This window comes from Danio rerio, chromosome 22, assembly GCF_052040795.2.
Source record: "Danio rerio strain M-AB ecotype USA chromosome 22, GRCz13ab, whole genome shotgun sequence".
In the NCBI taxonomy this organism is placed as follows: Eukaryota; Metazoa; Chordata; class Actinopteri; order Cypriniformes; family Danionidae; genus Danio; species Danio rerio.
This window is the reverse complement of record NC_141042.1, coordinates 31,148,088-31,220,176: the sequence shown is the minus strand read 5'-3', so window position 1 is coordinate 31,220,176 and position 72,089 is coordinate 31,148,088. Positions and strand designations below refer to the sequence as shown.

The 72,089-nt window shown below is 37.7% G+C and overlaps 1 protein-coding gene across 19 annotated transcripts; it reads right to left on the bottom strand.

Annotated features, from left to right (window-relative positions):
* Window positions 1-33,964: 33,964 nt before the first annotated feature.
* Window positions 33,965-70,202, bottom strand: abi3bpb (ABI family member 3 binding protein b). Of its 19 annotated transcripts, XM_087302165.1 has the most exons (22): window positions 69,993-70,202; window positions 61,560-61,739; window positions 56,399-56,467; window positions 56,061-56,193; window positions 55,147-55,328; window positions 54,995-55,047; window positions 53,261-53,294; window positions 52,691-52,762; window positions 52,402-52,476; window positions 49,887-50,087; window positions 47,864-48,031; window positions 47,287-47,352; window positions 42,527-42,595; window positions 42,261-42,377; window positions 42,044-42,133; window positions 41,747-41,956; window positions 40,111-40,216; window positions 39,491-39,570; window positions 37,187-37,216; window positions 36,420-36,578; window positions 36,205-36,327; window positions 33,965-35,246 (listed from the first exon to the last, which is right to left on the bottom strand). In XM_087302165.1, exons 1-22 carry the CDS (start codon window positions 70,081-70,083, stop codon window positions 35,131-35,133), a joined length of 2,424 nt encoding a protein of 807 aa, XP_087158291.1. In that variant the 5' UTR covers window positions 70,084-70,202; the 3' UTR covers window positions 33,965-35,130.
* Between the last annotated feature and the right edge of the window lie 1,887 nt (window positions 70,203-72,089).

Below are 72,089 nucleotides of genomic sequence, written 5' to 3'. Positions count from 1 at the left end.
TGTTATAAAAGATGCAATATGTTTTGAGCTGAACATTTTCAGGGGACATTGGAGAGGGAAAAAAAAAGCATAGTATCGCCTCTTTAAATAGCTGTACACCTTGCAGTTATTCCCATCTTAATAAAATAGTTGACATTTTAATGTGGTTTTACAGACAAATCAATGTAATATACTGTAATTGTCATTATGATGCATGTAAAGGTTGACATTTTAATATATTAAGGAAAAAATTATTTAAAAAATATTTTAGAACAGAGAACTGTATAATATAAACACAGGATGGTAACACACTTAAAAAAGACTTTTGCTGCTTGTTCAAACTATATTTAATGTGTTAAAACAACCCAAATAATAAGGTTATTTGTGGACAACCTAGTAGTTTAAACCCTTATGTGCTTAATTTGGCCATAACTTTTTCTGTGTGTCAGCTAGTGGAATGATTTTTGGTGACATATCTTATTTTGACACACATTTTAAGCAACACTGAACACAATTTTATCCCTAACATAACAAAACGACAAAAGGTAGTAAATTTGAAAAGTACTTCAAGCTCTTTAATGAATCTACTTAAATTAAAAAATAAATGATTAAATTAGCTTGTGTGTAGCCCAGATATGAAATATTTTTTTAATAATCACAGTGTCATCCCCAAATATCTAAAGAGTTAAAAGATCACAATTATTTTCTCAGCACTGGATTGCAACTAGAAAGGCATCCGCTGCATAAAATATATGCTGGAATAATTGATGGTTCATTCTGCTGTGGCACCTTAGCACTCTGATAAATAAGGGACTAAGCTGAAGAAAAAAGAATGAATGAATGAAGGTCAAAATTTGTTTTTGTTATTTACACTCAAGTTAATACACTACTGCTTGTTCAAACTACAGAAAAGCTGAAACATCACAGTTCTTGAGATTTCATTGGGAAAACTTAATTGTTTTATATTCAATTGACTTAAATTTGTTAAGTCAACATAACTGATTTGTGTTGGGATAACATAAATGAATTGTGTGGAACCCTGCAATTTTCTTACAGTGTACTACTAGCCAAAAATAAGAAGTAATGTATAAAATTTTATTGAAATCTACTAGAAATCAACTTGTTTATACCCACATTTATGTGATGTTCATAAATGGCCTCCCATTCAGTAGATTGACCTGTAACTCCGGACTTCATTATGTTTCCACAGAAATAAGATGAAAGTTTCTGTTGGAAAGATTTGCAGTGATATCCACAGGCTCAGAACATGCTGTACCTGGAGAAGTGTCCTGTTAAAGGTTTGTTAACTGAGTTTGATGTTTTGTGACAGTATCTGCTCTGTTCATTATGACACTCTCTTGAGACGGAGAACAGGAGTGAAAAATATCCCCCTTCACACATAAGGTTGGGGTGCTCCGGTATTCACAGGTCATGGAATACATGGAATATAGTAAAATTTTAAAAGGTCTATTGCTGACATAGAAAGCCAGTTTAATTATTTTTTTAATTCAATTTGTTCATTTCCAGGGATTTTTATTTGTCATTTTAAATTTTACTTCCCATTAATACAACCCCAAATCAGAAAACGTTGGGACAGTATGGAAAACGCAAATAAAAAAGAATGTAGTGGTTTCTAAATTACTTTGACTTGTTTTTCATCGCTATCAATACAATAGCACATTATTTAAGGTGTTCCTCATGATTTTTATTATTTTAGCTTTTTCAAAATTAATTTTCCAATTTTGGTTCACATTTCAAAAACATAGGAACTGTAAAGCATTTATCACTTTGTAATGTTGCCCTTCGTTTTTACAACGCTTTTAGGGACTGTAAACACTAATGTAAGTAATTAGTAACTGTAAGTAATTAAGTGTTTCGGATGAAATTTTGTCTCGATCTTATTGCAAACAAGTCTTTATAAATTAACAAGTCTTAATAGCAAACAAGTCTTAATGAATTTTGTTTTTACTTGTACGTGACAATAAAGTTGAATCTAACCTAATCTAGTCTTAAGGTTGGCAACAGTCTTCGTTGTCGCATTTGCTCTTGAAAATGCACCACACAATCTCTATTGGAGACAGTTCAGGACTACAGGCAAGCCAGTCAAGTACAAGCTCTATATTGCTTTTGTCCTAACTTTTGTCCTATTTTAAAATGTGTTGCAAGAATTAAAATTGAAATATGTTTATTTTGAAAAAATATGTATATACAATACAAGTCACGAGGAATACATTATAATAATGTTTGTTATATTGTCTGCAATGAAATACAAGTCTAAGTAAATTTTGAAATAACTACTTTCTTTTTTAACTTCTGTTTTCTATATTCTCCCAATTCTTATTTTTTCTGATTTGGAGTTGTACATTGTTTATGTGTTTTGTCTATTGTTGTTGTTCTATTGTTTACTGCTATTTGATTTCTTTCTCACTTGTTTATCAGCAATAAAATGAATTCAGCAGGCTTAACCTGTTAGAATACTGTAAACTTAAGGTTTGTGCTCAGTGCTCCACCAGTCTGTGCAAGAAACATTTTATTATTTTGTCCTAAAATGATTGTTCTGTGGTGACTTTTCTCGAAATTTGTATAAATAAATGCAGCAATTAATGTGTTGTTTTGCTGTGAAAATACATTAGCTATTAATTTTACTATTGCTTTTGACCTCAAAAACCTTTGGTCTCTATAATTTATATAAATATAAGATTAAAACATCGAAATAATGAGAGAACTATATAAAGCCCGGTATGGTGGATGATGAAAGTAAAAAAAAAAAATGTTATCTCTTAATATTTCAAATTTTAGCAATCAATCCAACAAATGTAGCCTTGCTAAAATAGGCTTGGTTTGAATTTGCTCTGAGATGTCACATGATGCATCTAAAGCAGGTCACACACTTGGAGAGGCGGAGTGCTGTGCCGTGTCAGTCAACTTGAGGTATCGCACACCATATAAACACTTTGTATACACAAATATAATGTTATTTCATATATACAATAGAGATAGCGCTGAAGGAATTTGAATATATGTTGAACATTTGCTGACCAGTGTAACCTTAAAAAAACCTCTACACACACTATTAGTCTATGTATAGTTAGTATAGTTAGATTATGTTAGCTATTTATTACAATAGTAGTTTAAAATAGCACTTACGTCCAGTGTTCATTCATTTATTTTATTTTCGGCTTAGTCTCTTTAATAAGCCGGGGTCACCACAGCTTTATGAATCGCCAACTTATCCAGCACGTTTACGACAGCACTACCTACTGCGCCATTGCGTTGCCCACATCCAGTGTTGTGTTCATATATATAATTATGTTTATTTATGTAGCACCATAGTCCTGTGAGACACAACATTTTGTTCAACTGTATTGTTCCACATGTGAAGCGAACTTGACTTGACTTAAAACTGTAAAAACATACTTTGACATGTGTTTTCCTGTAGTTTAAATTAAATTTTACGATATTGTACAACTTTTGTTACTTTTCACACTATGTTACTGATGAATAAGAGGGACATCTTTTCAAGGAATATTATTTTTGCGCAGTTATTTGCTTTATACCAAGAAAATACCACAAAACACCTTAAAAGCATCTATGATTTGTAATTGAACACATTAGTCTTACCAACTTATCTCCGTATTTATGGCTTATCTGCCATGGTCAGTTTGCTTGGTAGCTCACCACTATTTAATATTTTTTTACAATTACTGTTTAAAACACTAATATCTGGGTTCAATACACCCAAATCACATAGAGCGTCAGCGTCAACACTTCCCATTCACTTTGAATGGGTGATGTCAAGTGTTGCCGAACTAAATTGTGCATTTGTTGGTGCTATTTTTAGCAGCGTTGATTGCTCCTGGAATTAGGAATTTCTCAACTTTTTTAAAGTCAACGAACGTGTCAGCCAATCAGATCACTTTATGCAAATACCCCAGTTGACGACAGTAGCCGATTGCGGACTAATTTTAATGGCTGATGCTGCTATGAAGATCATATCAGCCCCAACTTCAGACATGCCCTCCGTCAAGTGTTGACACTGAAGCCCCATGTGAATCTGGCATTAGGTCAGTTGATTGCAAGGTGATCTGTGTATGACAAGCCAATATCCACTTGCCAAAGTTTATTATTTTTCTAGCTAGTTCATTTGATATAATCGAATAGATTCTTATCTAATTTGAATAATTAACTTTTGAGAATTATTTTTCAGAATTGCTAGAGAAATTCATTGGTAAATAGATTTTCTGTTTCTCTTGCCCCTAATTCAGACCTGCCCAAACTAACTGCCCAAAACTCAACTGTGATCTTAAATAAGGTCTGTAATTGGTTTTCTACAGCATAATCCTTTGATATATATATATATATATATATATATATATATATATATATATATATATATATATATATATATATATATATATATTAAGGGTGTAACGATTTGCCTCTGTGTATTGAACCACTCGGTACGAGATTTTCGGTTCGATATGTATTACGAAGCGAATGATTTGATTCAGACTAATATATAATAAGATAAAAGAGAACAAGTACAAAATAAAAGGTTTTCAGTGTGGCAACCCTCAACATGGCATCCCAAATGACGTGGCAGACAACATGCTGTCTTCCACATGTTAAACAGTAGATTATCGCTTTTGAACTCAGATCATCACTTTGTTAAAGCATGCACTCAATAGCAGTCTTACTTGCTTCTGTGTCAGCCTGCTCGTGCTGGCTTCGCCTCTGTTGCTCCACCAACCCTGGACACTGACACAAAACATCCAATCTCAATAACCTGTTTACACATCATCATACCCGCCCACCTCTAAACACTACTCCAGTCAGGCACGTGCTACACTAGCTCGCAAAATGGCTAGTAACGTCAATGTAAACCCAGACATCCGAACAGGGCAAAACAAATCACTGAGGCTATCGGCACATTTATAGCTGTCGATATGAGAGATCTTAATCGGTAGTGGAAATTTCAGGTTTTAAGAAAATGTTAAATGTATTGAAGCCCCGTTACATTATTCTTTCATAAACCCATCTTTCTGAAAATACAAAAATACTTACAAATTTATTGAAACTGAGTTCCATATAAAAACTAGATTGTTATTTTCTTTTTATTTGTTTAACTACTAAAATATTATATTTCTTTTTTATTATATTTCTTACATTCAATCAAACCATACAAGTCTTAAATCCCAGAGTTCGTTTTAACCCTTCGTCTGCAGCAACATATAATTTTCCATGGTAAGCAAGACATGCGCTTTAGTAGTGAATGATGATTTCTTCCAATGATTCTTCCTGAGGATGACATAAAGACAGTAGGGTTGGCCAAATGTGTCAGCTCTTCCTAAGAGAGCCCGCCATAACTCAGTAAAGTACCAGGATCATCCCAAATGACAGATGACGTTCTTAGTGAACACTTGAACAAAGGCGCTTTAGCATTGAGAGTCTTCACCCTTCACTTTCAATTCAGCATTTCTCTCGCTGTACGTTTGGATGAAGTACTGATGGAGAGTTGAATGAATCAGATTGGCCAGTAACATCAACAAACCATTTTCCTTTCACACCTCAGTGCTACTGGCCTCATAAATCCAGACTTTGAATTCATGCGCACATGGCGTTTTTGCTTGCCAGTAGTCAGTATGATTATGAAGCGTCTGAAATGAGATCTCACATTGAACAGTTTGGGAGTTTTTTTTGTGCTTTGCCAAACTTTTAGTTTAATGGTCTGTTCCCCTCTTTGTCTTCTTTTACCATAGTGGTCTTTGAAACAGGCATCATATGTTTTTTTTTTTTTTTCACAAGGTGGTGGTGACAGTGTTTGATGTTGTTTGCATGTGTACTAACAAAAATATATAAACTTACTGGCCAATTTGTTAGGTACACCCTACTAGTACCAGGTTGGACCCCTTTTGCCTTTAGAACTGCCTTAATCCTTCTTGGCATAGAAACAACAAGATACTGGAAATATTCCTCAGAGATTTTGGTTCATATTGACATGATAGCATCACACAGTTTCTGCAGATTTGTCAGCTGCACATCCATAATTCCAATCTCCCATTCCACCACATCCCAAAAGTGCTCTATTGGATTGAGCTCTGGTGACTGTGGAGGCCATTTGAGTACAGTGAACTCATTTTAATGTTCAAGAAACCAGTCTGAGATGATTTGCATTTTATGACATGGTACGTTATCCTGCTGGAAGTAGCCATCTGAAGATGTATACGCTGTGGTAACACTGTGGGTATGCTGTGGTCCACATTGTTACATAGTCGGCAACAATACTCAGGAAGGCTGTGGGATTGACAAGATGCTTAATTTACCCTAATAGGTCCAAAGTGTGCCAAAAAATATCCCCCACACCATTACACCACCACCAGCAGCCTGAACCGTTGATACAAAGCAGAATGGATCCATGCTTTCATGTTGTTGATGCCAAATTCTGACCATACCATCTGAATGGCGCAACAGAAATCGAAATTTTTCAGACTAGGAAACGTTTTTCCAATCTTCTATTGTCCAGTTTTGTTTCCTGTTCTTAGTTGACAGGCGTGGTACCAGGTGTAGTCTTCTGCTGCAGTTGCCCATCCTCCTTAAGGTTTGACATAATATGCATTCAGAGATGCTCTTCTGCATACCTTGGTTATAAGAAGTGGATATGTCAGTTACTTTCTATCAGCTGGAACCAGTCTGGCCATTCTCCTCTGACCTCTGGCATTAACAAGGCATGTGCGTCCACAGAACTGTCGCTCACTGGATATTTTCTCTTTTTCGGACTGTAGTAAAGTTCGTTGTTGTGGGAAGAAGTAGTAAAGGTTGGCGATTCAGGTAAGCAAAAATGTTTTATTATTTTTAAATGGCACCACATGTGTAGCTGTGTGTTTGTGTGCTCTCTACTCTCTCCAGGCTGCTCCTTTTGTTCTCCTTAAGAAGAGTGTCTCTCCAGCCCAATCACTAGAATAAACAGGTGTTATGTATTATTTCTTATTGGCCTGCTGATTAGCCGCCGGGCTCTGATCATGCTCTCCCCCCTCATTGGGTGTTTGATCATGTTTTCCCCTCCACACGGACCATTCTCTGTAAACCCTAGAGATGGTTGTGTTTGAAAATTTCAGTAGATCAGCAGTTTCTGAAATACTCAGACCAGCCCGTCAGGCACCAACAACCTTGCCACATTCAAAGCCATTTAAATCACCTTCCCCAATCTGATGCTCGGTTTAAACTGAATGCTTATGCAATAAAAATGTTTCCATTCAAATTATTAGGATTAGTAAAATTTAATATAGCAAAAAAAAAAAAAAAAAAAAAAAAAATATATATATATATATATATATATATATATATATATAAATATTTCATTTTCATATTGTTTATATTAATAACAACAACAAAATACATGTGTAATGAAATGTTTGTAAATTTGAATTACATTAGTTTGTCAGTAGACAATAGATCATTACTGATAGGTGTTCTAGTGTACTGTTTTTCTTAGCAGAAGTTTAAATTAAATCAGATACTGAAACATTCTTAACAAAAACTTTATTACCTTGTTTTTACTTATTTGGTAAACAACCCTAACTTTGCCCTTTATAGTTTATTTTGTGATAATGACCCCCAGACTGTGCATTACATCTTACATGCATTGCCAGATTACTGGTATATTGCTTTAATTAAGAACAGGACTTTGAAAGCAGAACCAGAACAACAACAAAACCTTCAAATCACTCAAAAAATGACTGATCTGAGAAGGGCAAGGCAGTGCACACAGTTCATTCATCAGCGGTAATTACATTACAAGGCCAACCTTCTTATGTAACCATCAGTGGTTTGTCCTTTCTCTTTTTGCCGAAAATGAGAAACATGCATGTATGTCTACAATCCTGTAGATGTGGAGTCATAAACATTGTCATTCAGCATTAAAAGAAAGGAATGTGAACACAGTATATGCACAATTACAGCTTTTTCTTGACAGGGTATAAAAAACAACAATATACTTTCTTGAAAAGAATAATTTCTCAGCAGACAAAAATCTGGTGCATCCGTATAAAAAAAAGTGTGTCATCTTTCTTAAAGTGTTCAGTTCTTGTAATTATTAAAGTGTGATATGATAATTTTTTAATATATATGAAATTTGACCAAAAGATCAAACAAGACATGTAACTTTCTTGAATAGTTTACGTACTGGAAGTATGATCTCATAATGCTCATTTTATTCTTATAAAGGTCTGAAAACTTCAAGCCGATCGTCAGAAGTACAGTAGGTATCACTGCAGCCCAGCGACCTCCAAGTGGAAAAGATTATCCTTTAAGTAGGTTCGATTTAGGGTTGGTGTAAGTCATAGGCTGTTTCTCAATGTTTTTAGTTTTTTCAGCGATCTTGCGTCCTTGTGTTCTCGTGTAACGTCTTCATCAACCACCAAAGTTCAGTTCCAAAACTCAAGAACGGAAGATGCATGAAAGTTCCCGTGTGTGTTCTTGGCATCGAAAAAGCACCGATGCAGACCTGAGCATCGAACTCTCTCTCCAGAAGTCCCATAAGTCATTGCAACTGAATAAAGGTGGTGAGAAGCGCAGCATTTTAAATATATTTTTTATTAAAGTTGTAAGACATGACTTATTTATCTCAGGAGTTTCCCTAAGTGAGCCGGTGAAAGTAAACATTACCATGAAAAAAATTAATAAAGACATAAACACACTAAGGCAGTGGTTTCCAAACTTGGTCCTGGAGGGCCGATGTCCTGCATATTTTAGTTCCAACCCCAATTAAACACACCTGAACCAGCTAATCAAACTCTTTCTAGGTATACTACAGTTCCAGGCAGGTATGTTGGAGGAAGTTGGAGCTATATGCAGGACATCGGCCCTCAAGGACTGAGTTTGGACACCCCTGCATTAAGGGTTTGTAAATTCAAATAAAAATAAAATCTGTTTTATTTGTAATGTGCAAAGTAAAGTTGAATATAGAAGAATAGTTGCAACTTTAGAATAATGTCCCAATAGCATATGTAAACTATTAACTAAAACCTAACAAGTCTTTAGTAAGTATTTTACCAACTGCTTGTTCATGATCTATTACTAATTTATCAGGTACAGTTGTCATTAAAATACAGTTAACAAGTCATTTATAACTTGCTAACTAACAAGTTGTAAGTTATCTGTTGGCCATCTATAAGGCACAGTTATAAATAAATAACAAACTATTAAATTTTATTTAACAAGTCATTTATAACTCATTAACTAACAGTTTATTAATGGACTATTAACTAGTTAAAATGGATAGTTATCCTAAAGTGTTACCTATATACACAGATGAAGTCAGAATTATTAGCCCCCCCTATGATTTTTTTTTAAACAATGTTTAACAGAGCAAGGAAATTTTCACAGTAAGCTTGATATTTTTTTTTTCTTCTGGAGAACGTCTTATTTGTTGTATTTCGACTGCAATAATTGCAGAAATTGGGAGAAAATTCTGACTTCATTTGGGGTTTGTTGCATTTCACCATTTAGTGTGTTCATGTGCATCTTTTAGATCCAGATGGAACCAGACAAGAGTCTACTGAAAGCTACAACACAGTTGGGTTACATCTGCGCTAGTTGTTTTGCGTAGACTAGGTGTGTCTTAGCCTTAACAGTTTCATTTAAAGAAATATATAATAACAGGGTTAATCTTTAAAGCATAGGTCACCAAACTTGTTCCTGGAGGGCCGGTGTCCTGCAGATTTTACCTCTAACCCTAATCAAACACACCTAAACAAGCTAATCAAGCTCTTACTTGGTATACTTAAAACATCCTGGCAGGTGTGTTGAGGCAAGTTGGAACTAAACCCTGCAGGGACACCGGCCCTCCAGGACCAGGATTGGTGACCCCTGCTTTAAAGTTTTAATAAAGCAAGAAAAAGATTTATAACTAAAGGTCAATTGAAGTCAGGATGTTGGTTTACAGTATTGTTTTTTTTAGTATAATCTATTATTAACATATTGCAAGTCATGGTTGCAAGTAAAATAAGTCTAAAATATGCAGTAAATAAAGACAAAAATACACCTTTTGTTTTCATTAAATATATAAGCTTAACACTAGGGTGAGAATAACATGAAATCAAAAACATTGTCATTCAATATTATAAGCCCTGATTGTGAACACAGGACATCATGTTCTTATTGAAGAGCGAACTCAAGCCTCCTTGTTCCTCAGGCAGAAAATAAACCACGATGACAGAGAATCTACGCTTGTGTCTTTGTTCTTTCTTTGGTTTCAGTCGTCTGTTCTTTTCCCAACTGACAGAGCTCTAATTGGATCTGCAGACAGCCATCTTAAGTCTACAATCGGACCGTATCGTTTCTCGATTAATGCGCAATTGAACCGGATCAGAGTAGCGCAATTTAGCAAATCTGTTTTCTTTATTAGGGATCGCATGGAAACAAACAACCTGGCGTATTTGAAATCACAACCATATGTGGAGAAACCCTAACCAGGCCCAAGGACTTTCTGCACCTCCACCAGTGCCGAATTGGTAACTCCTAAGCATAAATCCACAACTTGTGCCAAAAGTCAAGATTACAATCGCTCATTTGACTCACTGCCTGATTGTATGACAGCCAAATTGGCGGGCACAAAGATGGCAACTGCAGAGCTCATCAGGTGGAGAGATATTCGGAGGATTCATTTCCCTCTTCTTTTGTCTGTTTAAACAATTAAGTCCTGGACATGACAGAGAATTGGACGGGCGTCCCCTTCGAGGTCCCTGGTGTAAGATCCCGCTCCAACCGTGATTAAGTGATGTCTTTTGGAGCCTGCGCCGGTTTAGTTATTTCTTTTGTTTTGGGCTCCAAGGAAAATCTCCACCAGAGCAGATGCTGGGGTAAGCAGGAGTGAAAGGGAGATGAAGAAGAGCGAGAGAGAGGTGACACATTTTCTCCGGCAGACCTCGGAGGGCTCATCACGGACTGCTGATCTTCCAACTGCTGCAGGATATTTTAGTGTTTTTCCTTCTTATTGCGACCTAGCGTTGCAGTTCAGTCCATCTTGAGTCCAATAATCATGTCAGATATTATCTACGGCTTCTGCTTCCAGAGATGTTGAACTTTATAGATCAGAAGAGACAAAATGATTTAGCTGTAAAAAGCCATCAGATGCAAATCATTTTTCTGCATTGGTCAATCTACATTATACTGAAAAAGATGGGTTACATGAAGTACGGTATAGGTTTAAGTTACATAAACAGCAATGAAAGCTAGATATACTTTGAAAGGATGATTAAACATGCATTATTGAAAACTTTATGTAGTTACGATTACCTACTTTACATCAACCATACTGGATGGATAAAATTCAGTCTCGTCCATTTTTTTTTTTTGTTTCTCCTGATCAAGAACCCATTATGTATAATAATAGGGAAGAAATCACAACCTTTGTTTAATGCTGACAAAACTCAGACAAAACTCAAACCTCAAAACAATTCTGTTTATGATTACCCAAAACAATCCATGTGACTTCAGGGGTTTAATTATAACGATAGGAAACTCCAAAAAGCACTTTTATGTCCCAAAAATCTTAATTTTTTTTATGCCTCCCATTTACTACAAGTGATATAATGCTTGCATGCTGCAGTGCTGGCCTTACAGGCAATACATCATGCTGATAGGAAGAGAAGATATATGTGTGAAGAGACATATTTACATTTTTTTTGGCATGCAAATGTAATTTATTTGCTATGTCTTATTTCATGAAATTGTGCCACTTACAGTTGAAGTTATTATCCCTCTTGTAAAATTTGTAATGTTTTTTAAATATTCCCCAAGTTATGTTTAAGGGCCAGCTTCATCGATCTATCTGTCACTGTCTGTCCGGCCAGATGTTTTGTTGTGTTCCACACGTCTACTCTCGTCAGGTTAACCTCTATACCATTCATTCATTTGTTTTCTTTTCGGCTTAGTCCCTTTATTAATTTGGGGTTGCCACAGTGGAATAACCCCCCAACTTATCCAGCATATGTTTTATGCAGTGGATGCCCTTACAACTGCACATTCATACACCACGGACAATTTAGCTTACCCAATTCACCTGTACCGCATGTCTTTGGACTGTGAGGGAAACCGGAGCACCCGGAGGAAACCCACGTGAACACAGGAAGAACATGTAAACTCCACACAGAAACGCCAACTGACCCAGCCGAGGCTCTAACCAGCGACCTTCTTGCTGTGAGGCGACAGCACTACTTACTGCACCACTGGTTTGACACCTCAATACATACCAGAGTCTTAAAAAATAACTAGTAAAATATTATGAACGGTCTTCGTGGCTACGGTCATAAGATGGTTCAGTGGTTAGCACTGTCGCCTTCCAGCAAAAAGGTCGCTGCTTCGAGTCCATGGCTGGGCTAGTTATTTTGGTGTTTCACACGTCTACTCTCGTCGGGTTTACCTCGGAACTCGTTGGCCTGATTTAGCATGTAGAATCTGCATTGGGATATCAGCTAAAGAGAGAGCTCTGAATGGTAATTTAACAATGAATTAGAGCACGAGTAAAGTAGTAAGTAAACAAATAAAGTCAAGAAGGAACACAAGGACGACGGCTGTAATTTTGTTACATTTCTCAAATTTTTGGAATCGTTATTGATTATTAGATTATTAGACATATTTGCATGAGTAAATCCATACATGTTGAGTGACATTTATTGTGATAATAGTAGTGAACGATGCTTTGTTTACACTTTGCATGTGTGTCGAAGATTCAGAGTTTGCTGTTCTCAACGAGAAAACAGACATTGCCCCCCCGCAGAGTGCAAAGACACATCCTCTTGTGCAAGCGCAGAACAAGTGCGCTTTAATCAGTCAGCTGTCATCTGTTTAGTGTGTTCATGGCCAGATTTTTGCTCCAGACGAGGCCAGACGTGAGCCCTAGAAAGGGGGCGACACAGATGGGTTTTGTCAGTGCTAATTGTTTGATGTTTGTGTACCTACCCAAACAGAGCAAGCACATTTTCACTGTTTTCCTATAATATTATATTGGTTAGCACTGTCGCCTCACAGCAAGAAGGTCACTGATTTGAGTCCTTGCTGGGCCAGATGGCATTTCTGTGTGAAGTTTGTGTTCTCTCCATGTCCGCGTTGAACAAAAATCTCTTTGTTAAACAGCACTTGGGAAATATATATATATTATATATAGTTATAACAGCAGCTCATAACCTCTTGTATGATGTCGACTGCACAATAAAACATGTTGTATTACTTCACTTGGTATTTAAACATCAGAACTGCATTAGCATTTTGGATTTGGACGATTTTACTCCAACTTTCACTCCTTCAGAACTAACTCCCACCTCTTTGTGTCATATACCCCGCCGCTCTTCTCCTTCATCCTCTCCTTCTTTCTGGCTTCTCATGTCCTGTGAAGGATTGCTGTCCACTTTTGGCCTTCGGACCAGGCCAGAGAACAGGTGGTGAATCCATCTTCAACAGCTTTTCTTTCAGTTTAGTTCTCTGAACTTTTCTTACTAGAAAAGGAGCCATGTGGCGTGCAGAGCCTTGCTAAAGGTGAAGGCAGGGCTGGGTCAACACGGGCACTGGATGGAGAAAGTCTTTCAGGAAATTCCTGCGCAGAACAAAACGTTTGACACAAAGCCTGGTCTTAAAACCGATTGCTACATTTCTTTCCCTTTTGCTCGCACACACTATTTCTATTCCAGAATTCTCATTGCCATGTGTTAGATTTTCATTTTTTTAATGTGCAAAGAAACCCAATGCCCTTTTTTTATCATATTATTGCAAACAGAACTGACCTTTTTACAGGATCGAACTTTGCTGTTCCTGGAGGCCTTCTTGCTAAACGATTCGAACACACATGATGGTAATTGACAGCGTATGTTCTTGTCAAAGTGCAAGATGGAAACTATTCCTTCTCTCAAATGTAATTTCAAATCACAGGTGTCCAAATACATACAAATCTGTAAAGTGTTCCTTCATTCCAAACAGCGAGGTCAAGCGAATAAAGAGGGGTAATGAGCGATGCAGTCGCTCTGAAATGACTCCCCCAGAGTACAGTGGAAATAGCATTGGAAGTTATTGAAAAATCTTGTTCACCATAGTTATTGCTAAGCATTCAAGAGTAAATCAACATATACAACATGTGACCCTGGACTACAAAACCAGTCTCATGTCACGTGGGAATATCTTGCCAATAGCAAAAAATAAATTTTATGGGCCCAATTTTTTTTTCTTTTATGCCAAAAATTATTGGAACATTAAGTAAAGATCATGCTCTATTAATATTTATTAGTACGTTTCCTTTCATAAATTCAGTTTTTGATTAATAATATATATTGTTGAGAACTTATTTTGGACAAATTTAAAGGCTTTTTCAGTATATTGGGCTTTTAGATTGAACCCTCTAGATTTTCAAAGTTCTATCTTGGCTTACTTCTGTATGTACGGCTTTTTCGCTCTTATCAGTTTACCAAGTGGCATGCCGCATACAGCAGCAAACTTCAGCGAAAAGAGGAGTTGACCATGCCAACGGTTCCAGAAAGCAGGTAAAACAGATACAAAAGAGAAAAAATAAACCAAAACACGTAAATAACAAGGTAAGAATGTGGTAAAAATCAGGCTGCCGCGAGGGCTTTCTTTTTCTGGATTGCTTTGGAAAACACTTGGTTAGTTTTTCACTGTTGGAAAGGGTGATCAGGTCAATCAGTGCTTTTGAAAACACTATCGATTGGGTTTAGGGAATGGGGTGTGCTTGGGTTTTAGTCAGTTAGTCAACAAGTCAGTTGACATCGGCCTCTGGTGGATTTACTTCAGAACAACAGATGTGAATGGCCTGAAATTTAAGATCCGAAAAAGCACATACATCTGCCTCTGGTGGATTCGCGAAAACAAAAACTGCACAAAAAAGAAAAAAAACACATGCTTATTCTAAAAATGTACCACAATATAAATTTTTGGATAGCGCCAAATACGTCCCGCGAGCTACTTTTTTTTGCAGTTGTTGTTTTCGCGAATGCACTGGAGGCCGCTGTGTGCCATTCACAAGTGGTGCTCGCTGCAGAGCCATTTGAGGAGAGCTGAGCTCCAGCGAGGGGGAGCTTAAGCTTGAGCTCCACCTTTTTTGCACTTCTTCTACGAGTGATGTCACTAGGGGTAGGGTTAGGGGTGGGGTTGGTGTACGCATTAAAACAGCTCACAGGAGCAGGAGCGACAGCTCATGCTCCCCCTCGCTGGAGCTCAGCTCTCCTCAAATGGCTCTGCAGCGAGCACCCTCTCGCCATTCATGCCTGCTGCTCATGCGTAAATTCACCAGTGGCCACTATCGATTGACTGACAGACTGATTGACTGACCTAACCTCCTCCTACCCTTACCCAACCAATAGTGTTTTCAAAAACACAAATTGACTCGTCCACCCACTTTGCTAAACCCAATCGACAGCTTTTGAAAAGCAATCCAGAAAAAGAAAAGCTTTTGCCTATTTTTACCACGTTTTTTAGATTTTACCACATTCTCACCCTGTTATTTACTTTTTTTGACTTCTGTTTTTGTCTAACTGGAACCGTTTTCTGGAACAGTTCTTTGCCAGACTTAAACCATGTTGTCGTGAGCAACTCCTCTCTGCGTCTTAAATTCACTGATGTGCATAGTGAGCTAACTTGACAAACTGAATCTCAAGTGGTCAGCTGGTAAGCACGAAAAAGGAACATAGTCATACCACCTCGTAGTGTTCATTTTAAAGATGAAATGTAGCCATACGTATTTCTGACTGCATAATTTGCGATCTCCAGAAATGTAAACAGGCCTACATTTTTTAATAAAAAAATATTGATTATACATAAATTTTGGTCTATTGCACTGAATCTCTCTCTCTCTCTCTCTCTCTTTATTTAAACAATATAAATAATATTCATAATTTTTTTTTATATCAGCTATACCCAGGTAGCAAAGAATTCTGGCCCAGATTTGGCATAACGCCCGTAGCATGCTAAAAGCACAATGATTCATGGGTTTATAAATTTCATTGCAGTCATGAAACACCAACATATCATATAAACATCAGTTCAGGCTCACTTATGGGTTATTTACTTGGCTGAGACTTGGTTAGCCCTTTTCTGGCAGTCAGACTTGGTCCAGTCATGTACCATAACTCACTGCGGCACGTGGGCCAAGCAAAAGCTGACGGTATGGGTACAATCTTTTAATTTTGTCAATTTGTTTGACAAAATTATCAGGTTGAGAGTAGATTTGGGCCCAATCATACACCTGGTGCAAGATGCGATGCAATTGTTGTTTGTTAGTAGTCGTTTTGATCACGCAAATACATTTGTGCTCATATGTGAGCTTAGAGGCGTTTTGATCTAAAAAAGGAGGCATGTTAAAGTAAAGAATGAGGAGGCACATCTCTCATTCTCGCCTGTAGATGCTCTGTTTTTTCTTTCTAGTGAATGTGTATGGTTGTCAAAATAGAGCCTATAGAGTTGTGTATCATCGGCATAACAGTGGAAACTAACTAAAAACTAACTATTATATTTATGTCATTAACTGATATAAATTTATAACGTTCATATAGATAAGACATCAACCAAGCCAATGCAGTTCCAGTAATAACAATATAATTTTTAGGCCTGTCAAGGAGAATGTTATGATCAATAATATCAAGCTGTTTCAGTTTCCGAAGGAAAGTCCTTACCCCAGGGGGAGGAGTTCAAGTAATTTTGGGTTTTGTTCTCGAGTGAAGGACGGATGGAGTGTGAGATTGACAGGCGGATCGCTGCAGCAACAGCAGTAATGCGGTCGATGTACCGGTCCATTGTGGTGAAGAAGGAGCTGAGCCAAAAGGCAAAGCTCTCAATTTATCGTCAATTTACGTTCCTACTCTCACCTATGGTCATGAGCTTTGGGTCATGACCGAAAGCACAAGATCTCGAATACAAGCTAAAATAGATGGTGGCAGGGAGCACCCTTATGGACAGGGTTAGGAGCTCTGTCCCCTGGAAGAGCTCGAAGTAGAGCCACTGCTTCTCCACATTGAGAGAAGTCAGCTGAGGTGGCTCGGGCATCTGTTTTGGATGCCTCCAGGACGCCTACCTAGGCAAGTGTTCCAGGCATGTCCCACTGGGAGGAGGCCTCAGGGATGGCCCAGGACACATTGGAGGGACTATGTCTCTCGGCTGGCCTGGAAATGCCTCAGGATCCCCTTGGAGGAGCTGGAAGAAACTGATATATAAAATGACAAAAATAAATAATGAAAATAAAAAAAATAAACAAATAAATAAAAATGAGGATGATGATGATGTTTCAGTTCCCGCTGGACTGAAACAGTTTCAGTTTCCTAGAGTTCCATCTATGTTTGAACATAATCTATAGAAATAAAGATGAATTTATAATTTAAACAATTTGTTAAACAATTAAGTCACATTCTGTTAAAAGTACTTTTAATACCTGAAGTAAATTTATGGTGGCTCAGGGGTTATAAAAATACTCATTACTCAATATTCTTTAAACTAGTTTATAATAAAGTCAATTATATCTTTATTCAGGGTGATGCAGTGGTGCAGTAGGTAGTACCTCACAGCAAAAAGGTCGCTGGTTCGAGCCTCGGCTCAGTTGGCGTTTCTGTGTGGAGTTTGCATGTTCTCCCTGTCTTCGTGTGGGTTTCATTGGGGTGCTCCGGTTTCCCCCATAGTCCAAAGACATGCGGTCCAGGTGAAATGGGTAGGCTAAATTGTCCGTAGTGTATGAGTGTGTGTGTGTGGATGTTTCCCAGTGACTGGTTGTGGCTGAAAGGGCATCCGCTGTGTAAAAATGTGCTGGATGAGTTTGCTGTTCATTCCGCTGTGGCGACCACGGATTAATAAAGGGACTAAGCCTACAAGAAAATTAATGAATGAATTATATCTTTATTCAAGGATTACAGTTATAATAATATATAATAATTATTATATTTATATTAAGGAACTGCATTTTTACAATTTTGTTAAAACACTTTTTTAAGAGATGTATTTCTACTTTTCAGACATCTAATTGAATGTATTAATGTATTTTTTCATAGAATTTAATGTAGTAATATTTTTTGAATATGGGATTATTATATTATTTAATTGGACAAAAATGCTTATTACTGTATGTAGAATTAATGGACTTAAGATTTATTAATTGTATATTGTTTATAAGTGTTTTCTCTTACTCTTTTTACCCTTTCCTGTAAATTTAAATCAGTATAATATTGTTTGAAAGTAAATTTATCGAGTAAAAGATTTTTAGGTACACCTAAACACTCAAGAAATGGCTTTTTACTCAGTGTCTGAAATCTAGCAGTAAACTTCGTGAAAACCTGATGTTTTTTTTATAGGACAATGACAAGCTTTCAGGCCTTGAGATGTCATTTCTATGACAACACGTTAAGAAACACTACAAAGACAGCTCTTGACCTACGTGTCAGCTGAAGGAGTTTAATTTTGGACCCTCTTTTAATGTCTGGTGGAAAGATGGTCAGAAGCCATTTTGTTTAGTTTGGAAATCAGGTCACCAAATGATCTCTCTGGACACAATTGTCTTTTTTTTTACAGGTTTTTTTTTTTTTTGTATTTTGAAACTGCTATGGCCTTTTTTAATCTTTTATTCAAAAAACTGAATTTGTTGCACTGAGCAGCACAGTGGCTCAGTGGTAAGCACTGTCACCTCACAGCAAGAAGGTTGCTGAGTCCTGTCTGGGCCAGTTGGCAATTCTGTGTGGAGTTTTCATGTTCTCCGTATGTTCAAATGGGTTTCCCCCATAGTCCAAAGACATGTGCTGTAGGTGAATTGAATAAACTAAACTGGCCGAAGTGTATGTGTGTGTGTGAATGAGAGAGTTTATGGGTGTTTCCCAGTACTGAGTTGAAGCATAAAGAAATTGTGTGGAACCCAGCATTTTAGGGTTGGACAAAATTCATTCACATAGTCCAAAAATCGATTGTTTGAGATCAAGGATTGAACATAAAATAGCGATGCACCGATACCAGGATCCGGTATCAGGGTGATACTTGCTTAAAATGCTCATACTCATACCACTCAACAGTTTTTCATTATGTAGATGCGGTTTGTTGCCCTACCTGAGTTCAATGTCTTAATATATTAATTAATGTATTATAGATTAATAGCTTACTCCTTATAAACAATTTATTAATAAAATACAATATTACGAATTTATAGGCTACTGAAGAATAAGCCGAATTTGCAATATGATCCTTGCTTAATGATTACAGTGAAACAAGCTAGCACTCATTTTATGTATAAACTATAAATATAACACATTTAAGACATTTTAAGTAATGGGACATTATATTAACTATTATATAATAGACTACATGCTAAATAAAAGTGCCTTGCCAGGGCTGAACATTACTATCTGTTAAAAGCTTCTGTAAAGATCAGACAGCATTTAAAAGACAGACGACACAATCTCAATAAACACTGTATGCTTGCTATCAACCACTGTAGGCTACATTATTTAAGGGCATTTATTAATACATTGATAGAATTTGTTGTTGTCACACGTGTTTCCTTTTTAATATTTAGTCTATATTTTCTTTGAAATCTGTGATACAACTCTTATCCCTCATCACCGGTAAAATAACCAGCCTTTGTATTTAATGTATTGCAAATCTATATTTTCCTGCCAGTTTAATGCACGCAGACTAAATTGTGGCCAGTTTTACTTGTTAAACACCACCTAAAGTGCTTCAAAATAAGTCCTATATAGGCTATGCTTCAGCGCCAAAACACAACCAATTATATAAATATAATTAAAGTAAAATATTTATAGTTTTTGAGAAGCCCATATTAAGGCCTCACCGAGACATTTTTTTCTCACGTTTTCCGTCGACGTTTAACATCTCGTGACTAAGTAAGGGGGGTTCAATGTGATTGTGCACACCAACGCGCAAAACGATAGGCGCAAAATCGTCATTTAAAAAAAAAAACGCCTCATGCTCGTTTTTTTTGACGCACGGCGTCAAAATCATCTCCACCAATCAGATATGCACTTTTGTTCACATGCACGGAGCTGCTGAAGTTACCGTAAACAGCACTTGGAGGCGCTCAAGCACAAAACTGTCAATGCGAGCGCACATTGAAGAAGATAACTAGAGGCGATATGAACGTGGAGCTGCTTATTGTTCTGTGAACAATAATCATTTCTTCATCACTAGAGCAGGAGCTGCTGCTCGAACCATCCATGCTTGTTCGAGTCAGCAGCCAATTTAGCAACAAGTGTGTGAACGTCCGCTCCTCCACTTCTTCTGTGTTATAAACGGGTGTCAGAAGCTTATAGTTGTGTAGCGCCATCTAACGTCAAAAGAGTGATTTAGCATACTCTTCTGCTTAACGCCAGTGAAAAGCGCTTGGGTTTGAACAGTGAAAAATGTCTCGTAAAATGCTGACGATAAATGCAAACTAAAAACGTCCCGGTGTGTAGGAGCCTTTAAACTGTTTTTACTGTTATTGGCAAAATCATCCATTGTTCCTGTCAATTTCAGTCTCATTTACCTATTTGCAGCACTGAAAGTATTACCACAATACCTCAGAAGACAGAACTCGGTCAGAAGAACTGAGAAACATTGTGAAAAAATTTAGAAACAAAGTAAAAAAAAGTGATATCGGTTCATCCCTAACATAAAACAATTAAGTTGTCCACAAAAAAAAATTAAGAATTTTGTTGTTTCGGTTCATTTTCAATAAGTTTTGGGGTTAACTATTCCTTTAACACTCATTATAACGTCCATAATTCCATAATGTCAGTTTGCACATTGTTACACAATTATCTGCATAAAATATCACTTGATACATAAAACGTTCTCATGATCCTCAAGAAATATCTACAGATGCTAAACTAGCAGCTAACATGTTTCTGCTAGTCATCAGAAGTGAAAAACTGAGCGCTTTCCCTCATCTTTCTTTTCTACTTGATTAATGTGCTATCAGAGTATGAGTTTTGGCTTCAACAAATCACACTGGATCGATGGAAACGGATCGAGCATTGAAGCGAATATAGTTTTGTCTCTGTGTGCCATTTCTCTGCTGGAGGCGAAGCTCAAGACATTGTTTTGGAAACACTGAGTCGGCCTGTTTTTCTTTCAGGATGATGTGTCTCTCCCGCTGCGCTCAGGATTGACGAATGGAGCGTTGCAGAGGAAATACCCCTGATCTTCTCAAGTCGGGATTCCCTCTGGATGGACCGATGGTCCGTTTGGAAATAGAGTGCGAGGGGGGGAAAAGGAAAGAGGAGAAACCAGATTGATGGAGCCTGTCTGTGTGTTGATTGGCTGAGTGATTGTAAGTTGTGTTCATCAGGATGATAATGGTAATACCAGTCTCGATCTGTCCTGCATTTATATGTTCCAGCTCTGTTCATTTAGTACTAATAAGCCCGCATTCAGATCTTGATAGTTTACTTTATGGGGCATTTGGAAATTCAGAGGCAGCAGAACATCATTTGTCATGTTAACCTACATTACCCACAGCTTATAGCCTTGAAGTAGGTACAGGTATGCAAGTTGTTCATAATAAAATGTATTATTGTTGTTGTTGATTTATTAATGTTAATAATAATAGTAATAATAATTACTGGCGACGCAGCGGCGCAGGAGGTAGCGAGAAGGTTGCTGGTTCGAATCTCAGCTGGGTTAGTTGGCGTTTCTGCGTGAAGTTTGGATGTTCTCCCTGCGTTCCTGGTTTCCTTCATGTGCTTTGGTTTCCCCCACAGTCCAAAGACATGCGGTACAGGTGAATTGGGTAGCCTAAATTGTCCGTAGTGTAAGAGTATGAATGAGTGTGTATGGATGTTTCCCAGAGATGAGTTGCAGCTGGAAGGGCATCCGTTGCGTAAAACGTGCTTGATAAGTTGGCGGTTAATTTCGCTGTGGCGACACCGGATTAATAAAGCGACTAATATATATATATATATATATATATATATATATATATATATATATATATATATATATATATATATATATATATATATACAGGCAACAACAGTTCTGTCTGGTCCTTGAATCTGATTGGCTAATAGCTGTGCGATAACACCACTCGTCAAGCCTCTTCACCTTTCACTCTTGTGTATTACACCGCCCACATACAGACACAAGCAGAGGACACTCTACAGTTTTACAAATATTACTGCTCTTGGACAACATAATGTACTTTGGAGGGTTTTTAAATCAAGAATGTAGTTGTTTAGATTGCAACTTTGCAGTTTATTTATAAGGAAAGTGCCTGTTTTAAATATTTATAATTTCGGAGTATCTGATTCAGTGCATCGGCTGCCATTAGCCTGTCTGAGCAGACCAAAAAAAAGTGTCGGTTGACGTTCAACCACAAGACGGCAACAGAGACGGCATAAAAAACGAAAGAAAAACAGCATTTTTTTCAGAATAAATTTTAAACTACAGCAAAACAAATCATTATAAATCAGGCAAGTGACATTCTGAGTTGATCTCTCTCACTGTTGTTTTTTCATTTATTTATACCAAAGTATTTAATGTACTCTCGCTTTTTCTGGATTAATTATTGTCAAATCTCAATTGCAACACAGAGAAATACTGGAAAATCTCTAGATTGATGGTATTTTGTTGTTTTGTCATCACTTTAGACATTATGCTAGAGAAGCATTTAAATACTCACTCTAAAGGGATGTTGGTGAATGAGCAACGGTTTCTGCTGTTCTGAGGTCAGCTGCAGATGTTAATGAATGGTGAAAAATGTAGTTCCTCCTACTAAAGGGTTTTTGAGACTTTGGTCCAATCACAATTCTACCACTTATCCCTTCCACTTACCCCTATCCCTTGTTTTGCGCGCTCAATTGAAGAGGTAGAGGTGTCACAATTCTCTTTAACTTCAAGGCGTAGGGCTAAGGAAAAAGGGGTAGATAGCCCTTCGAATGGAGATTTTTCAGGACCACACTCAAAACCAAGGGGTAAGAAAATTTCCCAGAATACACCAGCAACGGCAGCAGAGCTGCACCCGGAAGTAAGGAGATCCACAAATTAGTATTTTTTTGTCATTATTACGAATTTTTACAACAAACAAGCACATGTTTTAATATATTTATAACCGCGTTCGTGTTTTACCATCAGGCTTTACAAAAAACAACACTAAAATAAAAACTGCTAAATTTCGCTATCTTTAATACATAATAAAAACTCCTGTACAGCAGTCCCACAATATTCTGACACTCGATGACGCTTGATACCCTGTCAGAAAAGTGTAGTTGCCTGGGATTACCTTTTTACAGTGTTTAGCATAATGTGAATGTTGTTTTTTGTGTGTTTACATAGATGAATATAGCCATTGTGTAAATCTGCAGTATAGTTACGATCTTATTGCCACATTAGATCATCATGATAACATGATATATGTCTTAAGTGATTTCCTGAAGATAAATACCAAAAAATAACGCATGTTGAAAAACTACAGCAGTCATCGTCGTTGTCGTCTGATCTCATATGAAGCAAGAGATTGCGATGACATCTGATGAAGTGCAGGTGTTGTAGTGCTGTCCCAATTAATAGGGGTAGATTTTGAAGAGGATACAAAAAAGAATTGGGATTGGACCTTTTTGGTCTCTGTGTTTGATTTTCTTTTTTTTTTCTTTTTTACACACAATTATGCATATGTGCGATATGGCTGTATATCATCATTGGTGGGGTGGCACTAATGGCCAACTCACACTATGCTATCCAAACTGTGCCCGTTTCCCGGATCATTTGAGAAGTGTCAGTGCTCTGAATCGGGCTCAGGCACGGTTCACGTGGACGGCCCTGGTTGGAAGAGGTGTGCCAGAGTGCGGTTCACTTGGGCTTTGGCGTGGCATGCTTGTGTGTGAGAGCAAAATGCGCCTAAGCCCGAAACTGAAAGCGAGGCGTGACTTTCAAGGGACTGTTTCTTGTTGATTAATTATTTTTCTTGCTGTTCAATGAATGCAAACTGCCATAGGTTATTAAAAACACAAAACCCTCACTGCATGACAGCTGTACCTTAAGTAAACCTCCCAATTCCTGCACCACGAGGACTTGTTTATGAACGTCCAAAGTGGCTAATATGTTCAACAAAATATTTGACTGCATGTCACTGCCTATCAAACGACTTAAATGGTATAACTAAAAAAATCTCCTCTGTGGTGTGCAAGAGCGCTTCTTACAGAACAGCACATTATCGATGACGTAAGCGTGCCCAGGCCCGAATGCAATGTGAGTGCGGGCTGTCGGGGGAGACGGGAGGGGGAAAAGCATGCTTTGGCCCGGTTCAAGGCAACTGTACATAGTGTGAGTACGCCCTAAGGCAATTGGCCTGGAGCCTCGAGCCAACGCATGCCTCCAGTGCCGATATACAGCCATATCGCACTGCTACTTGTGTGGTTTTGCTCATGTATATACACAATTCACATTGAATTCACGAAATTTTAAGTCAAATTCTAGTTTAATACTGTTACATGTGGACAAATACCATACAAATATTTGATTCAATTTCACATTAGTGAATAATATAAGCTTTTTGTTTATGTCTCTGTGTTACTATGGCTCTATTTTATGAAAATAATTAATAGTTTTCAAAGCAGGAGGACAACACTATGTCCAGTATATCTGTGGGACTTTAAAATCGTTTTTTTAAATGATAAGGTAATTCCACAGTGGATTAGCTGAATATCTGTGGCGCTCATGAGCAAGAAACATAGTTATTGAAACGTTTGAAGTGTTTATAAAGAACAGTCTCACTGGCACTTCAATATTTCCATCTCAGTTTCGAAGCATCTTGTGAACAAGACGCACATGAACATCTGGTTTAAGTCTTTGAAGAGGGAAAAAGAGCAAAACAAACGGACACTACACTCGCATGAACAAAAAACCTGCATGATAAGAAAAAAAAACTTTTACGCTTCAAAACAGGATGAGATGAATGACAAAACTAGTGAAGGATAGTTCTCTGTTTGCTGACTGAATTCTTTCAGTGCTCGTCCGTCTTGTCCATGTGTCGCTTACTGCAAGTTTTAATCCAACTGGCTGGTTTTCCATTATTTCCAAGAGTTGTTGTCAAAAGGTCAAGCTTTGGCTAGTTAGCATGGTCCTATTAGCTTCAGAAAGTAGATGCGACTACATCTAAAAAAAAAAAAAAGATCTTTCTGTAAATATGCTGAGTTGGTTAATATGTTGTGCACGTGAGTATGTGCGGTTAAAACCACATGTATATCCGTCTAAGCACAACGAGTCGACTTAGTGACAAGGACACACACATAAAATGAGAGCAATTCAGCAGTGCTTCTGTGAGCCGTGAAAATAACCACAGCACGTTTTCATATGATCTTTATTTTAGATTTGGTTTGATAGTCAGCAGGAATCATTCCTCATTCACATTCACTGCCAAATGTTGTTTGATATAGATAATTACAATATGTATAAATAATTTTGTAATTAATAGTTTGAAAATAACAAATTTACAGTTTTTAAAATTACAGGAATAGGTTATTTGCTAAGTAAAACAAATGACCTAACTGTAACCCTATGTAGAATAACACACTTAGAAATCCTCCCTACTGGTCACCTTTTAAAAAGTAGTAATTGTGTTTTTCCTCACAATACTTCACTTTACTTTCTTTATGCAACCCAGGCTCATAGTGCATACATACCCTGGTCTACATTTCTGGAGACGTACACAAAGCTACATCTACTTGCATTTTTTTTTTTTTTTTAATGCAAATCCACCAGAGGCCCCTGTGTACACTTTTTAATGATCTCAAATTCCTTCCACACGTGCCATTTGCGTGTCATATTCTCGTGTAAATCCACCAAGGGTCACAGTGTACATTTCAGTCAGTGTACATACATTTCAGTCAGACTGACTGACTAACCCTCCACCCACCCTCTTTTATGAACCCAACCAAATGAGTTTTTCAGAAGCAATCTAGAAAAAAAAGAAAACCTGTTGCAGGTTCCTGACCATATTGCCTCCTGACCATATTTTTGGGATTTTATTATGTTTTTAGTCTGTTATTTATTTACCTGAACCCTGTCATGAAAGTCCACTCTGTTACGCATCCCGAGCCCATCAGGATACTGGGCAAACAGGTAACACCAGAAAACCCGCGAAAAAGAACAGAAGCTGTTGGAGTCAAGTACCGCCCCAAGTGTAGCCAGACGTACTTCTGGGAACATATTTTGTGGTCTCAAGAATTGTAGACCTGGGTACATAAAAAGAGGCTGTGTTGTCAGTATTATATGTTTTGACAATAGAGTGGAGGAACTATGATGTCACCTTGTAGGCTAACTGGCTGCTAGCATAAATCTGCTTCCCTTGATAAAATCCCTTTAAGATTTTTCCATAGGCTTTTTGAAAATGACAAATAATAAGCTCTGTGTTCAAACACTGTTCATTACACTTACACGTTTTGTCCAACCCGATATCTCACACAAAAATACAACTTTGAGCACTTTTCGAACTTGCAAACGCAAGAATTAAAAAGTTAACATTAGGCTAATTAATCAATCATTAATCAACTAAAGCTCCTTCGGGGCGTTTGCCTGTGACGTCAGCACCACCCTGCTACAGACAACTTTTCAAGCTTATTTTGAGAAATATGGTCTATATAAAGATTTACTCTCTCGGTTTATTATATTATAATCCGCGCTATATAATATAAACAAATAAACACAGACACAGAACAACATTCAATATCCTTTTTTTTATGTCACGAAGTACAGCAAAAAGCAGCCCATAATGTCACATATGCTATACATTTTAAGGGAGAATGTAAATACTGCAGTTATGTTAGAGTTAAATGTGTTCTGATGAAGAAAAAAATAACAGTTTATATGTACTGTATGTATTTTTACACTTTTGCATTACTGAGAGCAGGAAAGAGACAGATTGCATTGGTAAGCAGTTTCCCCATACTTTCATTTAATTAAAATTAATGATCAGCAAATTAATCTGTCTTGACAGTCCTCACAAGTAAAGGCATTATCTACACAATATGAATTCCCTATTAGAAAAAATACTACAAACTAAAAAATATTATTTATAAAAATACTTAAATCACAGACAAATCCAAATGCCCAACACAAACAAGCTACATTCCAGACCAGGGTTGCGTTTCCCAAACAACGACCATACCTGCCTACACTCCCGTATTTCAGACCCATCTCCCGTATTGTTCTTTCTCCCGTAAAACTCCCGGAATTCATAGACAGAGGGTGAACAAACTCCAGGGTAAGGCTAAGATATGCGCTTCCCTTTAATGCATTTAAAAAGATTTGCAACCAATCAAGAAGAAGTTATAGCCAAAGTACTGCCTATCAGCAAACGTCAATTATTGTATTTTTAAAGTAACCTTCTGATCTATATAATAAAAATACAAATAAATTTTGTGTGGGTCATATATATATATATATATATATATATATATATATATATATATATATATATATATATATATATATATATATAAAAATATATATATATATATATATATATATATATATATATATATATATATATATATATATATATATATATATATATATATATATGAAACATCCATACACACTCACTAACACTCATACACTACGGACAATTTAGCCTACCCAACTCACCTGTACTGCATGTCTTTGGACTGTGGGGTAAACCGAAACTCCAAACAGTAATGCCAACAGAGGCTTGAACCTTCTTGCTATGAGGTGACAGCACTACCTACTGCGTCACTGCGTCGCCATATATATATTTTTATTACTATTAATTACTTTTAATTAATACATTTTTATATTTTTATGTTTATAAATTAATATATTTTTATTACTATAATTATTACTAGTATTATTTACATACTACTGTATTATTTTAGATCATTGATATTACCTAACTAACCACTGTTGAATGAATACTGTAGGTTTAGGTGACTTGGCATGGCAGCCAATATAAATAATAGCTATTGCCTTACCTAATGCAGCAAAATCCTCCTTTTAGCCCCGGCATCATGCATTGATGATGTCTTCGTTGTATAGTCCTGTAGTTATGTCACTTTCGATATGCAGTAGACTCAACGATGACAGTCTCTCCTGGCCTATAGTTGACTGCATCCAGTTCCTTACGTGTTGTATTTCTGAAAATGATCTTTTCACAGGTTGCTGTCCCCACCGGTAATGTCAGTGCCAATTGGATACGTTTTTCCAAATTTGAAAAAAATCCATTCAGGAGTGCAGTTTCACTAAATCCATCTCAGTACAGGCCAGTTTGGGGTTGATAGAGAGGAAAGGTGTACTGGAGTAAAAATCTCTGCTGTTTGATTTTCTTTTTGAAAAAATATTGTATATCCATGTCAAAAAACTTAATTGGCTGTCAGCTCAAAACTAGCGTTTAAATGTAGCTTTTTTTCATTTAAAACCCACATTTTTTGTTAATGGCAATGTTGGTGTCACGAAATACTTTTTAAACTAATGCTTTTAAATTATTATTTAATGTGAGCAACACTTAGTAAACATTGAAATTTATTCATTACACTGCATTTAATTATTAAAAATGCTTATTTAAAAAAAACTGTATTAATTTTATCTTCATGACATGTGCATGCGCAAACCATGCAAATCTTTTTCCACAGCTGTGCTGCCGATCTAGAGACAGCCATGCTCGTTATCATTTTAAATATCTGTGGAAAATACCGATCATTCACCAGCAATTATGAATTATTTTCTCTCGATCAGCAGCTACAATTAGCAGCAGGCATGGTTTGAGTGAGAATATACTGAATATACAATATATATATATTATATATATATATATATATATATATATATATATATATATATATATATATATATATATATATATATATATATATATTTTTTTTTTTTTTTTTTTTTTACCGCTATTCCCGTGGGGTCTAACCTTGCTCCGCCAATATGCAAAGTATCAACATAATGATATGAAGCGAAATTGCATATCCTCGTGCACCCTTTTCATTAGGGGTGTGAAACTACACTGGCATCATGGTTTGGTTCGGTAACAATAATCATGCCATTGATTCATCTCAATTTGATATATCGGTGCATCACGGTGCATTAATGAGGCTTTCCATACACAGTTTTATATTTTACTCCACAGCACAAGAACTTTTACATAAAATGTATGACTTATAAATACATTTCATATGTATTTGTAATACAATTTTGTCCTTTAATCCAAGCAGTCAGATATATGAACTGTACCTTTAATTTGACCTGCTCAAAGAAAACACTCTTTTTGAATGCAAACAAAACAAGTACATGCACAGAACAACATAAACCTTTAATAATAAGAAGAATTCTTAGTTAGTTTTGGGAGCCTCATATTAGAGCAATGTTATGTTAAAGAATGATAATTAATCCATACTAAAAAAAAAATAACTGTGAGCCAAAGAAAGCGTGTGAAAAACACACCATGTGCGATAATGAAATCTTTTAAACAGTTGCGCGCATCACAACCGCTTTTGGCGCAAGTTATCATCCTCTCATTCCGTATTCACAGAAATTATTTAAAGAATAAACTTACAAAGGACACTTAGAAATGTAGCCTTGCAGAGGAGCGCAGGGACAAAAAGGCAGTATTTCACTGTAACCCCTGGCCTTCTTGACATCAGCAGAGACTGACAGAAGCAGCATGATTTTATCTTGGTCCACTTTTGTAGCGTTTTTATACATTTTTGTGAAGTTGAAGCCTACATCTTCATCTAATAGTTTGTCGGCATGACACAGACCAACATTACTTGCAATACTGAGCAAATTTGGAGCACTTCTTACCTACTTTAGCTCTCTTTGCCACTGGTCCTTTACCACTGTTGTTTTCACATCTGGAAATTTACATATGAAGCGTGCTTACTGAGAGGCGGGATCGCATTAGCTGTAACAAGGCGATATAGGAGAATCCGTACCAGTCCTTACTTTTATAAGGATTACATAAAAAGAGATTATTTGTTTTCGACTTGAGTTGGTTATTGCAAAAGTAGACATACCAAGCTTTATATAGATGCCATAAATCATCATCTTGAGTTTCCTTTCATTTAAGTGACGTTTTTTTTTGACCGCAGTCTGCAGGTGTCTTCAGACTCTTGTAATAACAATGCCTCATGGGCAAACGTAAATATTATCCCGCTTGCTTTTCAAGCATAGTCGAGCGAGTTCTTACACCCCTGTGATTGGTCACGTGCTCAGCAGAAAGGGTTGCAATTGGCTCTAATACTCTGGCACTGTTCACCAATGAGTGACGGCAGTGGTGATCACAGCTAATCCATAATAGACATGGAGGAGAAAATGCACTCTGCAGACACACTCATGTCTGGATCCACAAGTATCGCTGTAACAGCCAAGAGAAGAAGAAATGTGTGCAGAGTTTATGCATTTTTTGAAGAAGTAGGAGTGTTTCACATTTTAATATAGCACATAGGAGATAAATAGGATCAGTAGGTAATAACCGATTAAGGATCTATTACTAAACCAATACCTAATTGTCTTCATCTGCATCGCAGTCCACTGAAGAAACAATTAATTTTGAAACCCCTACTTTTTCCATCCAGAAAGGATTACATCATTGGCAGTTCCAAATAGAGAATGTAAGCAAACATCATAGATGTATACATTAGATATCGCATAGGGACCCTGAGCATGCGTCAATAGCGCCACCACATTGGTACAGTGCTCCCAGGACAAATGTCAGCCGCACTAGTCAAGACAGTGTTACTATGTGAAGATACTGGACTTTAGCGCTGTCCACGGGTGTAGTAACGAGCAAACAAAGAAAACAAAGCACAAAGGTAGAACATTTCATAAGTAAGATTTAGTTTTTTATGTTTTTTGTATATTCTGAACTTTTGTGCTAAACATTATTGATGATAATAAAGTCTCTTACTGCATTCACCATAAGGCAAAGCAGCACCAACTCGCACTAAATTCTCAGCTTATGCTATTTTTGTTGAATAAAATCAGCAAACAATGTAAATAAAATATGACAACGAGATGCTGTGGTGCCAGAAACGTATACTATTGTCAGCTAAGTGAACAAGTCGTTCATAACGAAGATTCATTTACAATCGAATCGCTCCCTCCATCAGTATAAGAAGTGAAAGCAAGAGAGGCGATGTGTTTCAGGACACAATTTAACAAGAAGGGCGAATTTAACAAGAAGGGCGGATATTACATTTCCATACACACAAACACATGCTTTTTGTCAGGAATGCCAGTGGTCACATTTATTTCAAAGGAGCACTACCCTGTTCCAAAATGGCGGCTCTACTGATGCATTCCTTCCAATAGACAACAACAGGGTAGGCGACATCTAATGTATATGTCTATGGGCAAACATCAACAACCTATTTTTTATTAATTTTTTTGACATTTGGTATTGTAATTACTAAATGTATAATTAATTTTTCTCTCTGTATTTTAGTCATTTTTCCTAGTGAGCGTTCATCAGTTCAGGAGTCGTGGCTTTGATGGCAATTTGCAGCGTAGGACGTAGGCTTCCAGTGCAGTCAGGCTAAAGCCTGATTTATACTTCTGCATCAAGTGACCGGCATGACCCACGGCGCATGCAACGCGCGTAGCTGTGCATTTATAATTATGTGCGCTCTTTCTGTTGTTCTGCAATAACACTTCTGAAACGCTAGTTGGCAGTGAGGTGTTAATGTTCCTCTGTGTCGAGTTTCTTCGCTGCTGTTTTATTTTTTCTGGACACTTCCTTAATGTACAAGTGGCAACTCGCTTGTTTTAAAGCAGAAACCATAACGTGTAACAACTTTAACCATGAGGTAAACACAAAACAAAACTTTCCATCCGGAGCTCCTTCATGGGACTCCACACTCGTAAACAATCGCTCTATCGGGCTCATGCAGCTCTCGGTCCCGCCCAGACTCTTCAGTGCTACCAAGCCGACCAATCACAGAGCTTGTGCTACGCGTCGTTGCGACGTGTAGTTAAATTTTTTGAGAGGTGCGCGTCAGCAACGCAGACGGCCACAGTGTAGGGCTATGCGTCAACGTGTAGGCTGCGCTGTACTATGCGCATGCACTTGAAGCCAAAGTATAGATCAGCCTTAACATTAGCATTTTCCAAAATCTCATGTTGTACCTTTAATTTCCCTTACCACCAATTTGTGGGGAACCAAGTTGTAGCCCTAAAAAGGCAACTTAACATATCCAAATAGCTGACAAACCAATGACAAGTGTGTGTTATTAGCATCATAAGCATTTCAGTGGTTGACTACTGTGCCTGAATGTTAATTCAATGACTTCACATAATTATTAGTTGTCAGCCAATATGATGTTTGCTAGCTGGTAAATTGTTCAACTGCGTCAATATAGTTTATTTGTTTAATTATGAAAAGCTTTTGTATAATAAAATTGGAAACTTTTGGAAAGGGATTTCAATGTGCATGTTTTTGAAAACAATAATTTCATTGTCAGCATAATCTACAGAGCTTATACTCCTTTTTGCAGATCTATGTGAATAGGGATCACTTTGTTAATATTGTTGCCTCATTATAGTGTAAACATGACTCAAAATGTAGCAACATAAAAAATATCATAGGAATTACCCTAAATTTGCTAAAATAATTGACAGTCCATTAAAATCCTGTCTTAAAGTCTCAACAAAGTGTATTTAAAGAATTACTTCATTTAAAGAGGATTACTTCATCATTTACTCTCCCTCCTGTTGTTTTAAACCTTTATGTGTTTCTTTCTTCTGTTGAACACAAAATAAAATAATTTGAAGAATGATGGTTGCTGGCAAGAATGACTATGAAAGTCAATGGGTCATGAATAAATGGTAACAGAATTTAAATCTTTGGGTGAACTATACCCTTGTATATTTAAACTACAGTAAACTTTTCTTAATGAAACAGTAACCTGCACTGTTGTTGAAGCAAGTATAGATATGATAATAGTTATAGTGCCTTTAGTACTTTGTCAGCTCTGTTATATAAAATCTCAAACTTGCAACCAACGGCTTGTCAGTATATCAAAGGTCCCTTTAATAAGAAACCAATGTGTGTTTGTGAACGTTTCTGAGATCCTCCCAGCACGTGTTGGGAACTAAATTGGACACTGGACTTGTCGCAGGAAGCTTAATTCTTCCTGGCTGAGTTCTTGCTGACACACCAGACACACGGACCATGCAGTGGCTACTTTGAGCACAGCTGTGAGAAGAGCAAGGCATGAAAGTGTGCTGTAAAGTCTACAGAGAGAGCTGTTGATTTGTGTGAATGCCTCCCTGTCAAGTAAAGTTGCGAGGGTGGCCTGTGGTTGACAGATTTAGGTAACCTTTTCATTATTTAACATTAGAAGTTGTTCTCGTCACCCTATTTAAAGTCATTCATCATTGTCTTCTTATAAAGTATTTATAATCCTAATCTGGACTATTTCTCCATTTCCCTTTAGGCAAAGCATTGTTTCAAAGCATATAGACATCATTAGATTTGGTAGGAATGTTATGTTGCATGATTGCAAAGTTTTTTATGTAAGAAAAGTTGTGGAAAATAGTGAGCAACCAGATTGTTTTGCTGATTTGGACACCATCTATTGGCTTTTAATCCAGTCTTTACCCAAATCTAATGTTTATATCTTTCTATCTCTCTTTTAAATACACCCACTCTTTCTTTTGGTTGGAAATCTAATAAAGTCACCAAGAGGCATTTTAAATTTTATAGTCTTTTTTCCTCTAGCTTTGTGGTTTTCGAAGAATGTCCCTGTATTGGGTTTGGCCAGGCATACTCTCTTTTTTCTAGTTCTGGAAAAGTATAGTAATGCAGTAAAGCAAGTATTGATGTTTATTTTTATAATTCGAGTTGGTGCAGTGCGGCAAGTTGAGAGGGGTTTAATGGTGTTCAAATTCCCAAGGGTCGAAAGAGGCTCAAGTGTTAACAGACCCACCTGAGAGTCTGTTCATTGTATTCTTAAGAAACTCATACAAATTCTGCCACAACAGAGACAAGTAGGACACAGGATTAAAAAAAGAAACCAAACTTCTGTTATTTATTACTGTAAAATACATACAGAGAAAAACAAATCCAGAACAATAACAACAACAAACAACAGTTTCATCTTACAAACAAATTCCATGAAAATACGGATACGCCAGAGAAACTCTGCCAAAGGATTGGCAGGGACCAAACTGTACAAAATATGGGACCCAGACAAGCTCTCCTTGAAGTATCTTCAAGACTCTTTGAATGTGTTAACACTCAAAAAAGCTAGATTTTTTTTTACTTGTATTGTATTTCACAAGCTTGAGGGGAAAGGATTTTTAATTCTCTCTTAGGTTTCCTGAAAAAATACTTTCTCCATATACATATAAATACATTTGTGCTGTGCAAATTGCAAGTGTAAGGTCATCCTTACAGTCTAGAACCATCAAACATACCATTGAAAGACTACAGTCATGATACAAAGTATCTGAGTGAAAGTGGACATGTTTTGTGTGTGTGTGTGCAAGGAAAATGATCATGTTCATCCCAACCCGTTGTAAACATAGACGTGTTGTTGTCTTGAGTCCATTCTTTCTATTCTAGTGTGGGAAAACTGACTTGTAAAGCCAGTACGATGTGTTTGTAAAAACAATGTAGCTAACTATACATATCATCTGACATATCAGAGACCTAAATTAATACAGCTGCCTCTGGTTGTAGACAAATCCCAGGCTGTCCTTAAAGCGCTTAATAAAAGCCTGGCCCTTTACCACTGGAAGAAAGCCAGTGAAGAAACCACAAACTTTGATAAATAATATTACACAAAATATCAAAATAGTTTCAGGGAGCCAGCTTCCCAATATTTAAACAAGTATTTTTACCTCACTTTATGTTCATCACTTCAATGTATCTGAAGTAATTTCTCATAATGAACCATTTTTACTAGTTATTATATGATAAATAAATCGGTGAGGCATTGTTTTTATTACATATCACAGATGCACTCAATAGTATTCCCTGACTCTTTGATCCTGTACATTATTATACATGGTATGAACTTCTGTGATGTAGGCTGAGGAGTGACCAAACTCAGCGTCACTGGTGGGGGAAAACAGTAAAAAAGCCTGTCATGTGACCTTAGTAGGCACCAACCCCAACCAATGAGAGTTGCTCTTCAGGGTTCCATGTGGACGCTCGCTTTAGTCCTACCATTTCCCTGGTATTGGTGTACCACACTCGTACCATGCGACATAGTTGACATGGGAGTTTCCACCTATCTGGCCGAAATGAACTGGCTCTTGTCTCATGGCCCGATAGAAGCCTGAAAATGATCAAGAAAAGAATTAGACTCTAACCCAAGTAAACATTCACCCTACTGCAAGTGATGCTAGAGGCTGCAGTTTTCAGCATTCTTGTTTGTGTGCCTACTTAATATCTTGCAGATTGCGGCCCAAGTAGTACTTTATGGTTGCATTGGTGCCGTGACCCGGATAAAAGAGTAAGGTATAGCTGGGTGAGTGTAACAGCTAGTAAAAGCTGTATGGCTAAACCTCTCTCCCTTGATGATAGATGCTGTGCACTATATCAACTTTGTTACTAATACTTTTTATACTTCTACAACTACTAATATGTTAATCCCAACATGCTGTGGAAGTAGCATAAGTCTGCATAAAGGCTTAAGATTTCAAGCTTCAAAAATTATGCCAAGATAAACTTTTCATACATAAGATTAATTTATGCTCAATATCAAATATTTAGAAGCAGTGCCATGCAGAGACCTTTCGAGGGATAGGGGCTCAAGGTTGAAGAGCCGGTCGGAGTCACAAGCCACTATTGGGTGCTTGGGGGGGTGTTTACTTGCATTTTGAGGGCGGACACTTTTTCACCAAGAGAAAAAAGGGCAGGTTCTAAAGTGCCCAAAGCCTCTAACCCCCACCGCTTGCATGTGCCTGTTCATAAGTCATTTGATAGATTTATCAGGTTAACTGTTATTTGTATAGCCTTTATTTACTAATGATTTTTCCCTTTAGTAAGTTCTTCAATGCTGTGAGTTTCAGAACCCCTTTTCTATAGGGTTAGTTAAAGACGAGCTTTTTTCATGTAATCTGTTGGCGATTTAGACATTCAGAGCAATATAAATACATTTGTGTATACATTTCTTTCTTTTTGAGAATGGTATCTGGTATCTTGCCCTAAATTTTTGCCACTTGATTGCCCGTTGATGACATCATTGCACAATGTTGCCTGGCATTATTCATGATTTCATGTAGTTCCTGTACCTGGTCTGGATGGTAGCTGGTCTGCGGGAAGCTGAGTTCCCGTTCTGCCATCTAAGAATGAGTCCACAAACTGGCAGTGGTCTTCACCAAAACCGGTCTGGTCTCCAATATTGTGGAATTTGCCTGAAGAGATAAATAAAAAAAACCTTGTGATATATTCTAACACTAAAGAGACCCAAAGTATAACTTATTTCATTACTATTCAGAAGACTGACCGTTGAGAGAGTCACTCAGGTAGATCTTGTACCGCAGGGAGTTGCAGAGTTGGACACCAACAAATTTGCGGTACCATGTCCTTTTCACATACTGCTTCCCATTGCACTCAGAATAGGAGTCGGTTTTGAAAGGGAACTGTGTCCAAATGGCATCTTTACCTGAACAACATGCAGAAAAACCACAAAATGTTATTTTACTAGCTGACGAGATATTATGTTCTGGCACAGATAATGCTAAACAATGTTTCTTTCAGTGCTCTTTTTTAAAAGATCGCTGGAGTACAGACCCCATTTTTTTGTTTATACACGTGTTAGAAAAGGTCTGCTGGACATTAAGAGCCAAGGGGCTGTTCCATTAGTCTCTGTTTCCATTGGCTCCTGTTATAACCTTGTCTTACTATTGGCTTACTTTGCTCTCTAGATACGTTGTTCCATTACTCTGTCAATTTTGCCTCAAATAGACAATGTACAGAAAGAAATTGAGAGAGATTTATTTCAAGCTTGCCCAGTCTTGCAACTCGAGTGCAAGATGGTAACTGAGGCAGGAATGGAGGATGGTGTTATCCATTTGCCACTCTTGGGTAAATGTTTTGTCTGGCTGAGAACTTGGTATGGAAGAAGTGAACTCATAGGAAGTCTCCACAGCTCCTTTACCCTTTCTTTTCTTTACTTTTCTTCTACTAGGACTGCTCGTTAGATTATCCATTCATTCAACAGATAGGAATTTGTCAACTGAGAGAAACAGGGTACAAAGATGAAACACTTACCTGAAACGTTTTCGCTCACTCGAGGATCCGCTGCAAGAGAAAACAGAGCGTGAATGAGGAAATATCAGAAATTATAATTTTATTTTACAGCCACAGTCGTAGAGACTATCAAAATGATCTGTAGACCGTAGGAAAGTTACTGACACAAATCGTCCAACTCTACATTGGCTGCTCATGGGTGGGCAAGGTGCCTCGAGCGAAAAGAAAAAGTACAATAAATTCCAACAAGCAGAAAATAGTGTGCTTTTCCAGGCGATTTTGAATCTCCCTTATGAAGAGAGATCAGCTGGCATGAACTAACCTGCTGGATCTGCCAAAGCTATAGGGGAGAAACTGAACCTCCGGGGCCTTGGCGGTAAAATCTCATCATTCAGTTTTCCTCTATTTCTTTCCCGTCATTGCACATATGGACTCTCTTTCCCTCCTAGTTGTCTTTGCCCTGCTTTCCATTTTGTTGCTAGCCTCATTCTGTTTGCAAGCCAGACAAGGTTTCAAAACTAAAGCCTCCTCCCATAAAACATGTGGATGATATGGCTCTTTATTTGTTCCTTATTTATGATATGTTGTTACTGAGCTTGTAAGACAGGGAATGTTTGGCAGTGTGACAGCACTCCAGGGGTGCATCTGCAGGCACTGATGGGGCCAAATGTTACAACAGTATGGGACATGCTGGAGTCATTATGTTAATGACGAGCAACTCATTACATGTATTTCCATGAGATAAAGGAGAGGTCACAAATATTGGCTGACTTGTGCAGACAGCAGAGCCACATGGAGAGCTATGGTAAAACAATTTGTAACTCTTCCCATGGATATTTGACTTGTGTACCTAATACTAGGATTCGGTTTAGATGCAATGCCACATGGTTAAACTATGACAAAAATAAACATTGAGATTCGTCTGGGACATCACTTTCAGATTAATATCTAAATGTATATTAAAGTATGCTTATGACAAGATTAAATCTTTATCCAGCAGCTAGCTCTCTGCACCTCTCACATGGTCACCCACTGAAGCTAAGCAGAGTTGCACCTGGTCAGTACCTGGATAGGAGACCACATGGGAAAGCTAGGTTGCTGCCGGAAGTAGTGTTAGTGGGGCCAGCAGGCGGGACTCAACCTGCGGTCTGTGTGAGTCCTAATGCCCCAGTATTGTGAAGGGGACTCTATATTGCTCAGTAAACGCTGTCTTTTGGATGAGATGTTAAACCGAGGTCCCGACTACGTGGTCATAAAAAAAAAAATCACAGGATGAACTTCAAAAAAGTGTAGGAGTATAACCCTGGCATTCTGGCCAAATTTGCCCACTGGCCTATGTCCATCATGGCCTCCTAATCATCCCCATATTCATCATTCTGTCTTATCTCTACCAATCAGCTGGTGTGTGGTCTGGTGCACTATGGCTGCCGTTGCGTCATCCAGGTGGATGCTGCACACTGGTGGTGGAAGAGGAGATTCCCTCCAATGTGTAAACCTCTTTGAGTGTCTAGAAAAGCGCTATATAAATGTAAGGAGTTATTATCATTATTATTATTATTATTATTATTATTATTATTAATTCTCTTGGAAACAAATGTTATAAGGTGCTCTGAGGTAAGAATGCCTTCCATAAAAAAAGATTTTGGTATGTCAAATGGTTTTAAAACTGTGAATGAATAATGTAATGCTCATTCATTCATTTTCTTACTGCTTAATCTCATTATTTATCAGGGGTCACCACAATGGAATGAACCTATATTTTAGTCAACATATGCTTTACACAGCGGATGACCTTCCAGCTGCAACCCATTAATGGGGAAACACCCATACACACTCATTCACACACACGCACAATACAGCCAATTTAGTTTATTTACTTCACCTATAGCGCATGTCTTTGGACTGTGGAAAACTGGAGCACCCGGAGGAAACCCATGCGAACATGAGGAGAACATGCAAACTCCATACAGAAATGCAAACTGACCCAGCCGGGACTTGAACCAGAAACCCTCTTGCTGTAAGGCAACAGTGCTAACCACTGAGTCACCATTTTACCCATAATGTAATACTGCAAAAAGTAGTGTAATTATTAATGTTTCAATAACCCTTCTGGATAGCAAAATTTTTTGCAGTGTGAACATGGCCATAGTCATGGTCATTAGTCATTAGGGTCTGCATGGGCCAAATTTTATATATTTTCCTGGGGGATCATTTTCTCCAAGTAACACTTTTGGTCATGTAACATGTCCAAATATTTTTTTTTCAAATAATTTAGATTTTTTTTAAGAAAGGTTTTATAAGAAAAAAGAAACAAAATTTAATTACCAGACTCTGTGCTGAAGGATACAGGTTCACTGGATGGCCCTTCACCAAGCTCATTCTTTGGCTTCACTTTGAATTCATAACTGTAATTTAAGACAGAAACAGGTGATGGGACATTAAGTTTGAATTTAATCTACAAAAAAAAAAAACATTTAAGTATATTATTTTCACATCAACTGACATAGCAAGGAGTCTGCTTAATCCAATATTATTAAAATGGACTTCAGTATTGGAAACCCACTGAGTTGTTGTCAAATTTGAGCTAAATTAGGTTTTTATTTCACTTCTTTTGATGCCTGACACATGATATATTTATCCAGCAGAGTCTGAAGACTCAAAGTCTGTGGCCTCCTTTAATGGATCCTCCATGTGTGATGTGGAAACATTACCAAGGCCCACGTGCCTCAAGACGCAGTCCATAGGAAGCCCTGGTTTATATTGTGTCCCCAAATCTTGAGCCTATATTCAGCCCCCCTCCAAGCCAAATCACAGAGCACATGCCCAAGGACTCAGGATGCATGCAATCCTAACAACAGGTATTTGACACCTACATCAACTAAAATCTCTCAAATTCAGCAGAGTGCCTTGCATAGGGTGGTTGGAATTCTGTAATAACACTGTACCTGCTCTCTGGTTTGAGGTTTTCCACAGCGGTATGTGTCTGGTTAGTTGTCAGAATGGAAACCTGTTCACCATCAGGACCTTTGGTAGTTGAGATGACCTCATACTCTTTTAAAAGGACAAAAAGACAAAGGAAATTGTTTAGGAAATAGTTTGAGTTAAAGGTTAATGTTTGAAGAATTCAAGTTGAAAGGCATCATTTGACAAATTGGGTTTAAGTGTTAAAGTCAGCATGAAATCGAAGTTAAGATTGTATTTTTTTCCCCATATTGTGATATCCTGAAATGAGAAAAAAATGTAGTGTTGCATGATTTTGTCCTTTGGGAACCAATTTTTTATTGGAAGCTTGGCATTGCTAACAATATGGAGCAAGATTGATGAATGGATGAAGGCAGAGCAGGAATGAGATGCACCCTGATAACCCTGTCCAAAAGGCATTCAATGTGACCAGAGGTGAAGAAAAGTCATGTTGAAGGAGGACTGAATATTATGTCATTTAATTTAATATTGATTTATTTAACATTTTTTATTAAATAATCAATAAATATGGTGAGGCCAAATACATTTTTCCAAAAAACTGAATGTCTTAATGATCAATATTGAGTGTTTGTATAGTGTTCAGTCTATAGTGAAGGTTATAGTTCGAATCATAAACGTTGAGGGTTAATGGCAAGGGTCAACACTTAGTCTTACTGATGGAAGTTAAAAAAAAATAGATGGTTAGACTTGCATCACTTTGAAGTCATAAGTTAGTTTATTGTTTGCTGAGGCTTCATGTTTCAACCAGAGTTTATATCTGGTGTTTTACTGAATCAAAGTAGGGGATTACTAATTTACCAGGTCAGACCAACAGTTAGTGTTTGATCGGTCAGATGGTTAGGGACCAAGGTGAAGGGATATTGGATCCCTCTGGTCAAAGCAGGCCAATTAAAATAAAGGGTAGTCAATGGGTGATGTTTGTTGAGTCAAATGGTCAAAGTGGACCTAACTGAAAGGTTACTGTTTAATCCAGGGGTGTTCAAACTCGATCCTGAAGGGCAAGTGTGCTGCAGAGTTTAGCTTCCACCCCAATAAGACACACAAGCTTATCAAGCTCTTACGAGGTGTACTAGAAACTTTCTGGCAGGTGTGTTAAAGCAAGTTGGAGCTAAACTATGCAGGCCATCAGCCCGCCCCTAAAGACAACCTAATCAATCACAGTTGCAGTTTAGATTTTGTGTCATACCCTAAACCCTTGACTTTGATCTCACAATATATTACATATTTTATTCCTAAGAAACAAATAGGTCAAATGATATCCATTCATTAATTTTCTTGTCGGCTTAGTCCCTTTATTAATCGGGGGTCGCCACAGTGGAATAAACTGGCAATTTATCCAGCACGTTTTTACACAGCGGATGCCCTTCCATCCGCACACACTCATTCACACACGCTCATACACTACGGACAATTTACCCTACTCAATTCACCTGTACCGCAGCACCCAGAGGAAACCCATGCGAACGCAGGGAGAACATGCAAACTCCACACAGAAACGCAGAGGCTTGACCCAGCGACCTTCTTGCTGTGAGGCAACAGCACTAGCTACTGCGCCACTGCGTCACCCGGTCTACTGATATTAAATAATGAATTTCCTACCTGTTGTCTCATTATCTGTTTTCTCCCAGTCGAGAATAATGAAGGAGGGACATCCTTCTACTGTTACAACGGTGAGGTTGGATGGTGCTGTTTTTGGAGGATTGGTGACATTTTGTTCTCCACCCTCCTCTTCGGGGAAGTAAGTTAGAGAGGTGGTGATGGAGCAAGGTTCATCTGGCTTCTTATCTGTCTTGTAGACCACATGTGGAGCTGGCCAACAACACATTCTTGATTAAAACAAGCTTCATTCACAGTGCTTGGCATGCATGTCTACAATAGATAAGAAAGTATTATTACCAATGTAGCGCTCTTTGCCCATGGCATCAACTTTAGAAGCAGGGACAGGGCTGAAACTTGAAGAGTTCTCCCAGGTCTCATACTTGGGTGCTAGGGAAATGTCAATAATTTCACAATGTGGTTAGAAACAAATTCTTTCCATCAGGATATTTACTATATGGAAATGTATGCAAGGATGTCCTATTAGAAAATCATAAAGCATCACATGAAGACAAACCTGTCACTGATGGAGCAGATGTTGTCTTTGGTTTGGATGGTTTGGCTGTAACAGGGGGCAACTTGGGCATCAAGATAGAAGCTTTGTCCTGGTTCACATCTGGTTTCATATCTTTTCCTTACATAAGTGAATACATGAATGTTTTAACACACATTTAATTAACATTTCTATATTCTAATGGTGAGTTATTATAAATCACAGATAATTTCTTTGGATGTTTCCTGAGGTACATTTTAATTTGTATGTTCAATGAACTTTTCACCCACCTATTCTTTCATGCATGCCCACAACATTAGGGTTTTTAAGTGCATTATTCGGGCGTCCTGCTGAAGAACCTGGAATGATGCAAGTGAAAGAGATGGCATGAAATCATATCTACAACTCTCGTCTCCCTTTTCTTTCATCTATATTCATTAGCACATGTAAACATAGATATGGCACGTCCAGAACAGCACCCAAAGCTCTGTAACACTGCAGCAAGAGGTCAGAGCAATCACCACACATCCTCATTTTATTCACACATCTCCCTAACAATTCCTTAACTATTTATCAGGCAAATAACTGCATATTGTAACTTCATTGACTTTAATTACAATATCATTTGTAGTCATAAAATTAACTTGAAATGAACCCCCATTAGCACTATGGGTTTTTTCCAATGAGTACCGTGTAAAGAGTTAAGGTTTAATTCTCAGGAAAAACAGTGGAACACATCACTACTAACTTATGTTACAGAGTCAAACATACAGTCCTCTATAAATTTCTGTATCATTTCTGAAGATGGAACATAGGAAAAAGTAGCCTTGTTCTGAACCACAATGTAGTCAAATGAAAACAGTGATTATCAAATCATTCTCCTAATCTATTTGCGCTTGAGTCTCAGTCTAAAAATATTAAAGCGGTGTATAATGTGTTCTGTATAATGTAAGAAATACTTCAGAGAACCTGTAATTTAGATGCTTTGCTAAATAGTAGTAGCAAATTGAGAGGTCAAGCTCATTTGAGAAGCCAATTACCAGTGAAAGAAAATACACTATTTACTTTTTGATTGAATGGATGAAGTCTAAACATTGGCTCTTCAATGCCTTTCAAGTCTTCAGTTCTCAATGCCATCTTGCAGTCAAGCCAAAAGCAAACAGGCAAGAGTACGTGAACCTTCCCAGGAAAACTGATTCAATTTATACTCGAGCCACCAGTTGTGAAACCTTCACTTCATCACAGGGCAATCAAACTCAGCTCAGCTCCCTAGACCTTGCGGTATGAGTTAAAATGACAAAACTGGGTGGCAAAAAAGCTAAACTATGCCGAAAATAACTAAAGACGAACAGATGTCTTAATTTTGCAGAGAGAAAGTACTTTCCAGTGGTAGGAGATTCCTGATGTTTTGAGCGATATATAGTAAGACCGATGTGTTGGCCGACCAAAGAAAGCCTTCAACTGCACATGATCTTTACTGATATCTGTCTTTTAGTGAGTAAACCAAGAATTCAAAATAATAGATTTTATCATTTAAGTGATAGTTTTTTAGATTTGTTCCACTGTTTTTTTTTTCAAGCTATATGTAATACTGTGTGACAATCACTTTACAGTCCTCATTTCGACTGTGATTGTTTTGTTTTTTTGTAGATTTTCCACTGACCCTGGCAGCAGTCATTCATCAAATAATCAAATAGTAGAAAGCATCTAACCTATCAAATAACCAGGGGCGTCATGTATCAACGCTGCGTACGCACAAAAACTTTGCTTACGCCAGGTTTCACGCTCAGAATCGCTCATGTTTGGATTTACTAACGATGAAATGAACGTGGGTTGTTCCACGCCAACTTCATGGCTGGCGTACGCACATTTTTTGTGCATGTCTGTTTTATTTCCATTGGTGACACCTAGAGGCAGTTATGTTAAATTGCACTCTACAAAGTGTCTTCTCAGCTGTACGGGTTCATCTGCATGTCTAGTATATAAGGTTTCTGTACCATGCAGTTGACCATCCAAACATTAAAGTGCTATTTTCAGCGGTCGCCGGTTTTCCCTATGTAATCGGAGCTATCTACTGCACACACATTGCTATAAAGGCACCATCTGAGGATGAATTTGCATACGTGAATCAGAAACATTTCCATTCAATAAATATGCAAATAAAATATGATGCACAGACTTATTAATGATTCCTACTTGTCTCCTCATGATGAAGAGAATAGGCAAAATCTGATATGTAGAGGGGAAAAAAAAGAGTAAGGGTGCTTTCACACATAAACTTTTGTTTCGGAACCTGTCTTGTTTGCCCAGTTAGCGCGGTTCGTTTGGCATATGTGAAACTGCCAATCGCTCTTGGATCCGTGCCAAATCAATCGCTTGAATGAGGTGGTCTCGGCTCGATTGAAACGAACTCTGGAGCGGAACAATTGCAGTGAGAAAGCAAACGATCCGAGCGCGGTTATATTACTGAGTTTTATGGATATGTAATAGACATAAGGCTATATGAAGAGAGAATTATGAGTAGGATGGGAAGTTTCGCGAGTCTCTGGATGCCCGCAAATGAGTGATCATCTCCCAGTAATCTTGTGTCTCCCTCCCATTCCTCATATAGGCTACGTCGCACACCCTTCTCACTCCTCCCCACCGCATCTATCCTCACTCTTCAGACACTTTGCGTGCACCTTGTCAAATACTACCAAACCACCCCCTCTCCTGACAGCTGAGCGGGACTCTGCAAAATAAACCCTGACACGCTGACCAATGTGAGAAGAGTTTACTCACACGTGACTTGTTTTAGCTCTTTTGGTCCATTTAGAAACTTTGCAGTGTGAAAGCGAAGAGCAAAGATCAACAATGTAACATTTGTAATCTCTGTTTCGGAACAACTGAATCGATTCACAGGTATGTAAGCACCCTAAGTTCATCAGACGCTGGATTCGAACCAAGTTCATGCTAGAACGTTACAAAACATATTGCCATGCATTTATCGAGCTACGCCACTCCCAACTCTATTTTTTTCTTTTGTTATTAATTCCGGAGGACAAACTTGCAAATAAAACCATTTTTCTCCTGTCTACCTCAGAAAGCAGCAGTTCCAATTCACATTCTGTTCAAAGTTTTTCTTTTTGCTTGCTTTTGCCATTGCTTTTTCGTTGGGTTTTGCCAAAGTAGAGTCATTAGCATATTCATACAGGGGAGGAGACAGGGAGGGGTTTTGCGCTCGTGCATGTTGCACTCAGTTTCACGTTCATTCAGATGTACAAAGAATTTGTGTGAGATTCGGCGTATGCAGTGTTTCATACATCTAGTTTTTTTTCTGCGTACGCACATTTACAGCTTTGTGCATATGCAATGTTTTCGTATGATTTCCACGCAAATCTTCATACATGAGGCCCCAGATGTTTAGGGGCCCTTTACATGACTCGACTTTCAGCTAGTTACAGAAATCTTTGAATGTATTTTGATCATTTATTTACATCACAAAAGGATTTTAAGTTGCCAAAAAATAAAAACAGTTCATTGTTCACTTAGTGTTGCATAGTGATATTGACAACTACTGGCATGCATAATACACATTTATTTTATTTTGACAACACTGTTTCAATGGCAGTGGTAAAATGATACTGTATTTTTAAAGTATGCCAGATTTTGGAAGTCACTTCCGATACCAAGTCAAATCTTAACCAAAATTCTGTGCCAGTTGTACTAAGTACATGATTTGGGGTAGTACTTGGACTAATTAGACTCAGATAATTTTGTCAGTTAGCTAAATTCTTAAGGCTGATTTATACTTCTGCATCAAGTGATCTGCACGACCTATGGTGCTTGCCATGTGCGCAGTTGTAAGTTTACACTTCTGCATGCTGTTTGTGTTAATGCAATAACACTTCCAAAACACTAGCTGGCAGTAGGTTTTTAATATTCCTCTGTATCGAGATTCTTCGTGGGTATTTTTTTTTTTTTGAACGCAACCTTAATGTACAAGAAGCTTAAACACACTATTCAGAGGCGGGACCCGGCGGACGTGCAACTACTTTAATCATAAGCTAAACACAAAACAAAACTATCCATCTGCAGCCCCATCATGGGACCTGACACTTGTAAACACTCGCACCATTGGGCTCGCGGCTGAAAGCACTGCTCACACTCATCACTCCTACCAAGCAGAACAATCACAGAGCTTAAACTATGCATCGTTGCAACGTGTAGTTATTTTTTTTAGAGGTGCGTGTCCGCGAGATATCTGCGGTGAACCATACTCATGCACTTGATGCAAAAGTATAAATCAGCCCTTAGTTCTATTGTACAACTGCTTCAGCACAGTTCATATTATAATCGCAATTCTTGTTCACAGTTTGTTCACATTGTTGGTGTAAACAGACCTTTACTAGGTCGTCTCATACAGGCATGAATTTTGCCATGCAAACTTTGTAATTTTATGTTATTAAAACTGTTTGAGCCTTTTTTTTTGTGCTACACATATAAACATTTTGCCAGACTGAAACAGACCCCATACCACATGGAAGCTCGTGACTACAATAAACATGCAAGTAGTCATGCACACAATGAACTTTAACCAGAAGCAGCTACAGTCCTCTGCAGAGGGGAGTTTCAAACATTATTGCTGAAATGCACAAATAAAAAGAGCCACAGAATGTTACGAGACAGTTTAGGACATTGCGGTAGGTCTCTGAATCCTCCAAAAGGCGTTTTTCCCCTCACAAATAATTGTCCTACAGCACCACGAGGGTTAAGAAATGAAAGAAACCAATCTGGGGAAAAGCTTTGACAATTACACCACAAAGCTCGCAGCAGCACGGAATCTGCAGAAGCTTGCAAAACAACGACAAACGTTGAAGACGACAGGCAGATTTTGCGAGCAAATGGGTTGACTGGTGAATGAGGGGACGGATGAATGGACAGACATGTGATTACAAGGAGATTATGAATGGGAAGGACACCGACATGTGCACATGGGCTGCGTCACAAACAGACTTTCTGCAGGTTAATGATGGCTAACACACACAGAGTACGAGTTGGCTCTGTTTACCCATTCTTGCTCTGGACCAGATGGCTGGTTTGGGGAAAGAAAGTCCTTTATGGTGCTCACCGTTTGCTGTTGGGGGGAAAAGAGTGGATGTTATGGAAAAAGGGAAAGACTAAGGTAGCATTAAATAGTTTTTGCTGAGTTGCACAGCAGCTGAAAAAAAAACTGTGGTTTATGTAGAGGGTTATAGGTGGCTGCTCAACTGCCTGTGGGAAAGAGAGGCCATTCAAGATCAGATTAGTGCAAATGTTGGCAGTCTGTGTACCCATCGTGCTAAATCGCTCATACTTTGTTAACAGTAAAACTGTCAGGTGTGACAGTATAATGGTTGGATTGCACACACACCATATGTTTCAAAGGAGAAAATTTAGCACTGCCCCAAGACAACTGCAACCAAAATAGCTTTCTGCCGAAAAGGGAGAGTGAAAAATCATTTACTTAAGTATTTTTGACTCATAAGACCAGAAAAGAAAAGAAAATGTTGAGAAAAAAGAAAAAGCAAGAAAAATATATAGATGAAATGGATGAGAAAAGATTTGAAAAAGAAACTGGGGTAGAGGGGTGAGAGAAATGTCTTTACCCCCATGTCTTCTTGAGGGGTCTCCAAGCCTGGGGGGAGAATGTCTCATGCCATTAGAGAAAGAGAAAGGGTTTCTGCCCAGTGATGTCTGGTTCCTGGTGGTCACTGTTAGGACTGAATTGGCAGGTTTGGATGGAAGAGAAGAGATGTCTCCCCGGATGTTCTTACCTAGATAACAAAAAATAAACAACAGCAGCCTTTGGTTATGCCTGGCAAACAAATTACTTACTAGGAGAGATACTGTACATTCATGTGAGAGATTCTGTGTGTTAAAATGTTTACAGAATACCAGATAGTTATTGGTGGGAATCTTTAGGGACTTTATTTCTTCAGGTGTATATATACATTTTACCAACTTTACATTTTAACCAGAATGCTCTTCATCTAAGAGGTTATGGTTCGTGGGAACTTTAGATATTCTATTTACAATTTCTAGAGCATAGTTCTCAAACTCAATTCCTGGAGGGCTGGAGCCAAATTTCAAACACAGCTGAGCCAAATAATCAAGGTGTTCAAACGAGTCACGAATACCTTCAAAAGTTGGGTCAGTTGTTCTGATCAGGGTTGGAGCAAAATTGTGCAGAGCTGTAGCTGTCTAGGAATCGAGTTTGAGGCCTATGCTCTAGAGCAGGGGTGTCCACACTTGGTCCTGGAGGGCCAGTGTCCTGCAAAGTTTAGTTCCAACTCCAATCAGACACACATGACTAATCAAGTTCTTACTAGGCTTTCTAGAAACATCTTTGCTGGTGTGTTTAGGGCAGGACCGAGTTTGGAAATCCCTATTCCAGAGAAAAAATCCTGGCGATTTATTCTCCCATACCCTACAGCTAGTCATGTTTCAGGTAATGTACTATCAAAAATATTTAGGATTTTTCTTTGTGTAGATTTGGATACTGATATCTTTAACCTCTAAATGAAACCCACAATTACCAGTAAAGTGCAGCCCAAGAATCTTAAATAGCACCTCTATGTGCTCAGTTTTGTAACAATGCTGCTTTGACTGCAAAAAAAGTCTACTTGGTGCTCCAATCTTGGCAGAGGTCCACATTGAAGTGGGTACTCGCTAACACCCTACTGAAAGCTAAAATAATGAATGAGATACCTTGTGGTTTCATCAACTTGACAGACACGCACACGACAGCCATTGTTGAAATGCACATAAAATGTGCAATTTGGGACTGGGGCATAATCTTTTATCAAAATGGCATGGTATGATCTTTGTTTCAAAAACCGTATGGGGTTGGTTTCACACATAACGCAGCCGCCATGTTAAGTACATTTTTGAATACCTACAATGTCTAAAAATACTGTTTATGTAGGCAAATTTCAAGGTTTGGAAAAGAGACATAATTATTTACATTAAGACTAGATGATACAACAGTGGTGTCTATGCTTTGATTCTTGCAATACTAAATCTGATGTGGTGGTAATGGCAGTAAAGTGCAGCAGTGCATTCCTGTGAAGACAAAACATGGTGTAGGGGAGGACACAGGAAAGCTGTGATTTCAGACAATAACACAGACATGATATACGCCAGTGGGACAGTTGTGATAGTTCGCCTGACAGAGCAAATAAATGAGAGGATTATGTGAACTGATGTCACTGTTTTTTGCTGTTTTTACTGGCCGTCTCACTCATACACACTACAGACAGCTCTTCCTGTAATCTATTGAGCTCCAGTGTGAAATAATGTCTGTTTGTGGCTGAAGTTACAGAATTACTACATTTGATTGAAATGCGGTTTGAACGTCCATTAATTTCCTTTGTATCACTTTCCTCCATAGCCACCCCAAAAAGAACTGCATAAAGCTTTGAAGTCTGATATTCTGGTGTTTAGTCTAAGTTTTAATGGTAGAATATGTAGCCAAAGGTTGAATAATAAATGGCAACATAAAATACCCAATTATCTGTGTGAATTGCTAAAGCAGTACATTATTTTCTCATTATCTGTCAACCATCAGATGAAAATAGTATTTGTTTAATGAACTCTGAACGTAAGCAGGAAAACCAAAGGAGGAATTACCAGAGGAACCATGTGGCATCTGAGTGGCACTAGGTGCCTTGTTTTGAGGATGTCCATGTAGGGGTGCCCGGGTACTGCTGGTAAGGGATTGGGGAGTTGGGGTAGCTGAAGAACGGAAGGGTTTAGTGGGTAGGAGTTGGGGAAGGATGCGGGGGATCTCCACCAGCTGAGAGGAGTCATTTCTAACATGACTGTCTGTATCTGTTTAAGAAAAAGGAGCAGATGAGCCTCAATGCTGGAAAAAAACAACAAGTCATTCCAGCTCAAGGTGGTCTAGTTGGTCAACAATTTGGAAAAAAAAAAAAGATCCAGCTCAATAGCTTGGCCAAAATAGTCTAGCAGCTCAAACCAGGTTAAAAGACCTGGGGATGTATTACAGAAATATCCTAGCTTGGATATAGCTTGGCCAAATACTCTAGCAGCTCAAACCAGGTTAACAAACCTGGGGGTGTATTATAGAAATATCCTAACATTTAAATATTTTGTTTAGAAAGCATGCAATCAGGACTACTTTTATTACAAAGGCTAATACAGAACATTGTTTCCTAAGTGTGTTTCCTATCTTAACTAAAGATAGGACAGTGGTATAACAGAAACATTCTACCTTTTTAAAAGAGCACAAAAAACTGTCTTAACTGTTGGACAACCTTACGGCTAACTTCAAAATTATTTAAAATCCAACGTAAAAAAATGCTGTCCAACAATTGCATTACATATATTAATTATTTAAATAAAGAATGAACAAAGACATTTAATTGTGAAAAGACTCTTGGAGAACCATGAAGATAGCATCAACTTAGCATTTCTACATCAGTGAAAATATAAACTTGTCAGTTTTGTTAATCCATATTTAGGCTAACTCATTAGCAGCTCACTTGGTTTTGTTGACCTGAAAATGGATTGTCGAATTTGATGAGATTTCCTATTAAGATTTAAGCATCATATCTAAAGACCTAAGATAAGAAACTTTCTTTAATACACCCCCTTCCTGCAGAGACCCACTAGATGGTAGAATGGTTGATAGACTAGTTTAAACCACCGGAAGCTGATTTGCCTAATTTTCCAGCATGGCTGACTATTGAGACCCTCATTAGAGTAAAATTTGTTAGGAATATTTGTTGGTGCTTTGCCTTGACCTTTAAAACATTTGTAACATTACTCAGTTTTATTCCATCAAGGCATAATGGTATGGATGCTCGATTGCCTGTTACTGATATTGACCATTTGTCTTGATGGTCTTGTCAAGGGATTAAGAATAAACTCATTGACTTTTGGTCTCATAATCAGTTTGGCTTCAAGTGGAAAAACACAGAGTGTGTTGTACTGTTATCTTATCCAGAGTTCAGAGACAGAGGAAGACAGGAAAGGAGGTGAGACTCCCAGAATTCTGCCTTTCCCTGCTAGAACTAAAAACACGGGATTGTCTCTTTCTCGACATGCAGTGACTTCATGCAGACTGAATAAAGGCCAGCGATTCAAGATGCAAAAAAACTCAGAATATGAATTGAAGGATCGATGAGGTCAAAGAAGAAGGTAATTTAGAAGCTTGAAAGATGAAAAATAAGGACAAACTACTACAATTACAGTAGTAAAAGTGTTTTTCCTTCATGGTTGACTACCTACGAAAAACTAGTTTATAAAAATGTAATGATATTTTTCTATAAAAAAAAGTATGTCTAAATTTTCTCCTAAAAGGCTACAGTCCTGCAAAGCTCCAATCTAAATTAAATACACCTGAATCTACAGGTAGTCAAGCCATTTACTCTCACTAGCAACTACCAAAAAGCTGGAGAAGCCAATTACCGCAGAACATTGGTCTTTCAAGAGCAGGCTTGGACAACCCTGTTGTTTAGTATCTGCAGAACTGCAGTCCGGTACAATCGTTTGACATTATGTTTTGTAATTATTTGTGAATATACTAGCAATTTCTGTGTGTAAACTTGTGTTTACATTTTTTTTTTTTTTTTTTTTTTTGGGAATATGCACAGTGCCAAAGTAAGAGACAGAAAAAGACTGACAGATATAAAGACATTGAGTTCCATTTATGGCAACAGTAATTAGACAGATGGGAAACTGAAGAAATCAAACATTTATAACAGTTATGATGTGATTGACAGGTGGTGACATGACAGGGGACTGAATGGGCAGAGATGAGAATGACAGGGAGAAAGCTGATTGGTTGACACAGAGTCTGACTGGTGCTGATGGGTGGAGCGTGAGCAGGCCTAGAGAGATTGTGCCAATGCGTGACCATGCGTGACCACAAAGGGGCTTTTACTTCATAGCACCCTGGGTAAACTTACACTTACACTTCCTCCTCACTGTGGAGGCGACCCATCAGGAATCCTCATCATGGTGGGATCTGGACTTTCTAACTCGATTTTCTTACAAGGCATGCCAGCATGCAGCCAATCATAACAGCGGATGTCTTTAATCCCCGCCCACGCCCAGCAAAGCGATTACCAAATGGCTGCTCATAAGCAGAGCTATTTAGAACAAAACTTCTCTCGATTACCCAATGGGAGCTGAGGCCATTTTGGCTCATTGGCTCTTGGAGCAGCCACAGTTCCTTGCTGGCCCATTGGAGGCGCTGTGGGAAATAATGGAATGTTTTGTAAATGGAAAAAAATAAGGGGATAGAAAAAGTGAGCAGGCATCCCCAACAAGGCTCTTGAGAGGGAGAGAGTATTAAATATCTTTACTGTGAGCATGACTTCAAATGCCAGTTTTAAGCGAATGACTGGAATATAGCCAATTCCTGTATAAAAGAAGAGTGTAACTGAAAGAGTGAGAAGGAAAATTACCAAAAGATGTCTTGGGACCTCCAAAAATGCCTGTGTTTTTGGATGGCACTGGGTGGCTTATGTTGTTGGGAACTACAGTGCAAAGATTGCGAAGGAAGAGACCAACAGAAAACATGTTCAAATTGAGAAAAGATTGAATGAATTTTGAAGTTGCATTGAAACATATATTAAAGAAAAGACTTCCCCCAGAAATTAACAGATCTGTCATGACTTACTCTTACTTTTGCAAGAAAAAAACTAGTGTACAACAACTAGAATATCCAGGGTTATAAAAATGTCTGTCAATGCTCAAAAATAAATCAAATCAAGTGGGCTAAAAATGTTTTGTGGCCTTTTAACAGCCACACACGTTTTGCCATCAATCCACCCACTGATTTAAGCATACTGATACAAACACATGATCATAATAGTCCATGTTATAAGAAAATTCACCAAAACAAGATATTCAAAACTTTTAAAAAACATAATAAAAAAACAACAAAAAATATGAGTAAATGATGACAGATGCATGCATGTATTATTTAATAACGGATGGGGTCATTTTTTAAAAGTAGCAGTTGATGATCTTACCAGGTCGAAGTGGGAACGGGCTGTGAGGTCCACCCTGTAAAGAGAGGGTTTATACACTTATTTTTTTTTCTGAACTCTAAGTGTAGAGTGAAAGAACACAGAACAGCTTTCGGCCCTCATATCATGTAAAAGATCTCTATAATCAGGGACTCTCCACCGTGTCTAAAGTGTTCCTGAAATGTCCTGACAGGCATCTATTATTTTTCAGCCTCCACCAGGAATATTGAATCCCCTACATACATACACATGCCAACCTCTGGATTCTCGACTCAAGAGATTAAGGATATGTGAGAAAGAGATTGCTCACAGGCAAAGCTCTGTACATCTATGACAGATCATAAATAGACCAGCATGGACAAGGAGGCAGTCTTGGATAAGCGTGTTGGGCATGTAGAAGAATGGACACGAATGGTGTGAAAAGTAAAAATGAAGTGCTAGAAAGATATTAAAGTCATTTATATTGTCTTTTTAATAACTAGTAACATCAATGAGGTTGCAACAGATGTTCGTAGTGCTTAAGTGTGTTGCTATGTGGTTCTAAAGTGGTAATCAGGACATTACAATTTCATGGTTGTCCTGGTTGGTTTTCAAGGTGTTTCTTTGCATTTTTAGTTATGCTGTCGGTGTGAATGAGGCTTGTCAAGGCTTTACTTAACTTCTTACTAGTTATCGCAACCCTAACCTGATTTCACCAAGTAAACATGTTCGTGGATCGACATCTATGTTGATGCTGAAACAATGTTCCATTTAGCCAATCAGAATTAAGTGATACGTTTACAGTTTATGTTAAGTTTAGGCTTATGGTTTATGCATTTCTACAAGAGTGTTATACAACTATTATTCCCCTCTGATTTTGGGAATAATTTTCAGTTATGTTTGGGTTTAGGGGTAGGGAATAGGTATGGATTACGTTTTCGAACAAAAATGACCTTCCAGGATCAACATAGATGTTAATCCAGGATGGTGTAGTACTTGGCAAAATCATGACCTGCTTATCGCAATGGTTACTAGGATGTTCTCTTTGATTATCAGGATGTCACTATACAGTTACTAAGGTGTTTTGTGTAGTTATCAGAACATTGCTATGCAGTTACTAGGGTGTTTGGTCATGATCACAGTATGCTATGCAGTATGTAGGGTGCCCTTGGTGGTTATTACAGCACTGGCTATGCAGTTACTTTGACATTCATAGATGTTATTACAGCAGTTACTTCTGTCAGTTGTTCTAATGGGTTACCAGATTATTGATAAGTGCTTAGGTATTGTTAGACTGGGCATTTTATGGGATATCAGATCATTGGTGTGTGGTAAGTAGGGTGATTTTGGGGGTTGTCACGAGGGCTGCACAATTATGAAATAATTCATGACCATGATTTTTATGGTCAGTACTATAATCTTGATTTTTTTATGATTATGAGTGGTCAAATGACCAGAACGTTTTTGAGTGATATATGGTTGTTTAGGGTAGGTATCGGGGTATACGTACTATGGTCACTAGGGTGTTATAAGATGGATGCCAGGTAGTTACTTAACCTGACCTGTTAGTTACTTATTATTTTGTAACCAGAACAAGTGTTTTGTTTGTGGTCCCAAAGCCAAATTATTTTGTGTCAGAATGCAAACATGGTTTAAAATAAATCAGAAAGCACTACAAGTTGAGTAGAACATGGTTTTGCCTACGGGAATAAAGCCATTAGCCATTAAGCTGAGATGGAACCAAAATATAGTACTCACCAAAGGTTTCGCAATTGGTCTGTTGTGCTTGTAGTTTATCTGCATGATTTTATCTAAAAAAAAAAAAATAAGAGCAATGCAAGTTAGAACTGCTCATATTTTGCTTCTTACCCCCAAAAAAACTTTGAAGTGATGTTTAGGGCATCTGTTACCTCCCATGTTAGTGTTGTGGATCACTGGCTTACTCCACATTCCACTTCGGTCATCTTTGTTGGGTCGGACACCAAATTCATAGGGTGTGTTGGGCTTGAGGTTGTCAATCACGGTATCAGAGGTGGAGCAGGTCTGGTAGATCCACTTCCTGTTTCTTTCTCTGTAGCGTATGGTGTAGTGCCTGGTTCAAAGACAATAATAGCATCTAATAAACAAAAGACTCCAGACTCGAGACCCTGGATTTAGCTAGTTATAAGAAATCATCTGGTTTTAGATTAGAAGTAAAGTGGCTTCCCCTCACTATTACAGCAGTCAGGGGTTGAAAAGAGAGGCTGATGTTAGCTTTATTAAGAGCACTGGTACATGACTTTAGCTCCCAACTGTTTTGGTGCAGGTCAACATTTCCAATGTCCTTTCCAAAAGTCTCCCTTTAATGGAGGAAAAAAAAATCACATACTTTTGTATATGAAAACCAGAGTGAGTTAGAGACTCATGTCAGTGCGTCCCAACAGTGCCTGTATCCTCAAAAAGCATTTAAACATGTAGACTCACACCACACCTGCAATGGCAGGGATCCATATCCCACACATTTTTTTCGTCTGTGTAGAAAAAAACATTGCGCTCATTGAATGGCTCTCTCGGTTACGCATCATAAATCCAGCCTCCTGTCAGTGCAGTGAGAATATTGAATAAAAACCTGCACTGCAATGTTTCTGAGGACTGGACCCCTAAATATTGGAGACAGGGTGCCATGATATTTCATTATCTTTTTTTCCCCAGTTTTTTTTCCAGGCTAAGTGGTCCCTAAATATGAAGTAAAGTAAATTAAGTCTTCCTCAGGGATTCAGGGCACTCATATGGAACATGTTGGTGGAGGAAAAAGTAAAATCCAGATGTTGTGTGTGTAACTCACCCTTCCTCCAAGCAGTCGTTCATGATGTTTCCCTCATAGGGTGTCTTTAAGTAGGTTCCCCAGGATAAAAGCACAGATGTTGGTGTGACAGAATCAATCACCAGGTGAAGAGGTTTCTCCAGGTTCACTTTACCTGTTTCAAACCCAGAGTTATTAATATTTAACAGAGCAATATGACTTTTTTGGAGGTTTTCAAGCGTACCCATTGGTTTAATAGTACATCTGTTGTGCGTTTTCCACTAAATATACAATCGTCTCCAGCAATAGTTTCACAGTATTTTTTTATTTGTAATCCATTGCCAAATTCTTCTTATTTTTAAATTAATTTTCCATGTTACCTGTGCAGTGCTTCTTCACATCATTGGTTGGCATTGGCTGAACAGCCACAAGGTACTTAGGCTCGGCATCTGTGAAGAAAAGCAACACAACTCATTCAAGGGTTCAAACACTTTTTGAGATCTCAGATTTCTCTTGCGAGTGCTATTCGCACCTGCTGTTCTTGTGTAAATACACCAAAGGCTGCTGTCAACTGACTAAATGACTGACTGACCGATTGACTGACCCACTCTCCTCTTTCCTTAAACCCAACCAATAGTGTTTTCAAAAGCACAGATTTCATTCTTTTTTGGCTTCTGTTTTTGTCTTACCCTCATTCTGGAAACATTTTTCACCGTACTTGAACTCTGGCATCGTGATCAACTCCACTCTGCATCTAAAGCCCGTCAACGTACATGGCGAGCTAACTGGACAAACTGGTAATAGTGGGAAGGCCGTCCAAACGGATTGCTGGTAAACGGCATCATACTGCCCCTTAGTGTTCATTTAAAAGACGAAATGCAGCAATATGTACTTCTGCATACATAATTTGCAAGCTCCAGAAATCTATATAGGGCTATGTTTTCAGAAAGTAATTTCAAAGCCTGAAAACGCAATAATTGTTTCTCTCTTATATATATATGGGGTGTCAAAATTAATTGTTTCTTCTGTGCACCGCGGTGCAGATGCATCAGTTCAGTAATAATCATAACCAGTTATTATGTACTGACGTAATTTATCTCCTATGCGCTCTGTCGCGAGGGAGGTGAGCGCGAGTATTTACAACACTCAGCCAACTAAGGGGCGGCCCGTGGCATAGGCACCATAGGCAAATGCTAAGGGCGCTGTATATTCAGGGGGGTGCCAGAAATGAGCGCAGTTCAGTTGGTTTTGTTTTCCATATTCCCGACACACATTCAGTTATAGACGGCAATAACTCAAAAACCTCTTACCCTAAAAAGATCAAAAGTGTGTTTCCTACAAAAAGACAAAGCTGGTTATGTTTCACAGCTGTCTTTTTTTTTCTCTCGACATTACGAGCACTGCTCCGTTTGAGCCCTCGCATTATGTGTTTAGCCGGGAGAGCTCGCGCTGAGAGGAACTCTCGGTAAGGGATCGTCGGAAAAGTGCTTCTTTTTTTCGTTTTTTTTTTTTTTTTTTTTTTCTGCTCAGCGTGAGCTCTCCCTGTTGCAAGGGCTTAAGTGTGTGTGTGCGTGTGTGTGTGTGTTTGTTTATTTGTTTGGTGCTGTCTATGTTTGTGTATGTTTTTGAATGAGAGACAGTGTGGTGCTGTGTGTCTGTGTGTATATACAGACAGCTTGTTATAGCCTCCCCCCTAAAATATAACACTGTATATAGAAAGCATCATCAATGCACCGTGATGCACCGAGATATTAAATTGAACCGAATCTAAGGCATGATAATTGTAACCGAATTGTGAGACCAGTATTGGTTCACACCTCTAATATATATATATATATATGTGTGTGTGTGTGTGTGTGTGTGTGTGTTTGTGTGTGTGTGTGTGTGTGTGTGTGTGTGTGTGTGTGTGTAATTTGTAAACAAAACAGTTTGTGTTTTTGTGTTTTTCTTGCCAAATACATCTCACATTCTCTCATTCATGCCATGCGTTGATAATTTTTAGCTCATTTGCATTGACTTTCAATGTAATTTACTTGCATGAATACTTATTTCTGTGTTTGTTGTGAACCTAATAAAAACAGATAAATGTGGTGAGAATAGATTAATATATTAAATACATATTTAAAAATATATTAAAGACATTTACATGCTTACAAAAACTATAAAGTGTAATATTAAGTGTAATTTTTTTTTTGAAAATGGTATAAAGGTAATGCGTTATTAGATGCAGATTTATTCTAGATCATAGGTCTTAAACCAGTTTTGTTCCCACCCTATCAAACACAGCTAAACCAAATAATTTTTTATGTTCAAGAGCCATGGACACCTTCATTAGTTGGATCAGCTGTGTTTGATCAGGGTTGGAGCAAAACTTTGAGTTTGAGACCTATGATCTAGATCCTCATTGCTCTTATTCATTCACAACTCCAAAAGATTGCTGGACTATTGTTTGGTAAAATGTCGAATTGTTTAATGTGAAACTTTTCACACAGTTTATATCTTTGTGATGACAGCGGTTTACTAAACATCCGTGTTTCCAATGTAACAGTATTAAACAGTATGTTTGCCAGAAATTGATTTGTTAGCAGTGATAAGTTTGCTTTATGCCTTTATAACAGTTATGAATATGTAGACAGGGAACTTATTTAGACAGAAATCCCATTAGGATGATGCAAAATGTGCCATTAGCAAAGTCGGCAACTGTCTGGACAGTTATAAGTGTTTGTGCGTTTGGCATGTCATTTTGGGAAGAGGCCAATAATACGCCTTAGCCTTTTAGGCCATCTGTTGTGCACGTGTATCGCATTGAATCCTCTGCACACACAGTAAATTCAAAAGCAGTGATCCTTTAGGTGTTGGCCAATATTAAATAATGATGTGACTAAGTATTTCTGTGCTGGATTGTGTAGGTGAAGAAGCCAAAAGCTTAGAGGCCCTTCCTTTTGGAACAAACAATGCTTTGTTTGCAAGCTTCTGAAAAAGCGTGTAACCATCAATGTGTAATTTTATTCAGTGTGCGTCTGTACTTTCAGCTGTGCAGAGCATCAAAAGCTTTGATTTGGAGGCGGATTCTTGAGATTGTTCTAATATAATATTTTATTGGTCACACTTTACAATAAGGTTCATTAGTTATTGTTAATTAATGCATTTACTACCATGAACAAACAATGAACAATACATTTACTACTGTATTTGTTCATATTAGTTAAGGTTAGTTAATGAAAATACAGTAGTTCATTGTTAGTTCATGTTAACTCATGGTGCATTAACTAATGTTTACAAGCATGAACTTGGATGTTAATAATGCATTAGTAAATGTTTAATTATGATTAATAAATGCTGTACATTTGTTGTTCATGATTAGTTCATGTTAGTAAATGCATTAACTAATGAACCTTAATGTAAAGTGTTACCATTTTATTTTATAATAAACTGTATTTTTCTGGGAGACTGCATTTTTCTTGGTTATTACAATTCTGGCTGATACGGCTAAGCTAAAAATTATTTCATGTTATGGCCAGTAACTAATGAGTGGCTGATATGTGGTATCTACAAAATCTGATCATTATTTTTATGTTATGGCCAATAGTTCTGCACAAATAATATACGTTTTATCAAATGGAACATGTTAGATTTATTTTCTAAGCCATCTAGTAGATGATGTTTTTTGTTGTTGTTTAAATTAAAGTATTAAGCATTAATAACTAAAATCATCAGGATAATTTGACAGCATTATATAATTGTATTAATAAAATATATATATTTTTATGTTGTTAATATTATATCACAGCAAGCTGTTGAAATATCAAATACCATTATACAGACCCTCCAGGATTTCTTAATTCTGGGGTCCACGAATTGAACTCAATGTCAACTAAACATCCCAAAATTTCACAGATTTCAAGGATATTTTGGGCAATCAGGTTACTGTTCAAATTCCCACCTCACCACAGAGTGTAATCTGCATAGTTTTACATTTAAAAACATCCACAAAAAGAGTGTACTCATCCACTTTGCAAAGTCTGGAAATGTCAATACATGTTTCTTGTCCAAGTGTGTCTGTCTGCAAGCTGCAAGACAGGGACATAACATGAAGGGGCGTAACTTGTAGCAAGTCAAAGAGGCATAACTTGCAGTTATCGAGATCCCATTAAACCATGGGAAATGTCACAATGAGATGTTGTAGGCAAGTTGGTGGAAATACTTAACAGAGAACATTTTCACCATATGTTTTCAAGAGTTTTCTCCAAATTTATCCACAACCAATCAATTTGATGTATTATTATATTAATTCATTTAGCAATTCCACACGCTGACTTTTTTATTCATTTTTCAAGACAGCTAGTCTGCTCTGTATCACCCTCTGTGGTTGCAAATAACAGTACAATGGTGAGCATGTCAAGTATGAGCGCAGATGTATGTTAATAACTGATGGTTGGGTTTAGTTTTGGGGAATGTGTAGACCTTGATAACTGTGATGGTTGGGTTGAGGATTGGGGTAGGTGTAGACATTAATAAGGGAGCTCTCGAGACCTTTCTGATCTTGGACCCCCTTAAATGTTTAACTATTCAGGAGCCCTGGGCCCTGTCCCCTCTCCCCTGGGACAGCATGCCAAACCTGCTCATAGTGTCAAGCAAGTTGAATGACTATCCAATACCAATTATTGGTAACACTTGTAAGTTAATGTAAGTTAATGTACATTACTTACTAAGATTAAGTTTGAATAATCTTGGACAGCATTTATTAATCATAGTGCAAAGTTTTGCTTGTTAAAATTAGTCAGTGCACGGTAAATTAACATGAACTAATGGTTTAAATAACATTAAAAAATCTTTAAAAAGATAAAATAAATGGATTGCTAATTGTTTATTTTTGTTAGTAAATACATTAATGCAAATACATTTTAAAGTGTTCCCCAATTTTGCATCAACTTCCGCTAATACTAAATGAAAAAAAATCTGTATTATAAACTTATAATCAAAATTGTCGCATTAAATCCACAAGCAGCAGCGGCGTGTCCTGTTTTAACTTGACATGCCAACTGAAGCACCTGGCGAGGGTCATTTAGTAAAAACTAACATTAGCTTTAGGGTCTCTTTAACCTGACCCTCACCTCTCCAGAATGAACTCTGGGATTGTAGCTCCTGGGACATGTAATGATTAATAGACAACAGGAACTTACTTTACAGAAAGCGTAAATGAGGTTAATGTCACCGGGAGTAAAATATGACCTTTCTTAACCTTGTCAAATATGATCTGTAACTTTTTGGTGATGACAAAATACTGCGGTTAAGAAAGCTTTAATAAATAGCAGTCATTTGGGCTTGAGTTACAGTTTATGTTTTCTAATAATGGAAGAATTGGCGCAAACATAGGTGTACAAATCAAGACCGCGGTTTCGATGGGGCAAGAAATCGACCGTTTGTGGTTACTTTTTCATCCCTGTGCTAACCCACAAAACAACATTAGCGATTGTGTTGTGGGCTTCCTACGGGCTCTTAAGTGAAATAACGGCTGCCTGTGGTTTAGCTCTAACTTACCAATCTCTGTCTCATAGGGTTCTCCGTTTTCTGGAAGCTGGATGAACTGTTTGGAGAACATGCTGGAGCCATAGCCTAAGATGTAGCCTTCAAGTTTGACATCAGGGTTGGGTCGAACAAACTTCAAAACAATTGTATCTCCGGTGGCATTGATGCGAACCTTCATATTTTGTCTTCTTACTGCAAAAAAGGGAAAACAAAATGTGAATTACTGGCTCATGAACCAGTGCTGCAGCTCTTCTAATGTTTTCAGTTTCTGTGTTTGACATTCATTGGCAGTAAGACGTAATTGCACAAAAAGAGCAACTTTCAGAACACTGCAATGAATAAATGATTAATTACTTAAAGAGTAAAGAGTAAGACTTTATGCTTCCCATGTGTTGGATGGGGATTGTGAATTTACGGAGTTTATTGATTTATGAGACCAAAGGGGGATGGAGGAGCGCTGTTTTTGAGAAGTACAAAAGTGTGTGCTTTAAATATCACCATTGGGGTAAATCAAGGGCAATGGCTTTCACAGTTGAGCTCCTCTTCACTTCTCTCAAAGCACAGTAGCATATGGACCTCCAATATTAGTTATGCTGCATTACATCCAGAGGAATTATGAGCCTTTGTATGTTTTCGGGAATTTAACACGGACACACTTTTAAAGTAATCTGATCATTATCTTTTCAATCCTGCACCAAGAAATTCATTATAAATGACCTCCTCCTTTATACCAGCTTCATCTTTCACTGCCATTTCATTAGATAATTTGCAGCGTGGAAAATGTTTTGAGTCAGTTTCAGACCCATTCCTAAATCCAATAAGCCACCTAGGCTGAGTGGAGATTTTTCCACTTCCACCTTTTCCCCATCAATCAGAACTGTTTAACGATTATGCTGAGTTAAAGAGGCCACGAAACGTCCTCCTTAAACTGATTTAAACTGGTTGGTCAGGGCTTTTGGAAAGTGATGTGTGTATTTAACTTCATGAGTAATTGCAAGCTTGGCAGGTCAAGATCATCACCTGAATTTGTCAACGTCACAATGAAGTATCACACTAACAAGAGCTTTCATCAATCAGACTTATTAAAGGGGCAGTTCACTTAAAAATGAAACTTCTGTTAATACTTATTCAACCTACTGCCATTCAAAAACCATTTAATATAATTAATATAATTTATTTTTAAACAATGCCAGGTTCCAGGATTACTAAAGAAGGATATAAGTAATGTTGAAATTAATACGTTTAATCAAGTCATACAAGTTTTGCTTGAGTATTTATTGACTATCTTGCCATTTATTAAGTGTACATGTGGTATTAAGATTTTGTTTGTGTGAATATAATCATAATTGACCAGTTTTAAATACAGGCATACATGAAGTATACAATGTGTGATCTTATCCACTTACAAATGATTGGGTCAAATTAGTTCAAACTGCCACAAACACAATTACTGTACTTTGCCTACTGGCCACATTTAATCATTAAATGAAAATCACAATACATTGTACGATAACACAATGGGTGCTACTCAAATTACATTTGTTGACCACATTCTCCAACTGTTTACCATTGTTTACCACCTCAAAAAAAGCTGATCCCTAAATTTATCCAGTTTTTGATTCCAATAATTTGGTTAACATCTCTCCAGAATAGAGGATTTTTATTTAATTCGGAAGTACATAAAGTCTATTACATCCTCACACATCAATATTGTATGACTTCAAAAGACCACAGTGGAATATCGAGCACAAATCTCATGTCTCATGGATTTTTTCTCTTATTTATGTTAAGTAGTCACTAGTAAAACAACATCCCTTGGTGTTTATTAAAACCTTTTAGTACAATCCTGTTTTTATAATAATCATCATTCACATGGATCAGTAAAACTGCCTAAATCCTGTGTGTGTATGTCTGTGTATGTAAAGACAAAGTTCTGCCATGAAATCTATTGAGTGATGGCTGACAAGTCATATACAATCTGCTTTCAACTACAATGGTGAAGATGATTGGTTGATGTGGCTTCAGCAGCCAATGAGCTTGCTCATCAACATTTAAACACCCCTGTGTTGCTTTTATAAACAATCTGCAGCATGTTTTCAGATACCCTCCTCTACCCCAGCACCACCTTTGTAAAGATCTGATACAAGGCTTTCATGTACTGAATGTTATGTCTACTGCAGCAGTGTATTAAATTCTCAGACAGTCTGTTTGAAAATACACTGGCAGTAGCAAAGTCTTGGTACTCGCTCTGCACCAATAATCAAAGCAGCAACAGCATAGCAGATCTGTGTCACAAAGACCAAATACATCAACATTGCCATATACTGTAAATATTCATTACTATACTAAATACCTCGATTTGAAAGATTTGTATTTACAGGCCCCTTAAATTGTTGTTGCCATGTAACTAAATAGCCAAAATAATTTTTTTCTTCTATTTTTTACTAAGGAGGACCTTTCGGATTCCTCTATATTAAAGTAGAGAGTCTAGAGGCGAACTCGTCTTCTTAATCTAGCGAAATCAGTTAAACAAACAAAAAAGAGGATATGTGTGTGGGATAGGGAGCTGCTGGATTTGTACAAGGAAAAAAAACACACTTCTGAATCACTGGGATCACTTTAAAATAAACTTCCTCATTGGAGAGTTCTTGAGAATGAACCCTACTTTCGATGTGCCCTACCATTACAACCATATCACTTTGATTAAGTATAATTAAAAGGCATGTGCAGTCTTGTTTCTTCACCTGTTCTTTCAGCAGCTTGATTATTCGACTCATAAACCATGTCAATGCAGCTTTAGACTGGAGCCAAGGCTATGAGTCATGGACAGGCTTCACACTTGCGGTTGAGTGCTATTATTGGTTTACCTTTCCTCACCAGCTTGTCACCACAGAGGTTTCAAAAGCTGTAGCTAAGGGACATTTCCCTTTCCCCAAAAAATTATAGGTTGACAAGAGTTGTAAAAAAAGTTGCTTTCCAGTTGCAGCATGTTAGTGGAGGGGGACTGGGGCAGTTTGAATTCTGTGGTCAAGTGAAATTCACTCTTTTTAAGAAAATAATGCTGGTATAAGAATTTGAAGGCTAATGTCAGTTCTTGCCTGTAAGTATAGTAGTCAATAATTTGATCAAAACCTTTTATCAAAGTTGTCCTAAAACTAAAAACAATACCCGCTTTTGTCTGAGGATGACTTTGATTCACTTTTTTCATCCACTTTCAAATGGATAACTTTTGATCCATATTAAAGTGTACATTTAACTATTTAGTTAGTCTTAATTCATTTACTGAAACCAGTTTGGTTGCAACATAGATTATTTATCCTTATTTTTATGCTTTTGATGAAGTACCATTCAACTTAGGAGCCTTTTAGACCATGTGCTGGATCGTTTCTCCATTTTCGCAGGTAATTTCTTTAAATAAATAATTATTTAGGCCTATTTAATTATCCATTTATTACTTATGTACAATATTTAAGGCATAAAATAACAAACACAGAACATCTCTCTATATTTAAACTAAAACACTGCTTTATGTATTTATGTTTGTACTTGGCGACGCAGTGGCGCAATAGGTAGTGTTGTCATCTCACAGCAAGAAGATCGCTGGTTCGAGCCGCAGATGGGTCAGTTGGCGTTTCTGTGTGGAGTTTGCATGTTCGCCCTGCGTTCGCGTGGGTTTCTTCGAGGTGCTCCGGTTTCCCCCACAGTCCAAAGACATGCAGTACAGGTAAATTGGGTAAGCTAAATTGTCTGTAGTGTATAAGTGTATGGATGTTTCTCAGAGATGGGTTGCAGCTGGAACGGCATCCGCTGTGTAAAACGTGCTGGATAAGTTGGCAGTTCATTTTGCAGTGGCAACCCTGGATTAATAAAGTGACTACGCCGAAAAGAAAATTAATGAATTGATGAACGATTGTTTGTACTTTCATTTTAGTTGTCTTTTATTTCTTTAATTTTAATTTCCAAAATGAATCCACATTGCACTTAGCAAGTTTACAATGATAATACAGCTTATTAACAAGTTTTTAATGATTTATGAAGGAATTATAATGCTTTGTTTTGTTTGTTCATCTTCATTTACATGTAGCAATGCATTTACAAAAACTATATATTTCTGTTAATTCGCATCCCATCCCTCGGCATAGTCGCAAACTGCTGTTACATCTAAAAACATGTTCTTAATATCTTGGTTCCGCGGCGGCGTCACTTACAGAGGTGTTCAAGCGTGTCACACATAATACACATTAACCCTATGTACAATACAAATCTACCCTAAATTAAAAAAAAGTTAATACAGCTTAGGGCATAAATAAAGGTTAAAAAGTTTTTATTTAATGCCATTGAAAAAGATTTATGTAATTTTTGTCATTTGTGACAAAATTATGCTGCTTTTGTCAAACATTTTTCATCATTTATGATACAATGCTTCCTGGTCACTAACAGAATTGCCAAATAATCAGTAGGTTTTACATCTGAATTTAAATGCTCTACTCGGCCGTTATTAAAATACGCTCTATACAGTATGTTTATGAGTAGTTTGTATAGAACTTAAATGTACTACACCTGCCATTTGGTCATGATCGCGTGACCTACCCAGGTCAGTTGCGTCGCTTCACTCCTGTTCATGAACTTTCTCGCGGGGCATCATGAGATCATCAGATTTCCACTTATCTATTCAGAAGTAGTAGGTCATTGGGTACTTATCGCAAACTGTTTTTCGAATTCTATTAATTCGGACATACTGTTCGGCTTGCATACTGATTTTAGCACACTAAATAGCATGGAAGTATGCAATTTCAGACGCAGCCATAGTATCACTGGATCCAAAAACAAGCGAAAAAGAAGCATATGATATGCATAAAACAATCATTAAACATTCATTCACATAAATATGTCAAATGTTACTATATAAATTTTAACATTGAACGCACATAAAAACGCACAAAAAATGTCGAACGCAAAAAAATGAATACACATTACATATACATATAAAGGTAAAGTTTTGGCAGTGTTGATGGACCTTTTTTGTGCTCATCATTCCAAATCGAATCCAAATACAGTATTTAAGCATTGATTGTGATACTCGATTACTTGATACAAATCACTTTAAATAATAATAATAAACTTTTCCAACCCTAACTGAGTTTTTGTTGTTTACTTTTGCAAATAAAATCTTAATTATTTAATTGTCAAATAAAAATTTTGTTCTGCGTCACATGTGGTAAACATATTTTATCAAATAAATCCGATCCATGTAATTAGTAATTCTGCATTTTTTAATAAAAAAAATTTGATATTTTACCTTTTAAAGGCTGGAAGCATAGCGGGTGGTCGAATAGCAAAGATATGGAAGCGAACTTGACACCCCTGACAAGCGTAATCATGCATGCTCTTTCTTGGCGCTAACGTTGAATGATTTCCAGACTTAGACTGATCAACATCATATCCAACGTCCTGTCCCAAGCTGTATTGTGTCAGATATGGTTCATTTTTAGCATTTCGCATGAATACGGCCCAGTATTTATTATACGTCTGGCACTTGTTCCACTTCAAACATAATTTACAAACACACTGATTTCTAGAAGGGTCAGTTTGATTTGCAGCATTCTCTCTGGATTGAAGCCATGCTACAGAAGGTGCTTGCCAAGTCTGCATACAAAATCACTCCACTTCATCAAATCAAATGTCTTAAGTTGTTTATTCTTCATGTTCAATAATAAGTCAAGAAAACTAGATGCATCCCAAAAAAAATGCAATATGTCATTGTATGTAACCCTAGACAACACAAGTCACAGCTGTCTATTTTTAGAAAATTAGATCAATTGAAAACTGAATAAAAACATTTCGAGTGATGTCTATTGTATTAGGATAGGATAGATTATGGTCAAAATAAAACTATATGTAAATTTTGAATCTGTTCAAAAAATCGAATGCTGAGAAGGTTGTTTAAAATTTTCCAAATTTAGTTCTTAGCAATGCATATTACTGACCAAAAAATGTGTTTTGATACATTTAAGGTAGGAATTGAATAAATATCTTAATTGAGTTTGATTTACTTAATATTTTAAGGAATTCTGTTATAAAAAAATGTATCATTTTGGTCTAGGGTCATATTTTTGCACCCTTAGGTCCTCCACAACTGCCAGACTTTAATTTCTTCAGGACAAAAAAAGATAATGTATGCTTGTCCATTCTATAAAAGCATAATTTCCAATGCAGTTTCATCATCGCATGGTCAAAAGTTGAAGCACTCTTTCAAATATCTTTATTTGAGTAAATTATGACAAAATTTTGATTGTTGACTGAACAATTCCTTTAAGTATTTTTATGGAAAAGCAAAGAATCTGGTCCTTATGTAGCACCCCATTTCCTTTCGCACCACATTTCTAGAACGAAGTGACCCAAATTTCCAAGCAGATGATTTAAAAATGGCACTAAACTTCAGAAGAAGAAAATCACCTTAGGGCTCTGAGGGAGAGTAAATCTACTGTTTTCCCAGACTTCAGCAAATCATTCGTCTTTCAGGCACATTTACAACAGACCTGATCTCTGCACTCAACAGCTGCTCTCCTCTCCCCTTCACCCACCAAATCCTTTCATCCTTGTTGTCTTATTCTGACTTTTTTAAAGATGCTTATCTGGTCACATCATGATACTAAAAACCAGTACCACTCAGATGATCATACTCATGATTGCTAATACCTTTTCCAAACTCAAAATTAAATTTTTTCCTTGCCCCTGATACCATTTGGCTGGAGTTTTCAAGGTGCATTGTGAACCTGCTGCTTTTACAGTACAGCTGCCTGCACATGTGTTTTTAAGCTGTCTTTGCCCCAAGGCACCTTTGAGTACAGTAACATGTAGAAGCTCCGTCTGAGCTAGGCGAACATGCAGACAGCTCAGACTGCTGTTTCCTTTTAAGGCGTCAATTATCAATCAAGTTCATTCATGCTGAAACAAAGCACATATTAAACCAGACTATAAGGGGTTGGTGGATTTAACTGGTTTGACATGGTCTAGCTAGTCTGGTCTGTCCTATCTTACCTTATTTGAGCCAGGGTAACTCAAAGATAAAGTCTCAAATAAAGAAAAACATGTCCTTATCAAGTCTATAAGTGTTTTAACATGGTCTGTGTAAGCAAACTGGTCATATTTGAGTTTATACAGTAGGTCTCCCACCTGCTTGACCATCTAAAATTCAACTGTTAAAGGGATGGATCACCCCAAACTGAAAATTCTGTCATCATTTGCTTACATTTTTAAGTGAAGTGCTCAAAACCCACTCTAAAACCACCAAACCAGACTAGACAAGTTTCTTTTCAGCAAGGATGAGATGATCAATTGTAAAACGTGTCTTCAACCCCTTTTGAACTCAATCCCAGTTCGTAATTAAACTTTCTTTCTGTCTTCTTTGTCAACATCCATAAGGAAATGAAGTTGGCCATTGAAATATAAACACTGAATGCTGCTTGGCTGACTGGCTAGATGTGCTGAATGACGCTTGGTACAAGAGACAGGGCTCTGAGCCAGTGCAGACATTCATCCCCTTAGGAGATGAAGGTGGTTTTTAATAGCTGATGAACGAGCGCTGATAGTGAACTGAGAGCTTGTATTACTAATGCCCCAGCTAATCTGAGCTGGGAGCACAAAATCTTGGAAAGAAACATGCTGCATTCCCACACACCTTTAAAACTAAAGAGAATGGGGCTAGATTATGTAAGACATGTACTCTGTATGGGATACTAAAAAGTATTGCATTCATTTTGCAGATGTATATTCTCTAGAACACTTTCTTAAATTATATACACACACATGCACAAAGAAAACATTGATTTTGGCCAGCTGCATACTCCATGAGGTAACCATTATCACTCTGGATTTTAGTCTACCAAAATTAAAGGTCATTTTGCACCTAGAAAAGGCAGCAATTTCAGTACCTGGCTGGTTTTAAAAATTGGAATTTATACAGTGGTGGACAAATTGCATATGTCCTCAATTTCCAGCACCTTTCTGGCTCCAGATATAATTTTTTCCTCTTTGCAGAGTCTATAGTCATGCAAAACTGACTACTGCATTTAATTCTCTTTAAATAATACACACTCAATTATGCTCATGCATGAAAGCACCTCCAAGCACAAACTAAATTGCATGTTCATAAAATGAATGAAAATTCAAACCTACAGCCAATCCAGAACATCCACCACACATGCAACAGGTTAATGATGATTTTTTTGCCACTAGCTAAAAAAAAAAAACGCACCTGCAGCTTTATCAAAAAATAAAAAATCTATTTAGCCTCATATTCAATTAATAATTATGAGAAGTACTGCAGAAATGCATGACATTTTCCAATACAAACAGTGGCATCACAAAAAAATACAGTTTACCACAATACTTTTTGTGCAGATATGGCATTGTAAGAATTTGCCACCATGGTGGTGAACTTGCCTCTAACTCTTTGTGCGGAACTGCATGCGAAGAGGAGAATTCCTGCGAGCGTCAGAAGGAAGCCCAAGTGAAGGACAGTACTGCCTGCCATGGTGCTCTGCTTCAATTGAGAAGGGATGCTGGCTGATTTCTCTAAGAGTTGCTGCTGGTTCTTCTGCTAGTGCTGGTTTCAGGACTTCTTGAGCTTACTGTGTGCCTCAGCTGAGTGACAGACAATGCGAGGAGTCCTCTAGGATGTATAGTGACCAGAGAGGGAGGAGATTGCTGATGCGTGCCTTAATCACACCCACCTTCATCAATCCACACACACACACACTTTTGAGGGGGGTGAGCATGGCTTTCATTTGCTGGTCTTGCTCATCCACATGCTCTCTCACTTTTTTCTTCCAGCAAGGATTTTTCCCCAATGTTTTGTGTGTTTGTGGGTGTGCATGTCTGTGCTTGTGTGAGATGATTCCCTCTAAATTTTGATTGGACCTAGTACATGGACTTGGTGCACCCTTACAATGGCAAAATGCCCAAAGGGAGACTGAGTTCCAGGATGGCAATAAATGAGCAAGACATAAGATGGACAGGTCGATGGCATATGCCTCTCTTCTTCCAGAAATATGACATGGTGGAAAGTAAAGTCTCTCTCTGTTTCATCATTGCAGACTCAAGCACTTGTCTATCTGTGCCCATTGCTAACCACTGTAAATTACGTCTCGTCTAGAAGGGCATTCAGCCACAAAACCCATGCCAAGAAACCTCACCTCTAGGGAAATGATTCTAACAAGTGCTTCCAACACGTGCCACTGCATGCGACGTGCAAAGGGAAGCACTCGCTCCAGTGAGCCTCATCTGACCCACAGTATGTGAACAAAGGCATATTCATGAATCAAGCCACCCCAAAACTATGCAATGACAGCCCCTAGCATGTTTCTCGTAGTTCAGCATCAGAGAACCATAAAACAAGATGTGCTCTAGAACGTCCCGTGCTCTATGAAAATTAGTTTTGAAGAGAATTGCTACTAAAACAAACTTAAACAAGCAATTTAGAAAACCACTCCCTACTATGACTCAAACAAAACGTCACTAGTTCAAAGCTGTAATTATGTCTAGAGTTGCTTGATTTACCAAAACAGCAGTTTACAATAAAGAACGTTGCCAAAATCAAGTCAACAGGCCATACAATGCCTTTGGCAAGAGCTTTAACCTTGCGTACCTCTTTCTAGTTCATATATAAATATGGTTTCTACAGCTGGTACCACTCTGAGGCTCTGTGATTGCCTTGTAAACCCTTAATGAGTCACTTCAAAAGACAGAGCTGGATAAAGCTGAGGCTTGGACAAATTAGAGAAGACTTAAAGACAAGAATCATATATTACTGCTTTGTTTTTCATACCTGAAAACATGTTGACCTATAACCTTCCTTAGGAACATGCCTCAAATTGTTGCGTTGTCATTTATCTACTGAACCATCACCCTGAGTTCAAGCAGCTCACCTTTCAGCTGAGCAGTGGATTATGCAATACTTGAGCTTCAATGATAGTATGCCAACACCTTTCTAGATTAAACCAGCCAGATCTCATATGCAAACTGTTATATAAATTGTCTAAGAGAATAATTTAAAACAGTTTATCCGATTTCATCTATATGAAAATGATTTTTTCTAAAGGAGCCATGCCTCATAACCCCACCCCTAACCGTAACCCACTTTGGATGATAACAACCCAGGCTTATTATTGATACATACCCCTATATACATTTCTGGACATCGCCAAATAGATCCCAGGAGGTACTTATTTTTTGCATATTTTGTTTTTCCGAATCCACCAGAGGTCGTTGTGTATGCCTTTTTTAAGATCACACATTTCTTTCGCAAGTGGCATTCAACTAAATCCACCAGACGCCACTGTCTACTGAATGACTAACTGATTCTCCCTACCCACCCCCTTTCTTAAACCCAACTGGTAGTGTTTTCAAAACCACTTATTCTTTTTTAACCGTTTTTGGGGCCAGGTGGTGGGGGCAGCAGACTTAGGAGAGAACCCCAGACTTCCCTCCCCCCAGACACTTCCTCCAGCTCCTCCGGGGGTTTCCCGAGGCGCTCCCAGG

Excerpts from the sequence above, each read along its gene's own strand:
- abi3bpb (XM_087302165.1), bottom strand. The coding sequence starts at position 70,083 with ATGGCAGGCAGTACTGTCCTTCACTTGGGCTTCCTTCTGACGCTCGCA. Across the intron at positions 55,329-56,060 it reads AACGACTGCTTGGAGGAAGG|GCACTACACCATACGCTACA; the intron begins GTGAGTTACACA and ends TCTTTGAACCAG. Across the intron at positions 42,134-42,260 it reads ATCTGCTCCATCAGTGACAG|CACCCAAGTATGAGACCTGG; the intron begins GTTTGTCTTCAT and ends ACATTTCCCTAG.